The following is a 72,089-nucleotide window of genomic DNA, read 5'->3' as shown; positions in this document are numbered from 1 at the left end:
GAGGACTCGAAGTTGGTGATAACCAGAACGAAGATCGATTTTGGAGAAACAGGTAGCGCCTTGAAGTTGATCAAAGAGGTCGTCGATACGCGGGAGAGGATAGCGATTCTTAACGATGAGTTTGTTGAGCTCACGATAGTCGATACACATGCGGAAAGAACCATCTTTCTTTTTAACGAAGAGTACAGGAGCACCCCAAGGAGAGGTACTTGGACGAATGAAACCCTTATCGAGGAGTTCTTGAAGCTGAGAAGACAATTCTTGCATCTCGGAAGGTGCAAGACGATAAGGAGCCTTGGCAACAGGAGTCGCACCAGGTACAAGGTCAATACGAAAATCAACAGATCGAGGAGGAGGAGGACCGGGTAGATCTTCAGGAAAGACGTCAGGGAAATCGCGCACCACTGAAACATCACTTAGGCTCTTTCCCTTGCCTTTTTCTTCCACAACGTGGGCTAAAAAGGCAAAGTACTGTTTGCGTAAGTACTTGTTTGCTTGTGTGCAGGACATCAACTTCAGTCCCCTTGAAGGTCGGTCTCCATAAACGTGTAAAACATCACCAGAGAGAAGAGGTAAGCGAACGAATTTCTCGTGACAAGCGATTTCGGCATGATTCTTTTGAAGCCAATCCATGCCTATGATGACGTCGAAACTACCCAGTTGCATGGGTATGAGATCGATAGAGAAAACGTGCTCGTTAAGAATAAGACGACAATCGAGGAGAATGGAATCGACTAGGATAGACTTGCCATTGGCGACTTCAACGGAAAACGACTTAGGTAGCTTAGAGCGTGTGCAATTTAACAATGATTCGAATTCTAGGGACACAAAGCTTTTGTCCGCACCAGTATCAAATAGTATCGAAGCATAAAGATGGTTAACAAGAAACGTACCATTAACGACATCATTGTCGTTGCGTGCTTGATTCGCGTTTAGGTTGAAGGCGCGTCCACGAGGAGGTTGCTGCTGCTCTTGGATCCATTGAGGGCATTGGGGACGAAGATGATTAACATCCCCACATTTGAAACATGCCCTAGGTGGTCTTGCGTTCTGAGGAGCAGGTGGGGCTTGTGGCGCTTGCTGGGCTTGTGGTGCTTGCTGAGCTTGTGGTGCTTGTTGTTGTTGGTATCGACAAAAGGCGGTGTCGTGTCCATAACGGTTACAATTGCCACAACGGCGGCACCTAGCATTGACGGGATGATGGTAGTTACAAGTGGCACACTTGGGGTGAATCCCAGTGTACGACCTTTGGGCGTTATCAGGAGCAACAGGGTTTGGGTTAACAGGTGGCACAATTGCGTTACAAATGGGGTTGGATTGCTTTCGCTTCTTTCCCCTATTGTTATTCGATTGTTGGGTGATTTGATTGGCTGGCTTCGAAGGAACGGGGTTTGCGGCTTGCTTATCGCGAATACGGTTGTTGTTCAAAGACGCGGCCAAACGGTAAATGTCTTCGATGCTATCGAGTTTGGCTGCCTCGATTGTGTCACGCATACTAGGGGGTAAACCATGGATATATTTGCTTTTCTTGCGATCAGGGGTCGAAACAAGGTGAGGGACAATGAAACAGAGTTGTTTGAAACGGGTGGTGTAGGCTAGGTTATCATCACCAACTTGCTTTAAAACCCAAAATTCTTCTTCCAACTTTCTTTGCTCATGCGGAGGACAAAACTCATCCATCATTAGGGCCTTAGTCTCCTCCCAGGTCAACGCATAAGCCAACTCGTTCGAACGGATGTTTCTTTCATTCGACCACCACTCAAGAGCGCAGGCTTGGAATACCCCGGTTGCGCTACGTGTCTTGAGTTCGTCAGGGCAATCGCTATTGATGAATGTGACCTCTATGCTATCAAACCACTCGAGCATAGCGGTCACCCCATCATTGCCGGTGAATGGCTTGGGATTACACGACGAGAAGTGCTTAAAGTTGAACGAGGCGGGTTTGCGTATTTCGACCTTAGAGTCGACGGATGAGTGAGGAGTTTCAGAGGCACGAATCTCAGAAATGACCTTTGGAACGACACGCGCAAATTGATCGGCCATGAAAGCCATCATCTTCTTGGTAGAGCGAGACTTTGACTTCCTAGACGCATTGGAGTGACGAGAAGACATCTAAGGTTCAAAAGAACGAAAAGAGTGAGACTTGGTCATAATGCTTGTTTTAGAAAAAATGAAATTGATCACATAGCATAAAGGGTCACATAGTATAAAGTTTCAAGTTGATTATCATAGCATAAAAGTTTAAATGTCTCATATAGCATAATCATGAATTCCACATAGCATAACATGAATAAACGAAAGCATCGTAAATTTAGTTTGTTCACGAGGGATTATTATTGTTTGTGATTGCGATAACGTGCGAAATGATTAAAACGACATTTTGAAATGAACGAACGTTTCAAGTATAAAAATCACATATAAATTGAGATACATAAAAGAGAGGCTCAATAAAACATTGGATTGTTTCGGGTAGAGAAACGTCGACTATTCCAAAGTGGGTCGAAAGTTCTTTCGATTTAGAGATATTGTGCTTTGGCCTATAAGTAAGATACTCTCGTCGAGAAGCGATTAACGGTATCTTACCCTTCCGGTTACTACACATCTCTAAATGATTGAAACATTCGGGACTTTGGCGAGAATAAAAATCGAGGAATGGGACTTAATCGACGAGATGCGGGTTTCACCCCTAACTTGACGATTTCGTACCCTAAATGTGGTTGGTACTCGTCGATCAAAATAAAATTTTGACACTTTGACGAGGGTCCACTAGAGTTGAAATGGAAATTACCATTAAGTTGTGGATGTCACTCCTAGCTTAATGGTGAAATTTCGTGCAAAATAGATTAAAGGTAGAATGAGAGTCGTTTACCAAATTGTGGGTTTCACCCCTATTTTGGTAAATTCTTCTCGTTGGTGTTACAAGAGTATAAAAATAGCATAAGTGTATTAGTGTTTGCCTTAGGAAAGGCACATAATTTAGTAGAAAGTATAGCTAGGAAGCATGCATGGTAGAGCACAAAAGTTTTAAACAACAAATAAGAGGCAAAATTCCTAGAACTATAGATTAGGGCAAAAGCATGGCAATTTTTCCTAATTCCCTATAGTTATGGCTCTGATACCAATCTGTCACACCCCAACCGATGGCGGAAACATCGGGATGAGACGAAGTGTGTATAGATTGCTAGAGACGTCATAACACTATGTGACAATATTTAATTAAATTCAAATTTCATTGCAATACTAAATTGTCATACAAGGTTCAAAAGAAATAACAACAATGTTTCATAGCATAACATAACAAACAAAAGATAGATTTATCTAGGTGTGTATCTAGTCCACCCTAAATCTTGTTTCGTCTTGCATATCATCTCAATAATTAACCTGCAACATGTATTAAAATAGAGTTCAATGCAAAAGCAAAGGCGGGTATACAAGTTTGACTACATAGCATAATAGAATAAAAACTCATATCCAACATGTAACATAGTGAATAAATTTACTAGCAATGCAATTTTTGGCGTACTATATGATCAAACCCAAGAATACAACGCACAAAGAGCCTAATCCCAATCGTTCAGCGGGATAGAAATGTTTAACTCAACAATACCCAATTAGAATAGCGGGCGGGGCGTTAATCCTATAGCGCTATAATTGTTAAGGTGGGCTAGCAAAGTTAATGAGCATATAACGTTCCAAATCGTTCATAGAGCATACAAGCATAGCAAATATTCAAAATAGTTTCATGTCACGTTCATAGATAGAGTATGTTTTGTTTAAGCATAAAAGTTGTTTTGAATAGGCATACATGTTGCATCCCAAAGTGTAAAGGGGAAAAAGGGATCGAGTATACTCACGGTTTACAAGTCTTGACTTGGAAGTTCCGAGAGTAAGTTTGGTGGATGATTTAGCTTGGAGCACCTAGTCCTTCTACACGAGGAAACGTAGGTGTGTGAGTTTGGCGTTTACGGAAGATTAAGAATATGGAAATGAATTAATATAACGAAAGTATATGTGTATGTGAAAATAATCATCTTTTAGACTTTATAACCATCATATGACACTAGGTAACCAATATGGTTATTTAATGTTTTTCATGGGTAGTGAACCCATTAGAATCATATTAAGGCTTAGGTCTTGGATGATATTCTACTTCTTTAACATGTAAACACAAGTTTAACGTCAAAGGTTCGAATGAGTATATGCTTATACTTAGGCTAAATATTACATATTATTTAGGTCCAATATGTCAAGTAGGAGGTAGAAGATTAAATCTCCATTTAGGCACCTCTTAGTTACAAGGATGTCATGCATGGGGTAGAAAGTCTAAGCTTCCATTTAGGCATCCCTTTGAAGTTCACCACTTCTCTTGATGTAAAGACAACCAAGGAGGGTCACGAACTAAGGTTTATATGAGTATGTAAGATAAGCTAACTAATAGAAATCATCAAATCATGTGAGGATTGTATGTTTGGACAACCCAAGTCGTTCCATAATCACTCATATATCAAAGTCTAAGTTTGACATGACTTGTGGGTTAAAACCCTAATCAAAACACCAAGTTTATGAGGTTTAATCCTCTGATTTTAAGTGTCTCAACCATGTTTTTAAGCTTACCCAACCATAGAAGAGGTTGTAAGCATCAGGACATTGGTGTGAGATGTGTTAGACACAAGTTGGATAAGAAATAACAAGTGGTTGAATAATAATAAACAAAACAGAAAGTTTTAGTCCATTTTAGGGCAAATCCAAGCATGATTCTTCCAAGGAAAAACCAAGGATTCAAACCCAAGGACATAACAAAGCAATAGGAAGAAGAACCAAGTGATTTGGTTGAGAAATGAGCAAGTTACACTCACTTTTGTAAGTCTTCACGAATTTGTCCAAAACTCAGATTCTCAGCTGATTAGAGAGTAGTTTAGTGAAGATTTAGGAGTTGTGAAAGTGTCAAATGGGTTGGAGAAGGTGGGTATTTATAATGGAGGATTTAGAAGGTGATTGGAGGTGATTAGAGGTGGATTAAAGGTGATTGGGTGGTTTAGGTTAATGGGATTTCGTGCACAATCAGCTCAAGAAAACACATTCTGCCGAAACAAGGGCGTCGCGTGACGCCTAGCACCCTCGCGTCGCGCGGCGGGTGTGGTTGTCCGACTTTTGTTTTTGTTACACTTAGGCCCCTGAAGTTTATATTTGGTTCCTTTAGGTGCAAACTTGAGAGTTTAGGGACTTGTTTTGATATAAAAGCATAGTATAAGGTGAAATCAAGCAAGACGATCAAAATCAAAGTATAATTAGGTGTATAATTGTCATAACCAAGTATCGTTCTCGTTCAAAACACGTTCAATGCATGAGTTTAGTTTAATTACAAGTTTAGCACAGAGTTTCCAAGAATAACGTTCAAGCACAAATTGATTCACTAATCGAGCATACGAGCATAATTAGAGTGCGTACAACAATAATGTAACACGATACAAGTTTCATTAATGATCCAAGTCTTGGTTTGATAATGATTACAAAGAAAGGAACGATTACAAGAATACAAAGTTTCCAAAAATAGAAATACGAACAAAACTTTCTATAAATGGAAAGTACAAAAGAGCCGGGCGTTACAGTCTCCCCTCCTTTAGGAAATTTCGTCCCGAAATTTAGGAAGACGTAGGGAAAAGATGAGGATACTTTGACTTCATATCCTTTTTGAGTTCCCATGTAAATTCGGCGCCACGTTTTCCTTCCCATCTAACCTTGACGATAGGAATCTTACTGCGCCTTAGTAACTTGACTTGCTGGTCCACGATTTCTACCGGTTTTTCCACGAAATGCATAGTATCGTTGATTTGAAGATCTTCGAGAGGAACTTGAAGTCCTTCATCAGCGAGACATTTCTTTAGGTTCGAGACGTGGAACGTTGGATGAACATTGCTGAGCTCTTGAGGTAAATCGAGTCGATAAGCCACCTTACCAATCCTTTCGAGTATTTTGAAAGGACCAACATAGCGAGGGGCAAGTTTTCCCTTTATACCAAAACGAACCACTCCTTTCCAAGGAGACACCTTGAGTAGGACATGGTCCCCAACGTTGAATTCCATAGGTTTGCGTCCCTTGTCTGCGTAGCTCTTTTGACGACTTCGAGCCTTGATTAGATTGTCACGGATTTGGAGAATCTTATCCGTTGCTTCTTGTATGATCTCAGGGCCAGTAAAATGTTTGTCACCAATCTCGTGCCAGCTTAAAGGAGATCGGCATTTGCGACCATACAATGCCTCGAAAGGAGCCATTTGAATACTGGAGTGGTAGCTATTGTTATACGAGAACTCGATCAAAGGTAAATGCACATCCCAACTACCACCAAAGTCGATGACACAAGAATGGAGCATGTCCTCTAGGGTTTGGATAGTACGTTCAGTCTGTCCATCCGTTTGAGGATGAAAAGCCGTACTAAGATTCAAATGTGTACCCATAGCGGACTGAAAAGTTTGCCAGAGACGCGAAGTGAATCGACCATCACGATCAGAAATGATGTCGAGAGGAACACCATGATGGCGTATGACTTCATTGGTATAGACATGAGCAAGTCGTTCAACCTTGAAATCCTCGCGAATGGGAATGAATTGTGCGGACTTAGTCAAACGGTCAATGACTACCCAAATGCTATCGTAACCAGAAGGCGTACGTGGGAGTTTAGTTATGAAGTCCATCGCAATGCTATCCCATTTCCAAACGGGAATTTCGGGTTGTTCGAGTAGGCCAGAAGGTCGTTGATGCTCGGCTTTGACTTTCGAACAGGTAAGACACTTGGAAACATACACAGCAATGTCTCTCTTCATACCAGGCCACCAATAGGATGTACGTAGATTATGGTACATCTTGTCAGCGCCAGGGTGAATTGAGTACCTAGATTTGTGTGCTTCGTTCATGATAAGGTCACGAAGATTGTCACGATCTGGTATCCAAACGCGATCGCAACAATAGAGGAGACCATCAGGTTTTGAAACGAGCTGACTTTCAGATGCTCCACGTATTTCTACAGCCATGGAACCTTCATTGATAGAGGAGTACTGTGCTTCACGAATGCGATTGTGAAGATCGCTCGAGATATGAAAACAACGAATGACATCTACATGAGCCTTACGACTAAGTGCATCGGCCACGACATTCGCCTTACCAGGGTGGTAGCGGATCTCGCAGTCGTAGTCGTTGAGTAATTCCACCCAACGTCGCTGTCGCATGTTGAGTTCTTTTTGGTCAAAGATGTGTTGTAGGCTCTTATGGTCAGTGAAAACCACACACTTAGTACCATATAGGTAGTGTCACCAAATCTTTAACGCAAAAACAACTGCGCCAAGCTCGAGGTCGTGGGTAGTGTAATTCTTCTCATGTATTTTGAGTTGACGAGAGGCGTAAGCGATGACTTTGTCTCGTTGCATGAGCACACAACCAAGACCACGATTTGAGGCATCGCAATACACCACGAAATCATCATTCCCATCAGGAAGAGCGAGAATAGAAGCGTTGCAAATAAACTTCATGAGCAACCGTGGGCAACTCTTGCTCTTGAAAGTCTCAAGAATGGCATTTAAACATTTATTAAAGGGGATGGGATTGAGAAGAATCTAGGTGGGTGTGTCCTCTTTTTACAGTTATATTGTATGAATAAGAGAATGGAATCGCTAAACATTTCAGAGATCAATGACGATGTGACTAAAGAGTTCTGCAATGGTTGGATGGTTAGTGAAAATATGTATAGTATTTTATTATGTTTATTAGTATTATGACTTTTGTGATCTTTTTAACTGATTTCCCCCTACTTACAGATTGACCATGCTCCCGAGAGGAAGAGAAAGAAAAACATGGCAGAAAAGATTTGCAAAGACCTAAACATATATCTCATCTTATCAAGGTTGAACCAGAAAATGTAGAGCTGGGGTTACTTTTGGAGCTTGATAAATTGAACGAGAAATTTAAGAGTTTGGTTTCTTCTAAGAGTTCAATATCTTCTCATGCTTGGAATATTGGGGAAGCTTCTACAAGTGCTACTGGGGAAGCTTTTACAAGTGGTGGATGGGGTGATGTAGTCATTTCAGATACTGATATTCAAATGCCTGTGCCTGGACAGTGGTTGAATGATACTCATATGGACTTTTACCTTCAGTATGTGTTTAGCTGTTTTTTCTTTTACCTTTGCTATTTGTTTAATTGATTTTGATTAACTTTTACCTTCGGTATGTGTTTTGGCCAGATATTTATGGCGGAATGCATCTCCAAAAATTGGAGCAATAAGTGATTATCACTTAGCCGGCACGTTTTTTTACTTGAAGCTGAAAGATGTTCTATCACCGAAGGTTAATATCATTTCTCCCACTCTATGCAGTTATAGCGGTCCAAAATCATATGGCAGTCAAGGTCCACTATTTGATATATAGGTTATAGCGGTGATATAGCGGTAATTTTTATATCATGCATGAGTGGGAGAAATAAATACATTTTTATATCATGATATACGTTGATTATGAAGACTCGCTAAGTAAAGTACAAGGAATACAAATAAATACATAATCATGCATGATATAAAAATTACCGCTATATCACCGCTATAACCTATATATCACATAGCGGACCTTGACCGCCATATGATTTTGGACCGCTATAACTGCATAGAGTGGGAGAAATGATATTAACCTTCGGTGATAGAACATCTTTCAGCTTCAAGTAAAAAAACGTGCCGGCTAAGTGATAATCACTTATTGCTCCAATTTTGGGAGATGCATTCCGCCCTAAATATCTGACCAAAACACATACCGAAGGTAAAAGTTAATCAAAATCAATTAAACAAATAGCAAAGGTAAAACAAAAAACAGTTAAACACATACTGAAGGTAAAAGTCCATATTGGTATCATTCAACCACTGTCCAGTCTCAAGCATCTGAATATCAGTATCTCTGAAATGACTACATCACCCTATCCACCACTTGTAAAAGCTTCCCCAGTAGCACTTGTAGAAGCTTCCCCAATATTCCAAGCATGAGAAGAAATTGAACTCTTAGAAGAAACCGAACTCTTAAATTTCTCGTTCAATTTATCAAGCTCCAAAAGTAACCCCAGCTCTACATTTTCTGGTTCAGCCTTGATAAGATGAGATATATGTTTCAGATCTTTGCAAATCTTTTCTGCCAAGTTTTTCTTTCTCTTCCTCTCGGGAGCATGGTCAATCTGTAAGTAGGGGGAAATCAGTTAAAAAGATCACAAAAGTCATAATATTAATAAACATAATAAAATACTATACATATTTTCACTAACCATCCAACCATTACAGAACTCTTTAGTCACATCGTCATTGATCTCTGAAATGTTCAGCGCTTCCATTCTCTTATTCATACAGTATAACTGTAAAAAGAGGACACACCCACCTAGATTCTTCTCAATCCCATCCCCTTTAATAAATGTTTGAATGTCATTCTTGAGACTTTCAAGAGCAAGAGTTGCCCACGGTTGCTCATGAAGTTTATTTGCATTCTCCACATACGACAAATACTTTTTACCCAATATACCCCCCGAAGCAGGACAAACAATATAGTGCAATGCTATTAAGACAAAAGTTTGCCTAATAACATCGTCATCATCAGTTTTCTCGAGTTCCTCCTGAACCGTCTTAATATTGATATTCTTGTATTTGTCATTTTTTTCCAAGTTGCAATATTTCTTGAGAAGATCGGCATCCACTTCTTTAGTTGATGATGAGACACTCTCTTTAGTTGATGATGATGAGACATTTCCATCTCGTATACCCATTATCTCATAAAAATCGTTAATTGTAATAGGGAAGAGTTGGGTATTACCCTCTTTATGTATAGTTAGGATCATTTCTTCCCAATTGAAATTCCTAACTATTGACTTGACAATATCTCTTTCTAAGCTTATAGACTTGGGTAATTCTATAAGCTTTGCAAAAGGATTTTTAAAAATTACATCTTTTTTATGCTGATCTTCTAGTGTTTTCTTCAAAACTTCACGAAACAAATCTAGCCTACACCTTATACGGGTCTTATTACCCGTTTTCTTCTTTGGCTCTTTTCCGGTATTTTTTTCAATTTCCTTTTTTTCTTTGTATTTTTCAACTAAATTTTTTTTAAACCTTTGTGCTCCTCCCTAAACAACATCACAGGAATTTAAGGGCTGATTGAGAAAACAGTTCTTTTCTATAATTAAGCGAAACAAATTAAGCAATGTAAAAAAATTGCGATTGAAGTAGAGAAACATACTGAAATTGGTTCCATTGATTCTTTTCCATTTGATGATGTTATACTGAAATTGCTCGATAGTGATTGAGATTGGTGGAGGCGACGGTGTTGTAATCGGTCGTAATTAGCGAGTTCTGTCGGTGTTAACGGACGGACTCTAACAGTCACCAGAATCTTCTCCTTCTCGACGCGAGTGGTTCGTGGAGTTGAAGGCAGTTGAAAAAGTTGCTCTGATCTTTACGATGATGTTAGAAAAGGGCCGATGATGTTGGAGGCGGTTTTTTAAATTTCAATTGTTTGATAAATATATGATAATATTATAATAATAAAAACATATCTTGAAAATATTATTTTTAGTTTTATAAATATATTTATATATATATATATATATATGTAGTTTACTTTCTAAGTTATTATATACATATATATAATTATATATATATATATACTTACATATACTTATATACACGAACGAAAACGTGAGATAGCTATTGACTTCGTGTCGGGTAGTGTTGACCCATTTAAATTCGTGTGTTGTTCGGGTTGTGTTTCGGATCAACCCATTTTACGTTCATATACGAATATGAGTAATATCTATTGACTTAGTAATAAATTAAATAAAATTTTTAACGGGTTGGGTTTGGGTTGACCTGTTTAAGAAAACGGGTCGTGTCATGCGAGGACGTTGTACGGATACGCTAAGTAAAGTACAAGGTTGATTATGAAGACTCGATAACCATTATTAAGTTAATATTATAATAATAAATACATATCTTGAAAATGTTATTTTTAGTTTTATAAATATATTTATATATAATAGTTTACTTGATTTTTGTATATCAATATATTAGTTTCTAAGTTATTATATATATATATATATATATATATATGTGTGTGTGTATATACACATATGCTTAACCCAACCCATATTTTTATTCGTTTCGGGTCGTGTCGACCCATTTAAATTCGTGTCGTGTTCGGGTTGTGTTTCGGGTCAACCCAGTTTACGTTCATATACGAATATGAGTAATATCTATTGACTTCGTGTCGGGTAGGCAAGGTCTCCATGTACGTGTGTGGCGTTACATCCCTACGACTTCAGTCACATCGGACACGCTCGTGCCTAGCTGGTTCATGAGCCTATTATAAGTATTATTAATATTCTATTATAAGAAATTTTGTTATTTACCATAGCTCGGGTGAACTTGTGAAAGTAATTCACCCTAGCACGATGCGGCACGTCAACACTCGAAATAAGAAATTTTGTTATTTACCATACAATCACAAGACATTAAGTGCATCATTAGCTCGGGTGAAATTGTGAAAGTAATTCACCCGAGCATGATGCGGCACGTCAACACTAATGCACTGCTCACATCAGCTCCAAATGTCCAAATATCACCATCATCTGTCAAACTTGTTTAGGATACCGGTGCAAGACGATCTCGTTTATATATGTTTGTAGCATGGCACAGTCGCCCTACATTTAAATAAAAACTATAATCACAAAGAGTATATAAAAAATATAATTATAGCTACTAAATTGCATTATAGTCTTACACCTTGTAAAAGTTTGTCAAGTTTGTTATTTGAGGATGATGCTTGGGGAGGACCCGTTTGCTATTTGAGGATGATGCTTGAGTTCGAGTTGTATATACGCGAATTCACAACCCATCCCCACTTAAAAAAAAAGTATATTTTTAACGAAGTCTGTTTTTAATAAAATTTATGTCGGAATGTTCATGATTTTTTTAAGAAATATCGTGTATCTAATTATTATTTTTAGTTAGAATATTAAAAGTTAATTGAATAATTAATTTATTGGGAGTTAGTATGGATTTTAATCTTGGTTTGCTCCACCAACCTAGATTACCAATCTAGATTGTTTTATTTTATTTTTTCAATTTCTTTTTTAACTTTGTGCCCACCAATCTCATTATGAGATTGCCAATGGGAGTAGTCTAACCATTCTCATCGCCAAACTAAAAGTTTGTTTGGTTTGCTACTTGGATAAAAAGACAAATGAAATTTGGATGGCAGGTCGCGAACCACGTCAATCCGGTCGGTCAATCAACCCATTTTAGTCTTAGCAACCCAACCTTCACTACTTTTTATTAAATAAATAAAAATTATAATTATTATTTTTAATGGGAATTAAAATTTACTACAGTTTTAAAATTGGTATACGTTATGAGATTGCCAATGAGAATTAAATTAACAATAATACGTTTTAACAATAATTAATGATATTAAAAATCTTTAGTTTCGCATTAATGGTATACGTTAATTTCATTTGTACGTTTTAAAATATCAATGGTATACTAAAACTATGCCGATTTTGGCTTGGAACACCGCCCCCGACGATTTTTAGGGCGATTGGGGGGGGGGAGTAATGCAAGTTGCCTGGCTGTGTGTGTGCATATTATTATTATATATGTGTATGTGATATATATATATATATGGAGTTACAACACTATTACAACACTATTTGAGGATGATACTTGAGTTCGAGTTGCACATATACAACTCCATGACCAAACAGAAGGATGATGCTTGGGGAGGACTTGTTTGCTATTTGAAAGGTCGAGATCGAGCCAACTAGGCAGCGTCTCTTACGATCCCTCTCGACGTTCCGCTCTTTCGCGGATATGGAGCAACAAGTAAAAGACGCCCTGAACGACTTGGTAAAATCAAAGTGCCGAAAAATATTATGGCTTATATATAGTTTACTTGATTTTTATATATCAAAATATTAGTTTCTAAGTTATTATATATATATATATATATATTTGCATACATATTAACTTTTAAAAGTTAATTGATATATGAAAAATTAACAAACTAAGTATTTAACTTTAAATTTCAAAACAACTTCTCTTTAAAATAAAAATATTAACTTCTCTAAAATTATTAAACAGGTTAACAGGTCGTCTGGTTAGGGTTGACCTGCTTAAGAAAATTAGTTTGATTATTAAGTTAATATTATAATTCTTTTTTAACAGATACGTTGGGTCTGCGAAGTCCACATTCATAGTGCCCAAGTATTTGAGAGGTCAAAGTTTTTTTTTTGTATATATAAAAGAATTTGTATATATTATTGTGTTTATGACCCGTTTTGTTAAAAGAAAATATTAAAAAAATGTTTGGATTCTTTATTCATCCTTATATTAATAAAAATCATCTTCGCCAACAAGTTTTATTAGAGCCAACTAAAACTAGCCATAAGTTTAAATCCATCGGTTTCAATGATTTTGAACAAAACCCGTCTGCTCCAACAACTTTTGAAAAAAAAACGCCATCCTGCCAAAACAAAGGTTGATCGCCCCCGCCAAATTTAGAACCAATTATGTCGGTTCCGATTACTTTTCAGCCAAATCTTTCGACTCAGACAACTTTTGAATCAAACATATTATATAAGTTTAAAATTTTGATTTTTATATAATTATATTTATTTTTTCTTATAATTTGTTTTAACATTAATAACGTAAGCCAAATCTGTCGACTCAGACAACTTTTGAATCAAACATATTATATAAGTTTAAAATTTTGATTTTTATATAATTATATTTATTTTTTCTTATAATTTGTTTTTACATTAATAACTTTTAATGTATCAAGTTTTATAAAATTTTAAATATACCATTGAGACATCCTTATTTTTATATATCAAAATATTAGTTTCTAAGTTATTATATATGATCTCAAACACAACAACTAAAACAATGATAGAGTTAAATGCTTGGTTGGTCCTTGTGGTTTTCAAAAATTGAAGACTTGGTCCTAGTGGTTTACTAATTACACGCTTGGTCCTAGTGGTTTACTAATTACATGCTTGGTCCCAAAACTTGTCAAAAATGCACTCGGTTGGTCCCTAGCCCTAACATCAGTTAAATTTTCAGTTAAGTCCATGTTAAATGACCAAAATACCCTTGCTTATTAACTCTCTTTATAATCCTTCATTACTAATTACAAGTTGCCATCCCTCATCATCACCAACTCCATTGTTATTCCTCCACGATCTCTCTCACATCATTCACATCGATTTCTTTATTATTGACACTTGTTTTAGCTTCACATACCTGATTTCTGATTGACGAGATCTTGTTTAAGCTTTTTCTCACTAAAAATCCTCAAAACACTTACGGAATCTTCAACGCTGCTGAATTGTTGGATAATGATGACAGTTTTGGGGGATGTATAACCACTGAAGAATGGATTGTTGAACATGATGCAGGGTTTGATTGTAGCGGTGAGATTGTGGTGGTCTGTTGGACCGAACCAGGATCAGATCTTGAGCGACTTTTTACTACTCCCCTTAGCTTGTGTTGCCACTTCATCCATGGCCGAATCAAATGTTTTATAAGAGACGTCGTGATTGAGGGATGTCGTGGTTCCATTTTGAACCAGCTGAGCTGACTACTCAAGCCCAAAATCGATGTTGGATGTAGTGACCGAAGGTGCAGCGGTGTTTCGAGGGCTGAGATTGTGAGCCGCCACATCCAATTTTGGGTTACGTTTGAAGTCAAACTCCCCTAAATCAAGTTGAAGTCTGGAGCATCGGATTTCGATTCCGTACAAATGATAATTGAGGTGGGTTTTAATTAGGATTGAAATTAGGGGTTTTTGATATGGGTTTTGAAACTGGGGAGAGGTTGTGGGCTGTGTTGTGCTAGTCGGCTGATGGTGGTGAACCAGTGGTGGTGGTGGTTAGGTGGTGGTGGTGTCACTAGATGGTGGCAGGTGGAGTGGTGGTTGATAGGGAAAGGAAGAGATGAGAAAGAGGTTGAAGAAGATGAGTTCTTTATATATTTTTTTATTTGTTTTAATTATTCAGGGGTAATATAGTCATTTCACACATAGTTAACCGAGAAATTTAACTGATGTTAGGACTAGGGACCAACAGAGTGCATTTTTGATAAGTTTTGAGACCAAAACGTGTAATTAGTAAACCACTAGGACAAAGTCTGCAATTTTTGAAAATCACATGAACCAACCAAGCATTTAACTCACAATGCTAATATAAACCACCATGGCCACCACTGGTTCCATCGGAGAAGGTTTGGGGGTTGTGTACAACTGAGTGAGTTTGATATGGGTAATTGTGATATGTGTATATATTAATAATATTTTAAACATATTAATAATACAATAATAAAATATGTTAAATTTCAAAAAATAAAACTCATACAATCATATAACTCAATTGAACGTATATAAGCCATTTATAATGCAAAAGGAACAAACTAAACAAATAAGGAAAAACACTTCTGTTAAGGAACAATAGAAAATAATCCCCAGTTTTACACTTGTAGTTGTATGAACTACAAAATTTCAATTCTCTTAATTGTATCAACCACAATACATTCACAACTGAGTTCCCATTTTTTCAAGTTTGCTAAACGGAGTTTGGGACTTGAGAATCGTTCTCCAGATACTTGCGAACCACGGACGCCCTATACTCCTGAGATCCCCCTATAAAAACGTGCAGACTGGTTTTGCATTTGGTTACATATTGTTCGACTCTTTCAATGTCATCCAAGTCCAAAAGACCAGAATGTGCCAATTCAGCAAGAGCATCGCGTAGTTTCAACTTATTTAGATGACCTGAAACATATGATAAGTATAGTCAAAAAATTTACCAGCATCCTTGACCTGCTATTAAGTCACCTGATATTATAAATTGACCCACAGCTTTTTTTACTTGCTTATACACACCTGAGCTTATAGAGGAAGTGCTCCTTGACTGCGAACTCCTCCCTGTTGAAGTGGATGGAGTACAACCACCAAAAATACGATTCATTTGACCCCAATTTTCACATTCAATAGGATAAGGGCCGCGGGTCTTCTGCATGCATAACCAATGTGGCAATGTTGAATAAAGAGAGAGAGAGAGAGAGAGAGATATATTGGATTATCAAAATTGGCAAAAAAATATATATTGAAATCTATGAACTTACATCGAATGTAAAAAAACTCCTCTCTTTGCTCTTTTTTTGTCGCTTACCCTGTAAAAGAAAAAAGATCCTTTGGCAGTCATTAAAGCAAAACGATCCTTCCTACTCAGGTATTTATTTATTTATTTCTCGCAGTCTTTAAGTTTTATTGTTCAATCAAGAAGTCTACTATGTCCCTGATCTTAAGAATAACCTATTGAGTGTTGGTCAATTACAAGAAATGGTTTCTACTTTCTCTTCATAAAGGACAAGGTATGTAAGGTGTTTCATCCAGATAAAGGGTTGGTCATGCAAAGTTTTATGAGTCCTAACAGAATGTGTATTGTAATGGAAGATGTGAAAGGAAAAAAGATAGAAACCACTGTTGAATGTTCTTACTCAGACTCAAATGAGCTGTCAAAAAAACATTTAAACAAAACTAAAAACAACAGAAAGATTCATTCCTTCAAAATATTTGTGCTCCTTATTATTGAAAATAGCAGTCCTTTATGATCTCAAATTTGGAATTATCGAAATATTTGTACTCCTATGGTAAATAATGGTCCTATTGTATATTGAAATCTATGGACTTACATCAGATATATGAAAACTTGTGTCTTTTTGTAGTCTTCTTCTTTTCATGTGCTGACTCTGTAAAAGGGGAAACAAAATAAAAATTACCAGGTACTTAAAAGAGTGTAACCCAACGTTACAAAAGTAGCATTATAGCACAAGCATAGATAGGGGGCATTAAGGTATAAGTTTTAATACATAGACTGCGGCATTTAAACCGTTTTCAACAGAAATTGACCCATTGACAGTTTCAACATGTAACTTTTAACTCATTCAACGCCCTATGAAATCAGTTGATACCAAAAGCTTGACTACATTCATCTTCTACTCTTTTAAACCTCACTCCTACCAAAAAACAGAAGCCGGTTGTATATAGTGGCGGCTTAGTGTGGCTATACCACAGTGTAGAAAGAAAGAAAAGTCAAATAAAATCAAAGAAAAGTCGAATAAAATCAAGTAATCAACAACAATTACTATTTGAAAGAAATGTAGATTAACCGAACAACAACAGATATTTACATTTGATGAAGATTATCAGTGCAAGACTTACATTTGATGAAGATTGTGAGACTTCTTCACCATAAAATCTTTTTCTTGTTCTCACCATAATGAATTCGGATTAAAAGGAATTGGTGTTAAAGATTATAAGGCTTAGGGTTAGGGTTCAGGTGATATGATGATGACTCCTTGAGGGGAACAGAGGTGGCGTTGGAAGGTGAGGGAATCCAGTGGATGGTGAGTAAACTAAATATTGTGGGCATGTCTGCTTTCCTTTTGAAAACTAACTTCTTTGAGAAGCTTGGGCGTGTTTCGTTAAGCTTATTTAACTCAAAAATCATTTTTTGTGAAAAAATACTTATTTACTTATGATTTTTTGAGAACAACTTTAAAAAAAATGTTTGGATAAGCTTATTTGATGGGAAAAGTAAATAAGCCAATAAGTTGTTTTGTTAAAATTGTTTGGCTTACCTTATTCATGTAAAATTATCAAAAAGGACATTCTTTTAATAAGTCAATAAGTTATTTTTTAAAAAGTGTTTGGCTTAGGCCGTGGGGTATGGGGCTTGGGTTGGGGCGTGGGTTGGGGTAAAACGCCCAAGCCTCCACCCCGGGTGGGCTTAGGTTAGGGCGTGGCCCCTTGGGGCTTGGCTTTCAAGCCGGGCGTGGGCGGTATGGCCAAGCGAGCTGGCGGATTTTCATTTGCTCACCCCGCCACGTCAGGCGGCTATTTCAAATTTTGAAATTAAAAATTCAAACGGTCCCCCCATACCACCAAACCGCCACCCCGGTCTCCCAACAACCTCTATATATTTGTAACCCCTAACCCACTGGTCCCCCCATCCCACGAACCGAAACCCCACCGGCTACCCAGTCTTGAACCCGCTACCCCACTGGTCCCCCCATCCCACGAACCCAACACCGCTATGGCATCCTGGACCCGTGAAGAAGAAATGGCACTCGTCACTAGCGTCGTCGACGCTATGAAGGGGCGGCCACCGGGCCAAACAAAATATTGGACGGAAGCATTCGCGGCCTACCGACATAACGTCGGTAACGACCGCCACAACCTCAACGTGTGCCAACATAAATGGCGCGAGCTACGGCCCAAGCTCGAGCGTTTCAAGGCTTACTACGAAGCCGTTCCCGGTGGCGAGTTAAGCCACGAGGACCGGGTGGCGGTGGCGAACATAGAGTTTCGAGGCAAGGAAAACAAGGCGTTCGACAAGATCGACCTTTTTGAAATTTTTTTAACACTCTAGGTTTGTTTATTTTTAAATTTTTAGAAATTATGTAATTTTTAGGATTATGTAATTTTTAAAATTTTAATGAAGTTATAGGTTTTTTTTTAAATGTTGTGTGATTTTTTATAAATTTTTTGTATATTTTTTTTAAAAACTATTCTACCACGCGGTGCACACAACCCAAGCCCAACCCACGCCCTGCCATACCCCGCGGACACGTAATCAGGCAGTGGGGGGCTCACTTTACACGTGTCAGCAAATGTCCCAACCCAAGCCCAACCCCCCGCCCCACCATACCCCACGGTCTTAGCTTTTTTGTTTCTCTCCCCTTCCTAATAAAATGGTCATTAACATAAAACCTTACAAAATAAAAATTGTCTTTTACAAAAAAAAAAATTAATAATAATAAATAAACAAAGAAACCCAAAAGCACAATAATACCACCATAGTTCCCTACAATAGAAACGATAAATTATATGTCTTTCACAAAAAAAAAAAAAAAAAAAAAAAAAACCCGACAAACAAACAAACAAACCCAAAAGCACAATAATACCACCATAGTTCTTATAGTACATTCATCCCTACAATAGAAACGACTGCATGTTTATCCCCGCAATGTCATTATATCTTGCGCAATGATATCTCGGATCGCTGCCATATGCAGGTCATCACCATGTGTACGACTTGTAGCCTGAACTTCTGCGTGAACTTTGTCACTAGTACCACCTCCTCTGGGATTGTAAGATTCTTGTTGTGCCATATCAAATAAGTCATCAAACCCACCGGCCCTCCTAATAAAATTATGGAGCGCCATCGATGTTATCACAATACTCACTTGGTGGTTGTACGTGAAACCAACATGCATATCTCTCAATAACGCCCACCTAGCTTTCCACACTCCAAAAGTCCGTTCAATGATATTTCGCAACGATGAGTGGTAATAATTAAATGTCTCTTTTGGTCCTTGAGGAGCACGCATAGCGCTAGTTTGTGGACGTCGAAAATCCGCTATATGATAATGAATGTTCGTGCCTTTGTATGGTGCAAGATACCCTCTAGTAGTTGGGTATCCGGCATCAACAACATAATATTTATCTGGAATTAAAAGAAAAAGTTAATATTCGTTTTAAACGCATAAAATTGACATTACTAAAAGTATACTAACCACCCGTGGGATGTGGAAATTGAAGTCCCACATTATCTAACGCTTGATTAAAAATTCTCGTGTCATGTGCAGTTCCCTCCCATCCGGCCCATACAAATGTAAAACACATGTTAAAATCACAAACAGCCATTACATTTTGTGTAGCGTATCCCTTTCGACCAATGTACTTCGGTTGCTCTTTCAATGGAACCGATGCCATCACGTGTGTCCCGTCTATAGCGCCAATGCAGTTCTATAAATACAAAACGATAACATAATTAAAACATTTGTTAAAATACCTGTAGCATTATATACATCAAACATTAGATAATACCTCGAACATTGGATAATACCGAGGATTGTTTAATATATATGCAGGTACATCATCATTATAGTTTGCGGCTGGCTTGATGATATCAGCACTCATCTTAATCACGGCTGCCAAAACTTTATAAAAATGTCTGTGAATTGTTTCACCAAAATGGTTAAAAGATTCTTGCACAAGCCTATTTGTACATCCATGACCCAAAGTCATCAATAACATTCCGACCGACTCCTCAATAGACACATGACGTGTTTGTTTCAATCCGTATTTAGTAACAAGATCAACACATAACTGTCTAAAAACCGGTATGTCCATCCGAAGCATATCATAACACCGTCTCGGATGGCCATTAAGAATTTCATTAATATACTTGTGCCCAGTGCGAGCCGAAGTGTGACATGGTGTACGCGCGTTACGCAAGTTATGAGCTATTATTATCCCTTTCACAACCACTCCACATAACCTTTTAAATTCTATAACCTCATAGTCCCTTTGTTCTTCCTCACTATCATCTGAACCAGAGTAATCACTATCCATCCTCTACAACACATAAATTAAAACGTCAAACAACACATAATGTCATACGATAACATAAATTAAAATGTCAAACAACACTTCAATTAAAACGTCAAACAACACATAATGTCAAACTAAAACATAAAATAAAACGTCAAACAACACATAATGTCAAACAACTTATTCTTCCATAAGTAACTTAAGGAACTCCATCTTTGCTTCATAAGTCTTGGGATACATAAAAGCTTCACGGTTTTGATTTTTGATGAAGAAACGCAAGGCTTGTGAATACTTTTTTGAACCTTCTTCAAAGTCGGGAAAAGTGATGACAATGTTCATGCAATCCGCTATTGTAGCCGAGGGATCATTTAGTGGAAAAGTTTGCGTGCTTTTTGTTGATAAGGCATCTAGTACAACATCTAGCTTTTCCTCAAACGATGAAGCTTTACTCTTGGTTGAACGTTTGTTGGCAACATCCTTCTTCCTTTTACTTGAACTACTTTCAACGAAACTGGTAAACAAAGACTCATCATCACCTAAATTCATTTCATCGCTGTCTCCTTTGCCCTCCATGTTTTCCTCAATTCGAACATCGCTCAGATTGTTGTCGTTTAAAAACTGTAATGGAGTCTGTGTCTATCCCCAACGGCAACAGAATCCCAAAATAAATCAGCATAAACCGACTCGAATATTTCCAAATTTGCTCCCCTAAATCTGGCAAATTTTTTATTTTCCTACAAGTTGAAAAGGTTAATTAATGGGTTTTCAAGTTGCAATCATAAGTTCATAACCACAAATGATTAAAAAAAAGTATAACTTACCTTTATTTTCTCATCCCACCACTCAGGCGATGCCTCGATTAAGCTCCTCGTCCCACCGATCCCAGTTTCAAGCCTTATTAAGCGGTCGTAAAGCTTCCATTCTTTTTTCATGAAGTCCCATTTGTTTCTAAGTTGTTTTTTTTTCAAAGACTTTGCCGGTTTTTTCCTTCATGGTTTTTTTCTATATTCCCCCACCCAAGCTTACTAAAGGTAGTACCCGGTCTATTTCCTTTTCTACGTTCAAGCAAGCAAACTTCGACAAACTCCTTGAATGAAGCATTATCCCACACGGTTCTTGGTTTATTCTTTTTAGTTGACGTTTCACATTCAACAACATTTGTGCAGTTTTCTTCCATTACCTATAATATACATATACAAGTTCAACATTCCTAATCTAAAAGATACCAAATCAACATTCTAATCTAAACACATTCGTTAGTCACAAAAGCAATGAAGATTAAACATATGTATAAACTACCCAAATCAAAGAATCCTGCATAAATTGAACAACTAGCATTTATAAATAAACAATTTCTGACCAACAATTTCTAACCAACAATCAAACAATCATGATATTGAACAAATCAAACAAACAAACAATCAAGAAATTGAAAAAATAGAACAACTTTCTGACAAACAATCAAACAATCATGATACATTTCTTACCTGGTGACGGGGGCGACGGCGTAAGGGGGAACCGGCGACCGAACGGTGTGTGAGGGAGGTGTGTGGTTTGCGGCTGTGGTTGTGGAGAAGAAAGGCCTGATGTTTTTGTGGAGAAGAAACAAGCGTGTATTAGGATAGAGGGTATTTGGGTAATTTGTGGATGAAAAGTTATAAGCAAATTTTGAAAAGTCCCAATCTCGTGACTTTTCAAAACTAACTTATTTGCTGCTTATAAAAGTCATTTTAAAAACACTTATTACTTTACCCAAACAGATTTTTTGCTTATTTGCTTTTCAAATAAGCAAATAAGTTATAATTCGCCCAAAATAAGCTTACCCAAACAGGCACTTAATAAGTCAGAATTTCTAACTTATTGACTTCTTACCTCATATCACATACAATCCCAAACACTCTAAAAGTCCTTTTTTATCTTTTGAAGAAGTAAATAAGTTAATAAGTTGGTAAAATAAGGAATCCCAAGCACCACCTGTGTATCGGAAAAAGAAGTAAGTAGTTGGGGGACACTTTAAAATCATGGTAGTTTATCACTTTGTTTTCCCGGTCAAAGTCGTTGGGTTTTTTTTAACGGCATATTTGGATCACTGACAGACCACTGGAGTATCATCGTGCCACCAGCGGAACCACCCGATCATATCCATCTCCACTAGGCATAATGCCTATACACCAATTCAGCAGGAAACCCAACAAATATGGAAAAACCCCCTTTGTGGGAATCGAACTCGGGACCTATTAGTCACAAAGTTTTATCCCTCCCCCAAGATGCCACTAGGGATGAAAATCAAGTAATCAACAACAATTACTGAACCGGTACTGAAAAAACCGGTACCGAAAATCCATGACTAATAGGGATGAGCTCGGTACCGTTGGGTTTGTTTTAATATGTAAACTTAAGGTTAAAAACCGGTACCGAACCGGTACCGAATTATTTTCATTACCGATTCGGTACCTAGGTTTTAGATTTTTCGGTACCGGTTCGGTACCAGTTTGTCACACCCCCAAAATCCACCTGCGGATAGCACCCGCTTCGAGGGCGTGACTGACCAGGATCCAGCCACCAATTATACTGAATAATTAAAATTGATAACGAAAGTAATACTTGCTAACCATAAGTTTAGCAAATATCAAGTTCAGAGTTTAAGGTTTTAAGTTCAAATAGTTAATAAGTAGCGGAAGCATAAGTAAAGCAGTTTAAACAAAGTTCATAGTTCAAAATAAGGTAGCACCCAACACAAGGGTGGACAGACACTACACGTTCCCAAGCAGCAAGCTCCCTCGTCACTGGTCACCTGCAAAGCATGCAGTAAGGGGTCAACAATAATGCTGAGTGAGTTCACTAGTTGTCCAGTTTTAATTGCCAAAAACTTGTTTCACCAGTTAATTTATCCGTTTATACATGCCATGGGGAGCTACCCCAAAAGTTAGCGACTAAACTGTTTTTCCAATACCGAACACTAGGTAACCGTTGCGTTTCCGCAGGATGCCCCGATGTCAATGTTCTATCATCATTGACGGATGCCTGAGTACATTAGTTCACGACCGATCCCAAACCAGGGCACGGTGTGAGGCTGGTAAACACCTAAATAGCGCTATCAACTAATAACCCGTTCGCCTGGCCCCGGCGACTAATCGGTATTTGTAGTAGGGACTTGAGTGATAGAGTTTCGCTTAGTGCCGTTAGTTGCAATCCGTATAAACAGTAATTAACCAAAAGGTTTCCCAATACCAGGGAAGGAAAAGTAAGTTTTGTTCCCAATAACTAGGGAAGGTATGTAAATGGTATCCCCTTTACAAGGGGATAGGGTTGTTTTAGTCTCGTGTCCCAAACCACCGGGACGCATGCCTTTAAGTTGTGAACTCACCTTGGGTTGCTCGGTAGGTTTAGGTTACTTGGTCAAACACGCTGGTCACCACGTCCTAACATGGTTACCGGTATAGGTCAGATTCGGTGTACAAGCATTCACGTAAAACACATACAGGCACGTAACATGCATACAAGTAAACAGTCATGGGGTTATTGGGCCGGCCTAAACATTTAAGCAGTCAACAGTAACACATAACCCAGTCAACAGATAGCCCATAACACATAATGGCCCAATAACCAAAGTGGACAGCCCAGTCGCAACCAGCTGGTCTCGAGTCGCAACCAGGTGGTCTCGGCTTGTCACGTTATGGTTGCGAGTCGCAACCGTGGTCTCGAGTTGTCACGCTTTGATTGCGAGTCGCAACCGTCGTAGTCTCGAGTCGCAATCGTGTGGTTTCGAGTTGTCACGCTTTGGTTGCGAGTCGCAACGGCGTGGTCTCGAGTCGTAATGCCGTGGTTGCGAGTCGGAAGCTGTCACTTTCATGCACACGTGATGATGCAGAACCATCAGTCCAATTTGTACCAAGAATTCAGACCCAGATTAGGAAACAACCAATAAGGTTTCTACTAACACTTTGCCTAATCTGAATATTAGTAACTTAGATCAAACTTTGCCATTTTTACATCTTCAAGTCATATTCAACTAGTTCATCACAAGTTCATCATTCTAGGGTTTTCATATTCAAACATACCATACATTTATGAACCAAAATCACACATATTTTAACAAGATCAATATGCAAGAACAAGGAAACACACACCAACTAGTTCATGAACTATACACCATCCTAGGTTCATCCTCTTTAAATAACATTTTCCATACAAGAACATGTTTGGTCATAAGAATCCATATTCATCTCCAAATTATCTACCATTTAGTTTGAACATACAACTAGTCATTTTGAACATGTTACAAGTATTTTACACATAAAAGTTTACACATAGTCAAACTTCACAATCATCCTAAAATCATGCATAATGCTACTAATCAAGCATTTCTAGTTTCATAAACATACATAAATCTCATGCACATAATAACAACACTAACCGGTTGTGAGGAAGAAGAATGAGCCGAAAACAAAGAGAAAGGAATCGAGAAGATGGAGTGTCCGAGTGATGATCTTGACCGAGTTCTTGTCCGAGATCCTTGCTTGAACCGAGATTTGGAAGAGATGGAATGTTGTTGGTTTGGGGTTTCTAGTTGAGAGAGAATAGGAGAAGTGTGGTAACTAAAGAATGAAGAATGAGGGGGAGGTTGGGTTTATATACAAGGTTCCAACATAAGCTTAGGGGATTTCGGCCCAAGCCGGTTACGGCCCAAGGGCCCACTCGAGACCGAGTGACCCACTCGCAACCGGGTGGTTGCGAGTCATGGTCTCGGGTCGTGGTCTCGGCTCTCATACATATATGTATATATATATACACATATCACACATATCATGTAAAAGTCACGTTTCCATTTAATAACAAATATATATACGCAAAAATTACAACGTGTTCGTTCGGAAAAACCTAGAGTGTCACATTATCCCCAAGTTTTAAGAACTTTCGTCCCGAAAGTTAAGGCAGCCACTGTCAAGCTAGCGTGTTTCAACGGGGTGTCACATCATCCCCCCGTTAGTTTGGAATTTCGTCCCGAAATTCAGTTGTAGCTTCAGTGCTGGAGGTTTCGTTTGGGAACAACTGGGGATACTTAGACTTCATCTGGTCCTCCCGCTCCCAGGTAAACTCTGGGCCGCGTCGTGAGTTCCAACGAACTCGCACAAGGGGTATCTGGCTACGTTTGAGGTTTTTGATCTCTCGATCCGTGATCTCAATCGGTTCCTCAGTAAAGTGTAGCTGTTCATCAATAGTGAGTTCCTTGAAAGGAATTATGAGTGTTTCATCTGACAGACACTTCTTCAGATTAGACACGTGAAAAACATTGTGCACTGCACTCAGCTCTGCAGGCAGGTTCAATCTATAAGCAACCTTACCGATTTTCTCGGTAATTTCGAATGGTCCAACATATCGTGGATTCAGCTTGCCTCGTTTACCGAAACGGACCACACCCTTCCAGGGTGAGACTTTAAGTAGAACCCGGTCCCCGACCTGGAATTCTAGCGGTTTCCTACGCTTGTCAGCGTAGCTCTTCTGACGGTCACGAGCTGCCGCCATGCGTTGCCTGATCTGTGAAATCTTTTCTGTTGTATCTACCACTAGTTCTGGGCCTGTGTGTTGACTGTCACCTACTTCCGCCCAGCAAAGAGGTGATCGGCATTTACGACCGTACAGTGCCTCAAAAGGTGCCGCCTGAATGCTAGTGTGGTAGCTGTTGTTGTAGGAGAATTCCACCAGCGGTAGATGCTTCTCCCAGTTCTTGCCAAAATCGATCACACATGCTCTAAGCATGTCTTCCAGGGTTTGGATGGTGCGTTCAGACTACCCATCCGTTTGTGGGTGGTAAGCGGTGCTCATGTCCAAACGTGAGCCAAAGGATTTGTGCATAGCTTGCCACAACTCGGAAGTAAAACGAGCGTCTCGGTCGGAAATAATAGAAGTTGGCACCCCGTGCCTGGAGACTACTTCCTTTAAATAGATTTCTGCTAAGGTAGAAAACTTGTCTGTTTCCTTAATGGCCAGAAAGTGTGCAGACTTAGTCAATCGATCTACTATTACCCAAATAGTGTCATTCCCACGTTGGGATATAGGTAGCCCCGTAACAAAATCCATGGAAATTTGCTCCCATTTCCATTTCGGGATTTCGGGTTGCTGGAGTAGGCCTGATGGTTTCTGATACTCGATCTTGACTCTTGCGCAGGTCAAACATTTGCCAACGTAAGCGGCTATGTGGGATTTCATGCCAGGCCACCAGTAAGTAGTCCTTAAGTCTTGGTACATCTTATCTGAACCAGGATGTACTGAATAACGGGACTTATGGGCTTCGTCCATCACAAGCTCTCGTAGATCTCCGTAAAGTGGGACCCAAATGCGCCCTGCCACATAGTAGGCGCCGTCTTCTTTTTGTTCTAGTTGCTGCCTCGATCCTCGCAGGGACTCAGCCCTGATGTTTTCCGGTTTCAATGCTTCAGCTTGAGCATGTCGAATCTGGGTAGGGAGGTTAGACTGGATAGTAAGTTGCAATGCTCGCACGCGCTTTGGTATAGTGTCCTTTCGGCTGAGGGCGTCTGCCACGACATTGGCCTTGCCCGGATGGTACTTGATGGCGCATTCATAATCATTCAGAAGTTCGACCCATCGGCGTTGTCGCATGTTTAACTCCTTTTGCTTGAAAATATGTTCGAGACTCCTGTGATCGGTGTAAATGGTGCACTTGGTACCGTACAGGTAATGTCTCCATATCTTAAGCGCAAAGATCACCGCTCCTAGTTCCAAGTCATGCGTAGTGTAGTTCCTTTCGTGCGTCTTAAGTTGTCGAGAGGCGTAAGCAATAACTTTCTCGCGTTGCATCAACACGCAACCGAGCCCATGAATGGACGCATCGCAGTAAACTACGAAGTCGTCAGTTCCTTCAGGTAACGAGAGAATAGGAGCACTGCAGAGGTTATCCTTAAGCCTCTGAAAAGCAGATTCCTGTGCTTCATTCCACTTGTAGGTGACGCCTTTCTGAGTGAGCGTAGTGAGGGGTTGTGCAATCTTTGAGAATCCCTGAATGAATCTGCGGTAGTAACCTGCCAATCCCAAGAATTGGCGAACTTCAGTCGGAGTCTTAGGCGTAGGCCAGTTCTTTATAGAGTCGATCTTTGCAGGGTCGACGTGAATCCCATCCTTGTTAACCACGTGCCCAAGGAAATGGACTTCTCGAAGCCAGAAGTCGCATTTCGAGAACTTGGCATACAGTTGCTCGTTGCGAAGGAGTTCGAGGATAAGGCGCAGGTGCTGTTCATGCTCTTCCTGACTTTTCGAGTAGATCAAGATGTCGTCTATAAACACGATCACAAACTTGTCGAGATAAGGCTTGCACACTCGGTTCATAAGATCCATGAATACCGCAGGGGCGTTGGTCATTCCAAAGGGCATAACGAGGAATTCATAATGACCGTAACGAGTTCTGAATGCAGTTTTGGAGATGTCTTCATTACGGACCCTTAACTGATGGTAGCCTGATCGCAAGTCAATCTTAGAATAGTAACTTGATCCTTGCAGTTGATCGAATAGGTCATCGATTCGCGGGAGAGGGTAACGATTCTTGATGGTAACCTTGTTCAACTCACGATAGTCAATGCACATTCGGAACGTGCCATCCTTCTTCTTAACAAAGAGTACCGGTGCTCCCCAGGGTGACGAACTAGGGCGAATAAACCCTTTATCCAAGAGTTCCTGTAGTTGAGTAGAGAGTTCCTTCAATTCTGCGGGGGCTAGTCGATAAGGCGCACGAGCTATAGGCGCTGCTCCTGGAACTAGCTCGATTTGGAATTCGACCTGACGGTGGGGAGGGAGTCCAGGTAATTCCTCAGGAAATACCTCAGGGTAGTCGCGTACTACCGGAAAGTCTTCAATCCTCTTTTCCTTTTCCTGCGTGTTGGTGACAAGTGCTAAGATAGCGGTGTGTCCTTTTCGTAAACACTTCTGGGCCTTCAAGAACGATATAACGCCGGAGATTTCTCCACCTTTGCCACCTTGTACAATGAGGGGTTTGCCAGAACGGCTAGAAATACGAACTGCTTTCTCTTGACAGAGGATCTCAGCGCGATGCTTGGATAACCAATCCATACCAATAACGACGTCGAAGCTTCCAAGAGTAACAGGGAAAAGGTCGATACTGAATGTCTGACCAGACAACTCTAGTTTGCAGCCTTTGACAACATGTGAGGCCTCGATGTTTCTACCATTAGCTAACTCGACGATATGAGGAGAACTTAGTAACGAAAGCGGACGCTTAAGCTTCTTACTAATACGTAGGGACACATAACTAGCATCGGCACCGGAATCAAATAACACAGAAACATAACGATCATCGAGTAGGAACTTACCCGCCACGACATTGGGGTCGTTCCTTGCTTCTCCAGCTCCAATCACGAAAGCCCTTCCTCTAGCACCATTCCCAGCATTGTTGTTCTGATTGTTGTTCCCAGCTCCCTGATTATTGTTGCGGTTCTGATTCAGTTCAGGGCAATCCTTCTTAAAGTGCCCTGTTGCCCCACATTTAAAACATGCTCGGTCGTTTCCCTGCTGCTGTTGCTGTTGAGGTTGTTGCTGATTCTGTCTTGCTGGGAACTGGCTTCTACAATCCTTGGCTTCATGCCCCATCTTGTGGCATCGCTGACACTGGCCCTTGTTACATGCCCCATTATGGTGTCTGTTACACTTGTTGCACTTAGGGTAGCTTCCCCGGTAGCCACCCTGTTGCTGAGTGCTTTTGTTGTTTTCAGTTTTCCTGTGCTGTGCTGGGGCCTGAGTGGGGTTAGCATCCTTGCTTTGACTTCCTTCCCACTTACGCTTGCTGTCACTAGAAGTTCCGACAGTAGCACTGATCCTTTTGGGCAACCTGCCCTCTTCTACGGCCTGATCAGTGAGTTTGTGAGCAAGTCGAACAATCGGCTGAATGGTAGTGTGGTTGGCTGAAGTTACATGGCTTCGAATTTCTGGAGCCAAACCCTTGATGTACAGTTCGATTCTTCGATACATAGGTCGAGACATGTTTGGGCAAAGAGCAGCATAGTCATTGGACAACTTGGTGTAAGTTTCAATTTCCGACCCAACCATCTTGAGCTCATAGTACTCGTTCTCAAGCTTGTGGATGTCATCCCGGTGACAGTATTCATCCTTAATCATATCCTTGAAATCCTCCCATGCAGTAGCATTTGCAGTTTCCAATCCAAACATCTGAATCTGCGCCTTCCACCAAGAAAGCGCGCTTCCTTCAAGCGTAGCAGTAGCAAATTTCACCCAATTTGCAGGGGGACACTCGCAAACAGCAAAAACAGCTTCAATTTTCTCAATCCAATGCAGAAGACCTATGGCACCCTCAGTGCCGTTGAAAGGGAGAGGCTTGCAATCCATGAAAGTTTTGAAAGTACACACGGGTGGTTGCGCAGGTGCATGCTGACCTATAGGGTGAGCTGCGAAAGCTGCAGCCACTGTGTTGAGTAGGTTAGTGAACTGAGCCTGAGTCATGTTGATGTTTCCCCTTTCACGTCCACTCATTGTCTTCATAACCAGAAAACACAGTATGAGTGTGATGCCGTAATGTAGCGAGAATGAGATAGAAGAGAGAGGTGTATCTATCTAATTTAGGCATACTAGTACGTATAGCATAACAGAAAACATAAGGTAAGCAAACAAGTAAACACTGGTCCGAGCTATGAGGTCAAATGTGTCGAGCCTTGCACTTGGAGTGTAGTGTCGTCGCGAGTCACGGGTTATAGTCTGGTTTTCTCCAAAAAGATTTTTCCCCTTTTTAAAACCAAGTTCACTATAACCAATGGCTCTGATACCAATCTGTCACACCCCCAAAATCCACCTGCGGATAGCACCCGCTTCGAGGGCGTGACTGACCAGGATCCAGCCACCAATTATACTGAATAATTAAAATTGATAACGAAAGTAATACTTGCTAACCATAAGTTTAGCAAATATCAAGTTCAGAGTTTAAGGTTTTAAGTTCAAATAGTTAATAAGTAGCGGAAGCATAAGTAAAGCAGTTTAAACAAAGTTCATAGTTCAAAATAAGGTAGCACCCAACACAAGGGTGGACAGACACTACACGTTCCCAAGCAGCAAGCTCCCTCGTCACTGGTCACCTGCAAAGCATGCAGTAAGGGGTCAACAATAATGCTGAGTGAGTTCACTAGTTGTCCAGTTTTAATTGCCAAAAACTTGTTTCACCAGTTAATTTATCCGTTTATACATGCCATGGGGAGCTACCCCAAAAGTTAGCGACTAAACTGTTTTTCCAATACCGAACACTAGGTAACCGTTGCGTTTCCGCAGGATGCCCCGATGTCAATGTTCTATCATCATTGACGGATGCCTGAGTACATTAGTTCACGACCGATCCCAAACCAGGGCACGGTGTGAGGCTGGTAAACACCTAAATAGCGCTATCAACTAATAACCCGTTCGCCTGGCCCCGACGACTAATCGGTATTTGTAGTAGGGACTTGAGTGATAGAGTTTCGCTTAGTGCCGTTAGTTGCAATCCGTATAAACAGTAATTAACCAAAAGGTTTCCCAATACCAGGGAAGGAAAAGTAAGTTTTGTTCCCAATAACTAGGGAAGGTATGTAAATGGTATCCCCTTTACAAGGGGATAGGGTTGTTTTAGTCTCGTGTCCCAAACCACCGGGACGCATGCCTTTAAGTTGTGAACTCACCTTGGGTTGCTCGGTAGGTTTAGGTTACTTGGTCAAACACGCTGGTCACCACGTCCTAACATGGTTACCGGTATAGGTCAGATTCGGTGTACAAGCATTCACGTAAAACACATACAGGCACGTAACATGCATACAAGTAAACAGTCATGGGGTTATTGGGCCGGCCTAAACATTTAAGCAGTCAACAGCAACACATAACCCAGTCAACAGATAGCCCATAACACATAATGGCCCAATAACCAAAGTGGACAGCCCAGTCGCAACCAGCTGGTCTCGAGTCGCAACCAGGTGGTCTCGGCTTGTCACGTTATGGTTGCGAGTCGCAACCGTGGTCTCGAGTTGTCACGCTTTGATTGCGAGTCGCAACCGTCGTAGTCTCGAGTCGCAATCGTGTGGTTTCGAGTTGTCACGCTTTGGTTGCGAGTCGCAACGGCGTGGTCTCGAGTCGTAATGCCGTGGTTGCGAGTCGGAAGCTGTCACTTTCATGCACACGTGATGATGCAGAACCATCAGTCCAATTTGTACCAAGAATTCAGACCCAGATTAGGAAACAACCAATAAGGTTTCTACTAACACTTTGCCTAATCTGAATATTAGTAACTTAGATCAAACTTTGCCATTTTTACATCTTCAAGTCATATTCAACTAGTTCATCACAAGTTCATCATTCTAGGGTTTTCATATTCAAACATACCATACATTTATGAACCAAAATCACACATATTTTAACAAGATCAATATGCAAGAACAAGGAAACACACACCAACTAGTTCATGAACTATACACCATCCTAGCTTCATCCTCTTTAAATAACATTTTCCATACAAGAACATGTTTGGTCATAAGAATCCATATTCATCTCCAAATTATCTACCATTTAGTTTGAACATACAACTAGTCATTTTGAACATGTTACAAGTATTTTACACATAAAAGTTTACACATAGTCAAACTTCACAATCATCCTAAAATCATGCATAATGCTACTAATCAAGCATTTCTAGTTTCATAAACATACATAAATCTCATGCACATAATAACAACACTAACCGGTTGTGAGGAAGAAGAATGAGCCGAAAACAAAGAGAAAGGAATCGAGAAGATGGAGTGTCCGAGTGATGATCTTGACCGAGTTCTTGTCCGAGATCCTTGCTTGAACCGAGATTTGGAAGAGATGGAATGTTGTTGGTTTGGGGTTTCTAGTTGAGAGAGAATAGGAGAAGTGTGGTAACTAAAGAATGAAGAATGAGGGGGAGGTTGGGTTTATATACAAGGTTCCAACATAAGCTTAGGGGATTTCGGCCCAAGCCGGTTACGGCCCAAGGGCCCACTCGAGACCGAGTGACCCACTCGCAACCGGGTGGTTGCGAGTCATGGTCTCGGGTCGTGGTCTCGGCTCTCATACATATATGTATATATATACACATATCACACATATCATGTAAAAGTCACGTTTCCATTTAATAACAAATATATATACGCAAAAATTACAACGTGTTCGTTCGGAAAAACCTAGAGTGTCACACAGTTCGGACCGGTATTTACCATTCATTACCGGTCCGAACCGGTACCGAACAGTACTATACCGGGTATATTCGGTACCGATACCCATTTTCATGGATTTTCGGTACCGGTTTTTTCGGTACCGGTTCAGTACCGAGCTCATCCCTAATACATACATACATACATTTTAGTTATTTGAGCCTTCAAAACTAGCTCCAGCTGAGTAACAGGAAAAAACATAACCCAAAAATACTTCTGCTGACTCGGTGAAACCCATCTAGGGTTTTAGGCAACTGATGAGGTACATCCCTTTATACGTTGATAACCCTTTTAGTTATTTGAGCCTTCAAAACTAGCTCCAGCTGAGTAAACGCACCCCAAACAAAAATACTTCTGCTGACTCGGTACCTACCCTAGCCACCTAGAATGCCACCGTAACATCACCACCACCACCACTACTACCGTCGTGAACCACCACACCCCAAACACTACTATCCCCCAAACCTTGTACTACCGTCGTTACCAGACCCCAGGAAACCCCTGCAGCCATCAACAACCGGCGAGACCACCAACAAACTCAACCGACGAAGAAAAAAAGTCAATCACGATCAACCAATTTCAGTATAACATCATCAAATGGAAAAGAATCAATGGAACCAATTTCAGTATATTTCTCTACTTCAATCGCATTTTTTTACATTGCTTAATTTGTTTCGCTTAATTATAGAAAAGAACGGTTTTCTCAATCGGCCCTTAACTTCCTGTGATGTTGTTTAGGGAGGAGCACAAAGATTTAAAAAAGAGGATTTAGTTGAAGAATACAAAGAAAAAAAGGAAATTGAAAAAAATACCGGAAAAGAGCCAAAAAAGAAAACCGGTAATAAGACCCGTATCAGGTGTGGGCTAGATTTGTTTCGTGAAGTTTTGAAGAAAACACTAGAAGATCACCATAAAAAAAGATGTAATTTTAAAAACCCCTTTTGCAAAGCTTATAGAATTACCCAAGTCTATAAGCTTAGAAAGAGATATTGTCAAGTCAATAGTTAGGAATTTCAATTGGCAAGAAATGACCCTAACTATACATAAAGAGGGTAATACCCAAGTCTTCCCTATTACAATTAACAATTTCTATGAGATAATGGGTATACGAGATGGAAATGTCTCATCATCATCAACTAAAGAGAATGTTTCATCATATCAACTAAAGAAGTGGATGCCGATATTCTCAAGAAATATTTCAACTTGGAAAAAAATGACAAATACAAGAATATCAATATTAAGACGGTTCAGGAGAACTCGAGAAAACTGATGATGACGATGTTATTAGGCAAACTTTTGTCTTAATAGCATTGCACTATATTGTTTGTCCTGCTTTGGGGGGTATATTGGGTAAAAAGTATTTGTCGTATGTGGAGAATGCAAATAAACTTCATGAGCAACCGTGGGCAACTCTTGCTCTTGAAAGTCTCAAGAATGGCATTCAAACATTTATTAAAGGGGATGGGATTGGGAAGAATCTAGGTGGGTGTGTCCTCTTTTTACAGTTATATCGTATGAATAAGAGAATGGAATCGCTGAACATTTCAGAGATCAATGACGATGTGACTAAAGAGTTCTGCAATGGTTGGATGGTTAGTGAAAATATGTATAGTATTTTATTATGTTTATTAGTATTATGACTTTTGTGATCTTTTTAACTGATTTCCCCCTACTTACAGATTGACCATGCTCCCGAGAGGAAGAGAAAGAAAAACATGGCAGAAAAGATTTGCAAAGACCTGAAACATATATCTCATCATATCAAGGTTGAACCAGAAAATGTAGAGCTGGGGTTACTTTTGGAGCTTGATAAATTGAACGAGAAATTTAAGAGTTTGGTTTCTTCTAAGAGTTCAATATCTTCTCATGCTTGGAATATTGGGGAAGCTTCTACAAGTGCTACTGTGGAAGCTTTTACAAGTGGTGGATGGGGTGATGTAGTCATTTCAGATACTGATATTCAAATGCTTGTGTCTGGACAGTGGTTGAATGATACGCATATGGACTTTTACCTTTAGTATGTGTTTAGCTGTTTTTTCTTTTACCTTTGCTATTTGTTTAATTGATTTTGATTAACTTTTACCTTCGGTATGTGTTTTGGCCAGATATTTATGGCGGAATGCATCTCCAAAAATTGGAGCAATAAGTGATTATCACTTAGCCGGCACGTTTTTTTACTTGAAGCTGAAAGATGTTCTATCACCGAAGGTTAATATCATTTCTCCCACTCTATGCAGTTATAGCTGTCCAAAATCATATGGCAGTCAAGGTCCACTATTTGATATATAGGTTATAGCGATGATATAGCGGTAATTTTTATATCATGCATGATTATGTATTTATTTGTATTCCTTGAATAGGCAATTGCTGAAAACTCGTTTGACAAGTTAAAAAGGTAGTGGCGTGGAGACAATATATTTCAGAAAGAATATATTGTTATCCCAATTAATGAAAGGTATGTTTTTCTAAGATATTTACATTCAACGACAATTTGTTTTAAATCAGATATTTACATATTGTTAAATCAGATATATTGATTCAGTTTATTTTATTTTATCTAGTTCCCATTGGAGTGTGGTTATTATGTGTTTGTTTAACAAAACCGTCAAATCAAATATACTTATACTTCATTTGGATTAATTACCTGGTATCCAAGATATAGCTCAAATTTTTCAAAATGTTCGAAGGTGAGACAAAAATAAGCCAAATGATTATTATATGGTGTTGAAAAAAGTAAAGTGTAACCAAGTTAAATCTTTTACCTGCCACGTTCATGGAGAAAGAAGTGAATCATGGAGTCGCTAAAGTTGAAGAAGTCAGTATCAAGGTAATTCAAATCTTTGTTTTAGTTTTTGAAACGGAAAAATTAAGTTTTATGTGATTAATTTTTCCTGCCAGGTTCCAAAACAAGCAAATTCTTCTGATTGTGGTTTAGATGCTCTTCTGTTTATTGAGCACTTCATTAACCACGCCCCGAAGAGAAGAACGAAAAACGAATTTGAAAAAATGGTACGTGTTAATTGTTGTCTTCCTCTGATATTTTCTTGAAAATATTATTTTTAGTTTTATAAATATATTTATATATATATATATATGTATATAGTTTACTTGATTTTTATATATCAAAATATTAGTTTCTAAGTTATTATATATATATATGTATATATACATATATGCTTACATATACGTATATACACGAACGAAAACGTGAGATAAACAAGTATTATAGAGACGGTTTTCACTGAAATAATTTTAATTAGTTATTATTATTAATAATATAATTATTTAAAACCCGACCCAACCCATATTTTTATTCGTGTCAACCCATATTTTCGGGTCAACCCGACCAAACCCAACCCATATTTTTATTCGTGCCGGGTCGTGTCGACCCATTTAAATTCGTGTCGTGTCCGGGTTGTGTTTCGGGTCAACCCAGTTTACGTTCATAGCAAAAGAAAAGTCATGTAAATCAATGTGCTAGCATGCTAAGTAAACATACATAGCAAAAGAAGAAGTAATGTAAATCAATGTGCTAGCTTGCTAAGTAAACATACATAGCAAAACAAATATGAAATCATATACTATATACGTACTAGTGAACATAGCAAGTATATGCTATGAAAACATGGAAAGCACGAAAGTAACAAGTAGGCACATGTGTTTCACCCCAAAACGTTTGAAAAACAGTAAAAGAGGGGACTATGTACTCACTTGATGTGACACTCTAGGTTTTCCGGAGCAACCTTCTTATAATAGCATTATGTGTACGTACGTTCAAATGAAAGTTTGTGAATTATCTTGGAGTGCTATGTGACTCTTGTATTAAGTTATGTGTATGTAGTATACATATATGTGTGAATATTGGTGAGCCGAGACCACTAGGACCCGACTCGAGACCACTCGGTCTCGAGTGAACAGTTGGGCCGTGGGCCGCACCCCTCCTTGAGCCCACTCGGAATCCCTTTAGGGTGCACCACTCGAAATGGGTATAAAACCTCCATAAGGATAGCCGACTTTCCCCTTTGGTGCACTAGAAATCATCATTTCAAATCCCAAACACTCCATTCTCTCCCTCTCTCACCTCATCCACTTTCTCTCACTAGAAAAACCCTAAAGTTCCACCATCACCCTCCTCCCTTCTACTCGGAACCAACCGGCAACAAAAGGGTCTTCGGATCAGCTTGTCACTCAAAGACTCCACCTTATCACCTTCTTGCACACCTTTGTGTCACACAACAATCGGTTAGTTGTTTCTTTTGAACAAGATAATATTCTATGCATAAAGTGCTCATTTGTGTGAGTAGTTTGATGTATGATGATGATAATATATGACAAAGGTGTGTGCTTGATGAATAATGTACATGTTTGGTCCCAAATGTCTAAGATGAACAATGTTCCTTTTTGTGAAATAGTGTATGATAATGTCTTGATAAGATATTTTGATGGGTAAAAGAATGATAGTTATGATGCTTATGACCATCCGATTCATGATTAGATAAAATAGGACAAATATTGTGTTTAATGATGGTTTACAAGATTGTCTTGATATTTAGGATATATGTCACATGATTCTTGTTCACAAATCTCGTGTTATATGTTGAAGTATTGAGGATCTATGCACATGCTTTGAATACAAAGATGAACGATAAAACCCTAGTAATGAACTATATGAATATGATATGAATACGTGTTGAATGAGTTTTAATGTGTGAAATTGTGTGTTTTGATATGTTTAATTTGGATTTAGACAAGAAAACATGTTTATGGAATCCTATTGGTTAGTACATGTTGGGATTGAACCCTAACAGAGGAACAGATAATGTAAAGCCAAAATCGGATCACATCAGTGGACTATCAATAAGCAGCCGTTTACACTTTGCTTTCCCCTTGACAGTGGTATTCTAACAGCTGATGAATCTTAAGTGCTGCCCACTACAACAACTGATGAAACTAAACACTGATGATACCCTTAAAGACTGCTGAAGACAAACACTGAGCTCTATCTACTGCTGTCTCATAAGTACTGCTGAAGATCCAAGCACTGCTCATTCAAAGACTGATCACCTTTTGAAGAAAGCACTGATGTTCAAGTAATCAGTGCTTAGGCTACAACAGTGGAACGTGAACAGTGATTAAACTTGTTTTGTATAGTATTATCAATCAGTTGTTAGACATCAGTAGTTTTGTATAGATCAGTGTTTATAGTTTGTTAGGTCGTTAGATGTCACTATCATGGTGACGTCAGCTGAGGTACATCAGTAGTTTGGTTTGCCTATAAATATGACAGTACTCTGTACTGTTATATTTGATTGTCTTGAGTGAGTCCTTCTCCTCAATTCATCCTTTCTCCTTTTGATTGTGTTTACAAAGTTTGTATCCAATTCCGCTGCACTTACTTCATTACATATGTTCTGAATGTTCATTATATACAAACAAGCACAGTCATGTCAGCCTCGGATCCTAACAGTACATAATTTCATGAAATTGCAATTCTATTGGATAGTACAAGTTTGACAGGTTCTAGAAGGATTCGGTCACCAGGCGTGCAAGTCGAGACCCCTGGTCTCGAATCGAGACCATCTAGATGACAACTCAAGACCGTAGTGATTGCGACTCGAGACCGCGAATGAACAACTCGAGACAATCTTCAAGGACTCGAAACCAGCAAGGTCTCGACTCGAGACCTCATGATCTCGACTCGAGACCTCTGAGGTTGCGAATCATGCCTGCACCACTCGAGACCAGACATTCATGACTCGAGATCTCTTGGTTGCGACTCGAGACCACATGTTCTCGATTTGAGACCACCTGGTCACGACTGGGCTGTCCGACTCAGTTATTGGGCCACCAAATGTGACAACATGTTTGGGCTTGTATCTGTGTTACTGTGTTGTGAGCGGATTAACTGTTAAAGGATTAGAACAGGCCCAACAACTTAAAGGATAAATTGTATGTTATGCATGCTGTGTGTTAAGTTATGTGTAGAATATACGTGACCTGCCTGTACCCAAACCTGACCCGTACTGGTAACCATGTTAGGACGTGGTGACCAGCGAGCTTGACCAAGTAAACTAATCTGCCGAGCAACCCAAGGTGAGTTCACAACTTTTAAAAGCATGCGTTCCCGGTGGTTTGGGAAACGGAACTTATAACAACGCTATCCCCTTGTGAGGGATACAAACTTACTTTTCTCCCCTTATATGGTACCTTTAGTTAATTACTATTTATATTGGATGCAACAAGCAATACTAAAAGAAACTCTATCACTCAAGTCCCTACTACTTAATACCAATTAGTCGTCGGGGCCAAGCGAACGGATTATTAGTTGATAGCGCTATTTAGGTCTTACCAGCCTCACACCGTGCCCGTGTATGGGATCGGGAGTGAAGCAATTGTTTATCATTTTATTCTCTCCTTTTGATTGTGTTTACAAAGTTTGTATCCAATTCCGCTGTACTTACTTCATTACATATGTTCTGAATGTTCATTATATGCAAACAAGCACAGTCATGTCAGCATCGGATCCTAACAATTGGTATCAGAGCTTGGACAGAAAAATTCGATCTAACAATCAATTTGACATAACAGTTCAGCTCACAATTCATTGATACTGTGGTTGGTTGTATTCAGTTGAAAAACAGAGTAACAAGTGAATCATGATCAAAATCGTTATTCAAAACTCTGTAAATCAACCAAGATGTCATATGACACACAAACTTCACATAACAAGTGATATCATGCATAAAACACCTATAGTGCTCAGATCTGAACATATGTCTGATAACTATGGTATAATCTCTTTATTTTACAAAATTGATTTCAGTTGTTGTTATGAAGATTGTGATGTTTTATCATGACTACTGCTAAGGTGTTTACCTCATGTCAACGAAAATCTATGTTCAGATGATAACATTAGTGTTTTTGTTAGCATAAAAAGAGGAAAATTAAAACTTTAGCTATTTAGATCTTATGTATTGAAAAACAGGTTGAAAATCCTCTAAAAGGACCAAAAATCAACCTTGTTAAAAATATATTAAGAAAATCGGTAGTCAAAATATCCAGATCATGAGTAATGTGGAATTTGGCATAAGCAAGTGCAAAAATGTCCAAATCCCTCAAAACATTGCTGAAAATGATTTTGGATTGAGTATTCTTTCCTTGAAAACCTTCCAGTAAAAGTTTCAATACTCTTCTATGGAAAGGGTAAAAAGGGAAAGAAGAAAAATTACAAAAACTCAAAAGTGTGTTTATCTCAAAACTTTTGAATCCAAAAGAAAAGAGTATAAACCCAAAACACTTAAGAGTCCACAGGTTAATCCTACAAAAGGAAAACCAAAAGTAGATCTGCATTTTTGGTCAAACATAATGTCATTAATCAACCATGCTCAATCACTGTATCAGGGAAGTTCAGAGCAGCAGATGTACAAAACAGCTGTTAAAGCTCATCCACTGATGTGTTCAAAAAGTCTGTGCTTCTACAAAAAGTCTGTCCACTACTGAAAGGCATTTCCTCCTCTCATTTTCCTTGGTTAACCACTGATGGTCAAAATCAGTGGTGTATCCACTGCTGAGCTATCTACTGATGGTAAAAAGCATCCACTATCCTCCATTGTCATTACAACTGCTGTCTTCACCAGCTGTTTTCACAACCTGTACTGTTTAAAAGTACTGTCCTTCACTTCACCAGGGGATGGTATGCGGGCAGTACTTAGGGGTCAGACCTTTTTGTAACTGCTGCCACATCAGCATTCACTCTTCCTCTATAAAACCCCCTTTCAACACCCAAACAGGGTTTCACTGTCGAATTGAATTCTCAAAAAATTCTCTTCTCAAAGCAGTTTCCATCACATTACTTCAAATCTCTCCACAATCTCATTTTCGATCCTCATCTTCAAAATGACTAAATCGAAATCATCCACTTCAAAAGGGGCCTCTCAAAAGGTTACCTCCATCGACATCCCACACAAACCATCTCACAATCTACTGGGTCTTCTCACAAAACCCGGCAACATCGATACATTTGATTCCATCCTCCACATTATCAACGCTTCAAAGTACAAAACTTTGTTGACCGCTGATGCACCAATTTACCTGCAAACTCAGAGAGAGTTTTGGAAAAACTGCATCCTTGAAAAACAAGGAAAGGATATCATAGCCATTAACTCCACTCTGCAGAAGAAAGCAGTCCGAATAACACCGCAATCCATATCTGAAGTCTTTCAACTCGATGATCTTCAAGGTAAAGATTCTTTTCCTAAAAACGAGTTAAAAATTGACTTCATTGAGAGAGGGTATGCAGACACAATGATGAAGAAGGATACCTTAGAAAAAGGGTTTTTCCCTTCTGCAACCAGATTTTTATTCCATACCCTTCTCATGTGTGTTTCAAACAAAACCACCTCCTTTAATGAAATACCATTGAAAATTCAAAACTTGGGGTATGCTATTTTACAAGGAGAAAACTTTAACTACTCCAAGGTAATTTTCAATGATTTGGTAAAAAATGTTGAAACAAAATCATTCTTACTGTTCCCAAGATTTTTAAGTTATTATTTTGAGAAAAAGTTCAGTAAGGATGATATTGCGGTAATAAACCAAGGTGACTCTTTTCAAATGAACAACTTAACTGCTGAAACATTTTCAAGAATGTCAACACCTTGTAAAACACGAGCAGAGGTGCCTGAGCAGACTTTAGCAGCAAACACTGCTCCTCAGGTATCTGCTGCTGAGCCCACTGCTCAAGGTGATCAAGGCAGCCAAACAACTGTCTTGAAACCCACACCTAAAATCACCAAAAAGCCACAGAAAAAGCAAAAACAAAAACCCCCCAAACCCAAAACAAAGGCAACTCTGGAGGATGAGATACCAGAGCAACAGCCTGTGATTGCACAAAAATCACAACAAACCACTGCTGCTACTTCCTCACAGCAGTTGGTAGAAATATCTCAACCCATACCTAAAACTCCTCATGTCTCTTCACAAAAAGAACAGGTTGTACAAACAGGGTCACCATATCATGAGGCTCTGGAAGCACTCGTTTCCATCCTCCACAGCCCAATACCCGGGGAAATTCCGCTTTCTAAACCTACCTTCACATCCCCAATTCCACCAAACACCAAACTACTGTTGGATGCAATTGATTTGAACCTAGCACAAACCAGTCATTCTCAATCACCTGTTCATGAGAAAATACCTCAACACGAGACTGGGCTTGATGTATCAATCTTTGCTAACCCACCAACACAACCTAAGGAGGTTACACCCCTTGAGTTACAAGTAACTCTTGGTGGTATTCCAAGTGAAGCAGCCACTACAAGTGTTGAACCTACAGGTTTACACTTGGACAGTGGTTACATCAATAAGACTTCCTTGGAGGCAATTCTTTCTATAACACCTCTGTTATCTGCCAGTGAGTTTGTACTAACCACTAGTAACATCAAAAGATTATCAAGTATTGAAGGAAGAAGACCCCAGTACCAAGAAAAAGGGGCATCAGTTGTTGATATTTGGAGTACACTCCCTACCTCAACTTCTGATAAAACCACTGCTAGTGGGAAATCAGATGATCCCATTAAATTGGGTGATGGTTTAAGGACCAAGAATTGACGGCACGTGTTGAAAAATTGGACACATCTGTTGCAGAAATTAAAGAAATGCTGCAACAGTTGTTAACAATTCAAAAGGTACCATCCACTGCTGTTCCATCTCAAACACCTGCTCCACCACCAGCAGATGTTACAAATGAGCTCTGGAATCTCTTTCAACCTTTTCTCCATCAACAATTTCAATTGGCCGAGCAACAACATGAAAAACATGTTCAAGAGCTCAAAAAGGCAATGGAGTCTAGGTTCCGGGATACAAATGATGACATCAAGGCTCTTAAGGCCCAATTGCTAACAACCACTGGCACTGCTCCTCCGACTGTACTTTATATTGATGACCTCCCTGCAGATAATGCCAAAAAGGGGGAGAAAATTAAGGAGTGGGTAAAGAAGGGGATTGATAATGGGCTGTATCTTGATACAACAACAGGTGCAATGCTCAGAGATATTCCTTTGCCAGATGGTAGTAAAAAGGTTGATGTTACCCAGAATGCACTTGATGATGCTATCATAAGTGTAAAAAGGGATAGAATGGAAAAGGCCTTGTCAAGGTGGAATGAGGAGAAGAAAGCTTTCATGAAGCTGAATGCGCAGGGTTATTCTGGTGAAAAAGATGATCAAAATCTGATTCCAAAAGGAAAGCTTACTAGAAAAGTAAGGAAACCCAAATCCACACCATCCAGCCTTTCAAAGCACTCTCCTAAAACACTGTCCAAAAGCCACCTAAATCAAACCTCCACCTAAACAGTTGTTACAACAACTGCTCCCATTCAAACACACACCACTTCAACACACACCACCACGACTGCCTTACCATCACCATCTGTTCCTGCCCTAAAGCAGAAGACAACAGATGACAAAACATCTGCTGTAATGACAACAGTGGTTGAAACACCAGTTGTTTCAACAGCTGTTAGTCAAACACAAACCACTGATCCACCTAAAACATCATCTGCCTTTCCTAAAATAAAAAGGAAAAGGGTTGTCATATCAGATGATGATTCTCCATCTCCACCACCAAAAGCTTCAAAATCCCAAGCACTTGTCACAGTTTCAAAACCCATTCCTCTCTCCTCAGCTCAACTATACAAACCCTTACCTCCTACAGGTGTTCAATTTCCTCTTGAACTTGTAAGAGTCAGAGAAGAGATTAAGTCCTTCTACTATGAGGATGACCCTGCCAAAAGGAGTTTGCCATCGATTGAAGGATATCCCAGGCCAACCAATATTGAAGAATACTTGAAAATCAAGGCCAAGCAAGCAGAGGATATGTCAATCAAAAACAAACAAGGGAAATCTGATAGAGAGTATCAACAAAACTATCAGTTTCTACTTACACAGGTCAAAGCTTTGGAACAGTTTGCAAAGAATGTATGTCAGCAAATCTCAGAAAAGGCAGATGAGTCCTTGAGAAAAGACTACATTGAAAACATCATGACCTACAAGACATACAAGGGGGAGAAGCACATGTTCAGAAACTGGACTATTCCTGAGATTGAAAAGGAAGTGTTTTGGTCAAAAATTACCGAAGCAATTAAGTGATCAAATTAGTTAAGTGAGGTAGTGTGCTAAAAAGTGTGTTGAAAATATGCTGGTTATGTTCTTTGGAAAAACAGTGTTCAGGATACGGCTCAGGATATTGAGCTGTATCTACGATCAAACAATGAGCAAAAAGGTAAAGTAAATGACACGAGATGTACGAGGAAAGCCCTTGATCAATCTAGATCGCCGGCATAAAACCTCGGGAGCTGACAATCGGAGCTGCCTAGTTCTTCTTATTGCTTTAAACTTCAGGATACAGTGCAGGATATAGATCAGATCGCTAAGTGTTACAATGAACTTGTGAAAGTTGCGAGAGAGCAAGTGTTGAGAGTGTAGAGAGTGTGATTGTGATGTCCTAGTTGATCTGATATACCCACTATTTATAGTAACGAATTACAAACTAAAATTCCTATAAACATGGGATGCTCCGAATATTCCTATGTGAACGTTGTAGACCGAGTAATGCGGCTTCAACGGCTTCTTGTGAACGACTTGGACCGAGTCTTCAGTAGAAAAGGTCTTCATGAACGTTGCTAGCTTCTAACCCACGTACCTGCATTCAATCCGTTAGTGATCCTGAGGATACCATTCAGGATGTTACCAATATCCTGAGTCAGCATCCCGGATGTAAACAGATACAATATAAACAAGATATATATCAAGATATTTTCCAGGACATGGGCTCAGAATTTCACCCATAACAATTGTCCCCAAAAATGTTACCGTTTGACATCCTGCACTAACGGTTACATTTTTCACGGTGGCCGAGGTAATTAAAAGATAAGACCATTGATGTGACAGCTTTCAACCACCCGGCCTATATTTACTCATCATGCCCTATATCTTCTCGTCCTTATCACTCTTTTAACCACAATCGACAAGGAAAAAGGTAATATTCTCTCCCTCATCTTCGTATTCATCTTTTATCTTACTCCGGCAAGAATTCAGGCGACCAAATGCCTAGGCAAACGAGGTCCAGTTCAGGTGACTCGGCTCCCACATTCATCCAACAGAACCTTCTCCAAGAGCCGGAGAAAGAAGCATGTACATTCGATAGTGCCCATCTGTCAGCCTTGAAATCCTCTGGCATCTTCCCGGAAGGGACCGTATTTAGACCGTTTGACCGGGAAATCCGGTCGGACATGGTCTCCAACGAGTGGATATGCTTTAGTGCTTTCCCTTTTACCCTAGGGCTACAATTCCCCTTTCCAGATTTCATCACCGAGTTCTTCAATACCACCAAAATCTCTTTCAGCCAAACCATGCCAATGCTCTGGCGTGTTTTATCCGTTCTTGACCAAATCAAGAGAAACCACATTCCTGATCTTTCTGTCCATGACCTCCCCCTAGCATACCGACTTAGATGCCACGGCTCTTGTCGATTCTTGTTTTACTCTACTTCTGGTGACCCACTGATACTCCGTGCCACCAGGAACGAGGATGGTTGGCAATCCAAATATTTCTTTGTAAAAAGGGATTCAATCCCTGGGGGAACGGATTATCCGATGAGATGGTTGAAGAAGGGTAGGATTTAGGGTTTATAGATAATCCTGCCTCTTATCCTGCTTTATATCCTGAACTGACCAACTTTCTCTGTTGTGTATGTAGCTGATTTCAGGAAAGTTGCACCTCCCCTCGCTGATTCTCAAAAAAGAATAGACGCCATTAGACTCCTTCTAGAGGCAGAGAGAAGTTTCAACCCATCTCCACCAACTCCAAGCCCTCTTTCAAGCGCAAACATGTCTGGTAAGGATCCTGCAAAATATCCTGTACATACATGTTTTTATTTGATATTATTAGGAGAGGTTTAGAATTTTACTCCCTGTGTGCAGATTCCAGCAAAGTTCCAGTCTATCTAGACCTCGACGAACTCGACAGCTATCCAACTCCAACCATAGTCAAGAAGGAGGCTCCTGCTGCCACCAGCTCCAAGCCACTCCCAGCTCCCAAGGCCAACCCAAGGACTCGTGCTTCCGCAGCGAAAAAGAGGAAGGGCCTTGAGGTCAGTGCTCCAAGCTCAAGAGGGTTCTCCTATGACGATCTCAGCTTTACCGATTCCTTAGAGCCAATGACATCCTTCCTTAACAAGGTAATACCCTGACGCATACTCTGCATATATATATCCTGCACATATATCCTGCCTGGATATCCTAACAGGATATCCTGATAGGATATCTTGGTCATTATATATATATATATATATATATATATATATTCTAACTCGTACCTGTTATTGGTGCACAGGGCCTCCAGCATTTGCTCCACTTGTACAATGATGCATGTGGTACCGTCGCACTTCATGAAGCCAGGATCAAGCAGCTTGAAACTACTATTGCCGACCAAGGTGCCATTGCTGAAGCGAAGAGTCGGCACTATGAGGATAAGCTGAAAAAGGTCACTCAGGATGCCGAGCTCAAATTGGCCACCATGCAAATGGATCATGATTAGGCCATGATCAATTTCCGGGAAGGAATCAAGACTTCTGCTATTGTCTCCCTGTTACAAGCACGCATCAAGATGGCCTATGAGGCCAAGGAGACAGGTCTTGTTTGTCCATCCTGGCCAATTGAATCCTGGGTGGCCAAGTTGAAGGAGCTTGGAGGCAAAGCTGTGCCACTCCCATCTGAAGCCGGTGAATCTTCCAAGTCAGCGGAGGTGGCAGATCAGGCTGGAGACAAGAAGGATGCCGGAGCGGATGCTGGTGAGGATGCTGGACAGGATGCTGCTGAGGATGCTGGTGCTGAGAAGCCGGGGAAAGCAGGAGAGGATGCCGCTGTGTGAGGGCAGCTGAGTGGGCGATGATGGATATTGATGCCTAGGCCGGAGCCCACTTTTTTAGGTTTAATGGTTGATGACTTGAACAATTTACTTTTCTTGTTTGTTGAACAATTTCAATTTCCTGCACGTAGACAATATGATGGCCAAAGGTGGAGGGATCCTGAGTTTCAGGACGAGCCCTTGGTCATCAGTTAGTATGGTTTGTTTTGAACGCTTTTAACAAGTGAAGGTGGAGGTATCTTGGGTTTCAAGACGAAGCCTTCATTTGTTAAGTAAATATGTTAGGAAACTAACTATGCTTTTGGTGGATGGGTCTCGGTTTGAGACGAAGCCAAGAGCATAATCTTTTGCTATGTTAATAATATAACCCTTTTTTGGTTTTACCATTGTTGTTGTTGATATATAAATTTCACTTGTGAAAATTGTTTTGTTTGAACATTTTTGAGAACACGTTATAAATGTATCCCGGTGAATATCCTGAAAGATATTCTAATTAAAATACATCCTATTAGTTGTCTAAAAAGGAAAGATCATACCAGAGATTCTCAGTGAATCAATTTCAATTCTTCATTACAAGCTTGTCCCCAGTGCATACTTATAAACTCGAATCCATCCTCAGAATAGTATAACGTATGTCCCCTGTACTCAATATAGAAACACAAATGTATTCATATTTTTGACTCGAATGAATTCCAAATACCCCAGGGCAAAACCCTTGATATCTTGAAATGAACCCTTAGTATACTGGGGATAAACCCTGAGTTTCATGCGCTACAGGCGGGAGTGTATAAACTCCAAGACTTAGAAAGGTGAAAACCTTTAAACCTTAGAGAGTATGAAAATACCCTTTCGTGAGAGAGGGTGATCAATCCTCATATACCTTTAGAATTCAGGATATAGCCAACAGTAACGAAATTGTCAGCCACTTTTACATGGACTGGTCCCGCCACCTTGAACTATCCCTGAATAACTTGCGCTCCAGGCGGGGTGTTTAAACCCAATTCGGGAGAAAGGTGAATACCTTTAAACCTGTGAAGGGATTAGTATCCCTTAACCGTGAGAGAGGGGGCCAATCCTCTAATCTTCTGAGTTATCCTGAGTACACATCCTGGAGCCATATCCTGGAGCATATGCTGGAAAACAATCGTAAACTAAGGTGGGTGTTAGCTTGGCTAACACCCCTCCGATGCCTAAGTCAGTATTGGGTTCAAGATAATAAACATATATATTTAAAAGAGATAGGATACGTACCATTCTGAGATAGAAATTAAATTCTACTCTTACTTGAAATAGAGATTTAAGTGTACAGCATTCCAAGACCTTGGTAGCATATCCCCTTCCATATTCTTGAGTCTGTATGCTCCTTTCCCTGCTTCTGATTCAACTTCGTATGGTCCTTCCCATTTTGGAGCTAACTTGCCATCGGCAGGATTAGTAGTATTCTGAAAAGCCTTCCTTAGCACCCAATCACCCACTTGAAATCTCCTAGTCCTTATGTTCTTGTTATATGCTCTGGATATTCTTTGTTGATATGCTGCCATCCTTAGCCTTGCTGCGTCTCTTCTTTCGTCTATGGTATCCAAATCTTGAAATAAGGCTTCAGGATTCTGTTCAGGATTCTGTAGGATAGACCTTGCAGTAGGTATCACCATTTCCGTTGGAATTACTGCTTCTGCTCCGAATACTAAGGAGAATGGGGTTTGGCCGGTTGCATTTTTTACCGTTGTCTTGTCAGCCCATAACACAAAGGGTAATTCCTCTGCCCATCTTCCTTTTTTGGCTCCAAGTCTCTTCTTTAAGTTATTCACTATTATCTTGTTTGAAGACTCAGCTTGCCCATTCGCTTGAGGATGCACCGGAGTAGACGTTATCATCTTGATTCCCCAACTTTTGCAAAAGTCAGTAGTCCTTTTGCTTATAAACTGGGACCCATTATCATAAATAATTTCAGCTGGTACTCCAAACCTGGTCAGGATATTCCTCTTTATGAAGGATACTACTTCTTGGTCTCTAACTTGCACAAATGCTTCAGCTTCAACCCACTTAGAGAAATAATCCGTCATTGCCAGCATAAAGACTTTTCCTCCCGGAGCTTTTGGTAACTTCCCTACTATATCCATCCCCCATTTCATGAACGGCCAAGGGGATGCTACAGGATATAGTGGTTCAGCTGGTTGATGCAATATGTTACTATGCCTTTGACACGTATCACATCTTCGAGCATATTCTGCAGCATCTTTTCTCATTGTTGGCCAATAATAACCTGTCCTTAGCACTTTCGAAAATAATGACCTGCCCCCGGTATGGTTACCACAATCCCCTTCATGTATATCCTGAAGTACTTCTTTGGCTTCAGGATCCTCCAAGCATCTCAAGTATGGCCCTGCAAGAGATTTTTTGTATAGAATATTATTTATGATAGTGAATCGTGATACCTTCATCCTAAATGCCTTAGGATTTTCGTCTTCGGGGATATGTCCTTCCTTGAGATATCTCATAATTGGAGTTGTCCAGGATTTAGGATCCTCTCCAGGATACACCACTTCAGGATCTTGAATACTTGCTACTTCCTTATGCTGAGGATCCGTTGCAGGATACAGGATATGTGATATCGATATTGGGATTCCTTCTGGTATCCTGATTGATGATCCCAAGTTTGCCAATGCGTCTGCTTCGGCGTTATCCTCTCTTGGTACCTGTTCAAGTGTAAAAACATCGAAATATCCTGCTAATTTTTTAAGAATACCGAGGTATTCCATTAGTTTCTCACCCTTGACTGCATAGGATCCATTAAAATGATTAGTAATTAACAAGGAATCAACATATACTTGCAAATTCTTAATATTCATATTCTTAGCCAATTCTAATCCTGCGATTAAGGCTTCGTATTCTGCCTCATTATTAGTAGCAGGGAATTCACATCTAACAGCCTAGGGTATTATGTCCCCCTGTGGCGATTTTAGTAGTATTCCTAATCCTACTCCTCTTACATTAGATGCACCATCGGTATATAATGTCCAGGATCCTGAGGATTCTCCTAACTGTTGAACTTCTAGGTCTACCTCATCCTGAATGTCACTACTAAAATCAGCCACAAAGTCAGCTAAAGCCTGAGACTTTATGGCATTTCTAGGTTCATATACTAAATCATAAGCACTCAACTTTACTGACCACTTAGCCATTCTGCCTGACATTTCTGGTTTCCTAAGCACATTCTTAACAGGATAATTAGTCTTAACATGAATCCTATGTGTTTCAAAATAATGTCTAAGCTTTGTTGATGACATTACTAGGGCTAGTATTAGTTTTTCTAAGTGAGAGTACCTAGTTTCAGCATTTAACAAACTTTTGCTAACATAATAAACAAGATACTGCTGCCTTCGTGATCCTTTACGAGTACTGCACTTACTGCATTCCCTGATACTGCCAGATACAAGGATAATGGTTCACCATCCTCAGGCTTCATCAATAGAGGTGCGGTTGAGAGATACTGCTTCAAATCCTGCAGGGTTGCTTCATGCTTCTCACCCCACTCAAACTTTTTATTCTTTTTCAGGATATCATAGAATTCTTTACACTTTTCCGAGGATCTTGATATGAATCTATTTAAGGCTGCCACTCGTCCTGTTAACCGTTGGACATCCTTCATATTTGAGGGAGACTTTATATTCAAGATAGCTTTGATCTGCTCCGGGCTTGCCTCTATCCCTCTTTTCGTCACCATGTATCCTAAAAACTTTCCTGCCCCCACTCCAAAATGACACTTTGCAGGATTAAGTTTCATATTATACTGGTCCAGGATATCGAATGCTCCTTTAATATCCTGAAGATGATCCTCAGCTTTCTTGGATTTGACCACCATATCATCAATGTACACTTCCATGGTGTCCCCCAGTTTGTCTTTAAACATCATATTCACCAATCTCTGGTACGTTGCACCTGCATTTTTTAAACCGAAAGGCATAGCAGTATAACAATAAATACCTGTTGGTGTCATGAAAGCAGTATCCTCCTGGTCCGAAGGTTCCATCTGAATCTGCTGGAATCCTGAGGATGCATCCATGAAGGTCAACATTTCATGACCAGCAGTGGCATCCACCATCGAGTCTATATGAGGCAGAGGGAATGGGTCTTTTGGACAAGCTTTGTTCAGGTCTGTGTAGTCTACACAGACTCTCCACTTCCCATTCTTCTTTTGAACCACCACCACATTTGCTAGCCATCTAGGGAATTTGACTTCTCTAATCATCCTGGACTTCAGTAATCTTTCAACTTCCTCTTGGATAATTGCATTCCGTTCAGGGGCGAATTTCCTTCTCTTTTGTTGTATAGGCTTGAATGACCTGTCAATTCCAAGCTTGTGAGTAATAATGTCTTTAGATATACCTGTCATATCCTCATGCTTCCATGCAAACGTTGACATCCTGCATTCAAAAAGTTAATTAATTGTTCTTCAATATCCTGAGGGATATTGGTTCCCACGAGCACCGAAATATCGGGATTATCCTGGTCTAGGATAATTTTCTTCACATCCTGCTTCGGATCCTCCATGATATCCTGGGCCCGCGTCTTTAATTGCTATGCTACACTAGGTTTGGTCGAGGATTTCATCGAGGATGAGTAGCATTCTTTCGCCTCCTGCTGATCACTGTCGATCTTGACAACCCCCCAAGGGGTAGGGATTTTGATGCATTGGTGATATGTTGATGGAACGGCCTTCATATCGTGGATCCATGGTCTTCCTAGGATGATGTTATAGCAGGATAGAGAATCCATCACACAGAAACGTTGCATCTTGTTGACTCCTTCGACATATACGGACATCTTTATCTCTCCCACTGTGTTCCTAGCTTCTCCGCTGAAACCGACGAGCACAGTAGACTTCGAAGTGATATCCATTGGAGACACATTCATTCTCTTCAGAGTCTCCAGTTGTATTATGTTAACGGAGCTGCCATTATCAACCAGTATCCTGCATACAAAATGGTTAGCCACATATAAGGTTATTACCAGAGCGTCATGGTGAGGATCCTGGACAGTATCCCTATCATCTGCATCAAAAGTGATCACTTTGTCAGTTGTGAGGGTAGTCATCCTGACAGGTTTGTCTCCCCTTTCGGCCTTAGCTTCCTTTGCATGTCTCTTCGCTGCTGAATACGAAGTTCCACAGATGTCAGATCCTCCTGAAATGAAGTTGATTATCTTTCCATCGGCGGGGGGTGATGCCGCTCGCTCAGGATCCTTCTCAGTATCCTGATCCTTATTCTTCTTTCTACCTAAGAGATCTTTCAAATATCCCTTGCTTAGAAGGTAGCTGATTTCTTTCCTCAGAGCGATGCAATCCTCAGTCATATGTCCAAAATCTTCGTGGAAAGCACACCATTTCGTCTTGTCTTTCCAATCTGCTTTTTGTTGATTCTTTCGAGGCCACCTGGCTTTATCTCCCAAACCCTGCATAGCATACATTAGTTCAGGTATATTAACAGAAAAACAATATTCAGATAATTCAGGATATTCTTCAGGATCCTCGTCTTCAACAGCATTCACTCTCTTGTTATCATTTCTGCCATATGGCTTAGAGCGATATGGTCTATATGAGGATTCCGATTTCCTGTTAGTCGATTCATATGTTGAGGATGCATTCATCTTTTCTTGCATTTTTCTGTCATCCTCCAACCGAATATATCTTAGAGCCCTGTTCCGGGCTTCATCCAGGTTCCTGCATGGGTTCATTACAAGGTCTTGATAGAATTGAGAATCCTTTTGCAGCCCCATCTTGAAAGCTTGCACAGCTGTTGCAACATCAAGATGAGGAATGTCTAGTGATTCCCGGCTGAACTTGTTCACATAATCCCTAAGGGATTCCTGAGGCCCTTGTGTTATCCTGTAGAGATCACTTGTTAATTTTTCAAAGCTTCTACTACAAGAAAATTGACTATTAAATAAATTTACTAAGTGAGCAAAAGATGTAATCGAATGTGGAGGAACATTCAGGAGCCATTTCAAAGCCGATCCTGTCAAGGTTGAACTAAAACCCTTGCACAAGCAGGCTTCCTTGAGATCTGGAGGGATAGGGTTGATCTCCATCCTTTCCCTATACTGGGCAATATGCTCTTCAGGATCCGTGGTTCCGTCGTAAAGTTTCATGTTCGGAGTCTGAAATCTTTTTGGGATTTCAGCATCACATATAGGATGCACGAACCGAGATACCCTGTGGCTATCCTGGGACACTTCAGGAATTGGCTGCACCACCCCAGGTACACTGGATATCATATCCTTTAATTTCTGAAGTTCCCTGGATAATTCTGACGCTACAGTTGTATCCTGCAAAGATCCAACACTGTTAGTGGTAATAGCATTATTATTATTTGATATGTTACCCGTTAGAGGATTTTGCCCATATCCTGAAGCATATCTTGAGCTCCTCACAGTTGATATCCTGACCGAGGAGGGTATTTCAAGAGTATGATTCTGAGGAAGGCTGGGCACGATATTCCCCCTGTTATCCTCAGCATACACAGCTGAACTAAAGTTCAACACTCTGGGATGTAATGGAGTGACATTATCCTCAGCAGATTTGCTCGAGCCAGACTTCAGGAGTTGTATTTCCCTTAAAAGCATTTGGTTTGTTTCCTGTTGCTGCCTCATTTGTTCCTGCACACTTCCAAACAAGGTTAGAATTTCATCGTTAGAAGCTAAAACAGGAGCAGATCCCTGGACACTCCGAGTAGGGATAACATCTTGAGATTGTGTAGAGGCTGGCATCCTTGGAGGAGGCGGTGGAAGCACCGAACCAACTGTTGCAGAAGTTGTAGCAGACACAGTAGAAGAGCTCATGTTTGATCTTGAGGCCATTGTAAACAATGTGGCAAAAAGTTTTGAAAACAGAAAACCAATTAACGATTTCACCGAGATTTTTAGTAAAGAGAGCACCACTTGCCCCATGGTGGGCGCCAAATTGTTTTGGTCACCGAAGCAATTAAGTGATGAAATTAGTTAAGTGAGGTAGTGTGCTAAAAAGTGTGTTGAAAATATGCTGGTTATGTTCTTTGGAAAAACAGTGTTCAGGATACGGCTCAGGATATTGAGCTGTATCTACGATCAAACAATGAGCAAAAAGGTAAAGTAAATGACACGAGATGTACGAGGAAAGCCCTTGATCAATCTAGATCGCCGGCATAAAACCTCGGGAGCTGACAATCGCAGCTGCCTAGTTCTTCTTATTGCTTTAAACTTCAGGATACAGTGCAGGATATAGATCAGATCGCTAAGTGTTACAATGAACTTGTGAAAGTTGCGAGAGAGCAAGTGTTGAGAGTGTAGAGAGTGTGATTGTGATGTCCTAGTTGATCTGATATACCCACTATTTATAGTAACGAATTACAAACTAAAATTCCTATAAACATGGGATGCTCCGAATATTCCTATGTGAACGTTGTAGACCGAGTAATGCGGCTTCAACGGCTTCTTGTGAACGACTTGGACCGAGTCTTCAGTAGAAAAGGTCTTCATGAACGTTGCTAGCTTCTAACCCACGTACCTGCATTCAATCCGTTAGTGATCCTGAGGATACCATTCAGGATGTTACCAATATCCTGAGTCAGCATCCCGGATGTAAACAGATACAATATAAACAAGATATATATCAAGATATTTTCCAGGATATGGGCTCAGAATTTCACCCATAACAGGAAGTAGCCAGGATTCATGAAATGATCAAAAATAAAGTCAAGCAGACTCCCCCAGAAAAATTCAAAAGGGTTGAAGTTGATAAAGCTTTAGAGCTGAAGAGAATGAAAGAGGAGCTGATAATTGCTGAATATGGGTCAAAGAACTCTATGTCTAAGTGAGGAGAAGCGAGGGTCAGGGCCACCTACAAGAGTTTGGAAGAGCTAAGGAAGAAAGATCCAAAAGCTCCACAAAAGCCTGACTACTCCAAAGCAGAGGTTTCGAAAGGATCATCAAAGCCACATCTCAAAAGAACCACTGCTCCTGCTGGTACTGCCATCTACAAAAGAAGGAGACAAAGCCAGTTAGGTTCTGAAACAGTTCAAGAGATTCTTACTGGAAATGCCATTGTGAAAGAAGGCTTGTTGATAAAGTTAAAAGAAGAATCTGAACTGGAGAACTCTGCTAAAGCTGCTCAGCCAGTGATGAATAGGCCAGCCTCACCAAATACTTCTGCAAATAAGCATCTCCCAAGAAACCCACCAGGCTCAAAAATACAAAAGTGGGAAACTGACAAACAAACCTGCGTATTGACTTTGCTCAGGTCTGGTGGAGAAGTGGAGAAAATATCAAGGGAACAAGCTCTTGGCCTGAGACTTGAAGATTTGCATGATCTCCTTGATCTTCCACTTAGCAGGGATGAAGATGATACAGATGCCTTAACCTTTGAACTACAATTCAAAGGGCAAATAAGGGAACTGTTGTTGAGGCAATAAAGGTCCTGAATAATGAAGGGTTTTGGCATTATCTGTTCCAGGGGGAGATTGTTGGGATTGAACCCTAACAGAGGAACAGATAATGTAAAGCCAAAACCGGATCACATCAGTGGACTATCAATAAGCAGCAGTTTACACTTTGCTTTCCCCTTGACAGTGGTATTCTAACAGCTGATGAATCTTAAGTGCTGCCCACTACAACAACTGATGAAACTAAACACTGATGATACCCTTAAAGACTGCTGAAGACAAACACTGAGCTCTATCTACTACTGTCTCATAAGTACTGCTGAAGATCCAAGCACTGCTCATTCAAAGACTGATCACCTTTTGAAGAAAGCACTGATGTTCAAGTAATCAGTGCTTAGGCTACAACAGTGGAACGTGAACAGTGATTAAACTTGTTTTGTATAGTATTATCAATCAGTTGATAGACATCAGTAGTTTTGTATAGATCAGTGTTTATAGTTTGTTAGGTCGTTAGATGTCACTATCATGGTGACGTCAGCTGAGGTACATCAGTAGTTTGGTTTGCCTATAAATATGACAGTACTCTGTACTGTTATATATGATCGTCTTGAGTGAGTCCTTCTCCTCAATTCATCCTTTCTCCTTTTGATTGTGTTTACAAAGTTTGTATCCAATTCCGCTGCACTTACTTCATTACATATGTTCTGAATGTTCATTATATACAAACAAGCACAGTCATGTCAGCCTCGGATCCTAACAGTACATAATTTCATGAAATTGCAATTCTATTGGATAGTACAAGTTGGACAGGTTCTAGAAGGATTCGGTCACCAGGCGTGCAAGTCGAGACCCCCGGTCTCGACTCGAGACCATCTAGATGACAACTCAAGACCGCAGTGATTGCGACTCGAGACCGCGAATGAACAACTCGAGACAATCTTCAAGGACTCGAAACCAGCAAGGTCTCGACTCGAGACCTCATGATCTCGACTCGAGACCTTTGAGGTTGCGAATCATGCCTGCACCACTCGAGACCAGACATTCATGACTCGAGATCTCTTGGTTGCGACTCGAGACCACATGTTCTCGATTCGAGACCACCTGGTCACGACTGGGCTGTCTGACTCAGTTATTGGGCCACCAAATGTGAACACGTGTTTGGGCTTGTATCTGTGTTACTGTGTTGTGAGCGGATTAACTGTTTAAGGATTAGAACAGGCCCAACAACTTAAAGGATAGATTGTATGTTATGCATGCTGTGTGTTAAGTTATGTGTAGAATATACGTGACCTGCCTGTACCCAAACTTGACCCGTACTGGTAACCATGTTAGGACGTGGTGACCGGCGAGCTTGACCAAGTAAACTAATCTGCCGAGCAACCCAAGGTGAGTTCACAACTTTTAAAAGCATGCGTTCCCGGTGGTTTGGGAAACGGAACTTATAACAACGCTATCCCCTTGTGAGGGATACAAACTTACTTTTCTCCCCTTATATGGGACCTTTAGTTAATTACTATTTATATTGGATGCAACAAGCAATACTAAACGAAACTCTATCACTCAAGTCCCTACTACTTAATACCGATTAGTCGTCGGGGCCAAGCGAACGGATTATTAGTTGATAGCGCTATTTAGGTCTTACCAGCCTCACACCGTGCCCGTGTATGGGATCGGGAGTGAACTAATATACTCTGGCAAATCGTCAATGATGATAGAACATTGACAAACGGGGCACTCTACGGAAACGAACGGTCGCATAGTATTCGGTATTGTAAAACCAGTTAAGTAGCTTACTTAAGGGGTAGCTCCCCTTGGCATGGTATAAATGAGTAAATTAACTGTTGAAACAAATTTTTGCGGATTAAAAACTGAACAAACTCGTGAACTCACCAACATTATGTTGATACCCTACTGCATGCTTTGCAGGTACCCAGTGACTCAGGAGCTTGCAGCTTGGAGATGTGTAGTGGTCGTCTTAACCCGTGTGTTGGGTTCTATAATAAACTTAAACTATGAACCTTGTTTGCATTGTTTTGTCTATGCTTCCGCTACTTACCTAAACTACTATTTGAACCTAAAACTTTTGAACTTTGATTATGATATTTGCTAACCCCATGGTTGGTGAATATTACTTATGTTATTAATTAAATTGCTCAGCATAATTGGTGGCTGGATCCTGGTCAGTCACACGCCTCGCGGTAGTACTCCGCATGTGGATTTGAGGGTGTGACACTTGATATTGCTCAATAGTCGTAGGATAACCACCAAGCAAAGCTAGAAGATCGCCGAATCAAACGACACGTAATATACGTAACTACGTAAATAAACGAACCTATTCGTAGGATCGGGTAGTATGAGGGTTCGTAAACCAAATGAGTGTAAGAACTCATGTAATATGGTTTAACAAAGCCTACATACTAAAACGAAACTTATCCTAAGTGCTTTTGACCTGTTACGACCCGTTTAGGTAGCTTATGCTACTTTGACGCGTCGTTCTTGTAAAACGTGTTCGGATTGCCTAACTAGTCCTATGATAAGTAAAATATGCCTTAACATGTCTAATATTGTTACTAAATCAGTTTAGATGTCAAAAAATTAAGTTACATAGGCTTAAAATGAATTTTGGCGCAAAAAGGGCATTTTGGTAATTTTCCTAAGGCATATACATTACCTATCATACAACTACTTAAATGAAGTGACCATAAGGTATAACCTCGGAAGGTTATTCCCTATACAACTATGGTCACCTAAAGTGTTTGGTAGGATCCTAATGATCGACCAAATGGGTCGGGTTCGAAAGTATAAGCGATTGTTTAGATCGCTTACCTTACGACCCTATATAAGCACAAATCTAAAAGTGACGACTTAAACATGTTAAAACATGTTTAACGAGGTTTGAAAATAGGTTTGGTATCAAAACAAAGGGTTTTGATACCTAAAGTAGTTTGGTTACAAAATACGCGAGAATACGCATTTTGGCCGAAACTACGACTCGCCACTATGCCTAGATAACGTGGTAATCAGTAGGTATAGTCATAAGAGACTAAAACCATTGTGATTACGCTCACGTTATGAAGTTCAAACGAACTTCGTGTTGACCATAAACTGGTCAATGCAGAAAGTCAAACAAAGTTTGACTTTTAAGCTAAAAACGTAAAAGAACGAAAGAATACTTACAAAGGGTCTACGCAAGTTTTCAATGGCGCTGAGAGTGCCATAGGCCTTCTGCACTGGAACGAGAAGGCCGAAGCTGTCTTTGCTGTCTGCGAGTGTCCCCCTGCTAATTGGGTGAAGTTTGCTACTGGTACGCTTGAAGGAAACGCGCTTTCGTGGTGGAAAGCGCAGATTCAGATGCTAGGTTTGGAAACTGCTAATGCTACTACGTGGGAAGATTTCAAGAACATGATCAAAGAAGAGTACTGTCACAGGGATGACATCCACAAACTTGAAAATGAGTACTTTGAGCTTAAGATGGTTGGATCAGAGATTGAGACCTACACCAAGCTGTCCAATGACTACGCTGCTCTCTGCCCAAACATGTCTCGACCTGCTTACCGAAGAATTGAACTCTACCTCAAGGGTCTAGTTCCGTAAATCCAGAGCCATGTAACCTCAGCCCACCTCACTACGATTCAGCAGGTCGTCCGTCTTGCTCACAAACTCACTGATCAGGCCGTGGAGCAGGGCAAGCTGCCCAAAAGGATTAGTGCTACTGCTGGAACTTCTAGTGACAACAAGCGTAAGTGGGAAGAAAATCAAAGCAAGGATGCTAACCCCACTCAGGCCCCAACTCAGCAAAGGAAAACTGAAAACAACAAGGGCCCTCGGCAACAGGGTGGCTATCGAGGGAACCACCCCAAGTGTAACCGACACCACAGTGGGCCATGTGGCAAAAGTCAGTGTCAGTGATGCAACAAGATGGGGCATGAAGCCAAAGACTGCAGGAGCCAGCTTCCAGCTAGGCAGAATCAGCAACAACCACAACAGCAGCAAGGAAACAACCGTGGATGCTACAAATGTGGAGCAACGGGGCACATGCGAAGGGATTGCCCTGAACTGAACCAGAACCGCAACAACAAACAACAACCAAGGAGCTGGAAACAATGATCAAAACAACAAAAACGCTGGGAATGGTGCAAGAGGAAGGGCTTTTGTGATTGGAGCTGGAGAAGCTAGGAATTATCCCAACGTCGTGGCAGGTAAGTTCCTACTCGATGATCGTTATGTTTCTGTATTATTTGATTCTGGAGCCGATGCTAGCTATGTATCCCTACGTATTAGTAAGAAGCTTAAGCATACGCCTACGATATTAAGTTCTAAGCATACAGTCGAGTTAGCAAATGGTAGAAACATCGAGGCCTCACACGTCATCAGTAATTGCAAACTAGTATTGTCTGGACAGACCTTTAGCATCGATCTTTTCCCTATCGTTCTTGGAAGCTTCGACGTCGTCATTGGTATGGATTGGTTATCCAAACATCGCGCTGAAATCCTCTGTCAAGAGAAAATGGTTCGCATTCCCCGCCGTTCTGGCAAACCCCTCATCGTTCAAGGTGACAAAGGCGGAGAAGTCACAGGCATCATCTCGTTCTTAGAGGCCCAAAAGTGTTTACGAAAGGGGCACACCGCTATCTGTAGGATCGTGTATTGACCCGAACGAGTCGTTCAGAGGAGTTTTACTTTGTTTCAGGTGCGGAAAACAAGAAACAAAGGTAAATACATCTTGTTCTTCACTTTAAACACTAAATTGATTGATATTACAGCTTGTACAATCAAATTTCACACCGGCAGCACCTCGGTATGGAATTCAAGAACTGATCCAACTGATTTCGCTTCACAGATATTTATAGGAGTGAGATTCCGCTTGAACTGATTCAAGCGAAATAACAAAGTTGCTGATTCCGCTTGAAATGACCATTGGTCAGTTTCAAGCGAAATCATTCCCTTTGAAGCGAAATCACATTTAAGCAATCTTAAACCTATATTTCTCGTACAACATGCCCTTGATCTAGCCTATCTAGACTAAGACTCGATACAAGACGAAGTCGACAGATGTATGCACCAACAGACTCCCCCTCAGATGTTGACGAGTCTTACGGTGTCGAGTCTTTGCAACTTCAGTCTTTATCAGTCTCTGGGCTTCACTCTTTCAATCAGCATCAACAGACTCCCCTAACAATGTGCTGGCATTCCTTAAGTTCATCATCATCATCTGCTTCAGGATCGTAATCTGGCTCACACTTTATCCACATAGTCATCAGGCATCAGAACCTGGCTCAAACTGCTCAGGATCGATCAACCTGGCTCTTATCCAGCTCAGCATCAGGAACCAGTCAATCCTGCACATCCTCTACCCAACAATAAATTTTACAATTTTAAACACCAACATGTATGCACCAACTCAAAACCTCCCTCAAATCAAACAGAAAATTTATCAATGAAAATTCTGATGAACCACTTGAAGATTTGATTAAATCACATTTGTTTAAGAACATACTCCTCCTCACAAAATGGTCATCATGTTTAGCACTTAGAATTTTGAAAATCAGCTCTCCAACACCAGTTGTCAAAAATCTTTTTGAATTTTTCAAAATTTATGCTAAAACATACATAAAATCTTTTTGGATTTTTTAATTTAAAGAAATGCAGTAAAGAAATATTTACATACAATATTTTTGTGAGTTTGTGTAAGAGGATCATATCAGATTTGAAACAAGTCACCAACACCGTTAAGCTTCATTTCATTTTAAGTTCTAAACAATTCACTTAGATTGTCAGTACTGGTCCACTTAAATTTTCACACAAAGTTCAAATGATCCGAGATACGAGATTAATGTCTTAAGCACTTAAACTTATTCGCGTGTCCCACTACTTGAATATACTCCTGTATCCAGATCCCAATATCCAGTCTTACAGGTGAGTATACCACAGATGATATCTGTAAAGGGGTTAAATTGCGAGGGTCGTGAGAGCTCAGGTCGATACTTCCGTATACGCAGAGAGATGACAGCTTCGACTTTTGGTGTGTCCCCTTTAGTGGATCTTTTCTTCAACAGCAATGATTATCAATTTTATTGTTTCATCATTTTGCTGAGGGCGAGCTTATATTTCAAAGCATTTGCAGAAAGTATTATACGGGGACTAGGTCAGAATTTCCATTCAGCAGAAGTCCCGGGATAATACCCCAGATATCACTGAGTATAAAGACCTAGTATCTCAGAAAGAGGGACTTTTCAAACAAGATTTTGGGGGTTACCCATATATCCAAGAAGTTGTTACCCACAAAATTATCAAGTTTGAAATTTAGGTTTATATCTCGTCACATTCTACTAAAAGTATAAAAACCTACTGACATATCCGCAGTGAAATTGTTTATCACATTTTTACTTTCCATTTCTTTAGCATGTTGTGACAGTCCACTGATGTACTATCATTTCCTCTTTTCACAACAAAACTCATTTTTGATTTTATCATGTTTTTTGGCTTTTTCAAATTTTCTAATGTTTTTGGATTTTCTGAAATTTCTACTGCCCCTAAAATGCAAATACATTTAAAGAAAATTTGAAAACAAAGTATACAGAAACTTGACAACTGTTATCGAATCGTCTCAAATTCGCCATCCTTTTGGCATAAACAATCAGAACTCCCCCTATAAACAAACCATTTTCTCATTATGATTTCAAAACACTTAAGTTTGTTTTAATCAAAATGATTTTTCCGGAAAATTAGTTTGTTTGATTTTATCACTTGTAGGGATTGGTTCATCATCTTGTTCAATTATAACCACTTGTAGGAAATCAAGTACAACTTAATGTCCCTGATTTACCACTTGCAAATATGCATCATCAAACCTCTGTATCACTTGTAAAACTTATCCTCTCAGCCATATGTAGGAATAAACATCTACACAAACCATTTTACCAATCAGAATGCCGATTCCTGCTTCACACTTACCAACCTGGGAAGCTCCGGCAAGTTCACAACCTGTAAAAGTTTCAAAATTTTAAGATTCATTTCACAAAAACAATTTAAGAAAGATGCTGATTCATGATCCGCGATTACAAACTTGGGATCTCCGGCAAGTCAGGTTTTTCAGTGAAAGAAAATGTCCACCCAAGCCTGACCAGCCTTGGGTGTTTTCAACTCTTCTGCAGTCGGGATGTAAGTTGCTTTCTTTGTAGCATAAAAATCTTTTACCCCTTTGACCTTCCCATCGATCATCTTACCAAAAATCTTCTTAACATTTCCATTAAATGCTTTCTCAACATCAAATTCATTCTTCTCAGAATAAAATTGATTCGAGATCTCAACTTTCCCAATCTTTTGTTTAAAATTCTCATTCCTCAATGGTGGAAAATTTTCATCATCCATTGAGAGAGCTGAGTTTTCACTCTTTTTAACAACATGTGGCTCCTCTGATTTTGTGGAATCAGATTCATCACCAGATTTTGCATCAGAATTCTTAACAACCCATTTTTGGTTGTCAAGCTTCACACTTCTTCTGTAAAACCTTTTTGAACATTCACCAACTTCATATGTAGAATTTTTAAAAACTTTAAATTTCTCAGTTGGTGGTTCAGTTTTGTCAACAACTACTTCTTTCAGTTTTTCTGAGACTCCCTGTTTTGTCTTAGTTGCTCTGGAACAGTTCCATGCAATGTGACCAACTTCATTGCATCTAAAACAAGTTCTAGTTTATCTCCTCTGATGAGCTTCAATCTTCTTTTCAGCAAGAAAATCTTGATTTATTTGTCCCCAAAATGAGCTCTTCTTCTCTTCTTCAGCAGATGGTCCTGAAACAAATTTTGTATTTTTAGAAATTTTCTCATTTTTGTAATTTTCTGGTGGAATAAAACCAAGACCTTTCTTTTTGTAGTTACCATTTTGGTTTGGTTTCTTTTGAAAACCAGAACTAGAATTGTAACTTTTTTTCTTGTTTAGACGTTGTTGAACTCTTGAAGTGTATTTTTTAGGTTTTCCAGTAAGATTTAAATCTTTTATTTTAGAAATATTAATTTCTGTTATCTTGAAAACCTTTTTGATCATGTCAAAACGAACACTTCTTATTGGAAACTCTTTATCAAAATATAATTTGTCAGAATCATTCAAAGTATATGCAACTTCAAATGTTTCATCATTCAAATTAGATTTTGACAACTAAAATTCTTTACTATAAACCCGTTTTCCCGACGATTTTGAACTCTTTTCAGACGAACTCGAACTCCCAACCGACAAACACGAACTTTCGGGCTCGGACTTTGACTCTGACTCCTCATCCTTATCCAACACCTGATCGACCATTCTTTTTATTAATTCGGACTCATGATCTGTGTCGGACGCTGTGAATGTGATGTCGATGTTGTCTGGTAATACATCGGTTAACTCGGACTCTAACTGTATATTGACTGCCTTTTTTACTTGTTCCTCATTCGGTTTTCTAGGCGCATACCCTTCCCAAATCGGAGGCGGACACTTATTATAAGAGACGCTCTGTTTCTTACCAGCATCCTTTTTCTTCTTTAACTCCTTTTCTTCATCTTTAAACGCCTCAAAACCTGCAACAGTAGGATAAATTCTGTCAATTAAGTAATTAGAACTTGTATAACTTCTCAGTAAATGTCCGATTCTTTCGTTTTCAACTTTTTCACCATCCAACTCTTGCTTCCATTTCGCACATTCTTCAATGTAAAAGTTTATCTCTTTTTGCTTAGACATCATTGTTGAATTCATCATCTTCAAAGCAGCTTCTCTTTCTGAATTAGTTTTCTGCAAACTATTCACGGTTCTATTCAATACATCATATGATTCTTTCAAATTCTTAACATCAAACAACAATTTTTCTTTCAACTTTTCAGATTCACTAAACCTATTGTCTTTTTCTTCACATTGTTTGCAGGATTCTGAACATGTAAGACATGGTTTTGTGACTTCAACTAATTTTTCAACCTCCACAATCTTCTCAATCACCTTTTCTACTTCAACTACCTTCTCAACAATCTTGATTTCTTTCCTGTCTTTTGCAGCTTTTCTCTCTTTGAGTTTCTTCAGTTTATCTGCAAAATAAAATTCAAAACTGTCAGAAGATAAATGAGTTTTTTCCAACATTTATCTGTTCAATCTCTTCTTCCTCATCACTTGTCTCTGATGAACTGTTTTCTGAAGAAACAGATCTTTCATCCTCACTTTTCTCTTCATATGATAGCACGACTATCCATTCCTTCATCAACTCTGGCTTTGAATAATCTGAGCAATGAAAGCTTTAACATTGGGATCAGCTGGAATATACTTGTCCCAGCTAAAACCTTCAGCCACTTTTTCATCATCTTGATCAACAATGCCATAGTAAGCTTTCTTGTTCGCATCTTCGATCATTTTTCCATGTGCAGTTTGAGAATCCTTCTGTTGATGTGGTTGATGAGTGATTTGCTGATATATTGCCTTCCGATAGTAATCATCTTTTCCAAAAGGACTCTTTGCTCCACTAGGCTCCTGATTTTTGCACTCTCTCTTGAAATGGCCTCTTTCCCTTCATTTAAAATAAGTAACTTTAGATTTATCAAAACCTAAAGATGAAAGGTGAGCATCCAAAAAGTTATTTCGTCCTGTAATCATTTTGAACTTTTCAGCTCTTCTCAGAACACTCGCTAAAGCCCATTTTATATCCATAAGCTCTAATTCTTCTGCCCTTTGTTAGCATTGGATTGCCAATTTTTCCAGCAATCAACCCTTCATAGGATTCTAACGCAGTAACCAGCAATGCCATATGGCTTTTCACAACTTCGTCCGAAAAATTCTGTCCATTTTGAAGATGCAATGCCACATTGCACTGAATCATATGCCCATTACCAACATTCGCACTTTGAACACTTGGAGGATTCACATTTGAAAATCCACTAGTGTTGACTGAACTTTGACTGCCTATTCCGGATGAGTTTCCTGCACTAAACGTTGTTTGGATCTTTGGACTAGCTTCAACCGTTTGAACATTTCCTTTGTAGTACAATTTGATATCCTGTTGATGACTTGAACTATTCATTCTTGCAATTTTCTGTTGTTCAAGATCCTGTGCCTCCAGCTTTTCAATAAACTGTCTGATCGACAACCTACTAAACTGTCCAGAGTTCTTCAGAATCATGAGGTATGTACACCATTCCTTTTGTGGTAACGCGTCAGCAAGCTTTTCAACCCATTCTGCTGAAGCTTTAGTAATCTTCAACTGGGACATGGTGCGCACAAGATGGCAGTATCTCTCAATGAGAGTCTTTGTAGTTTCACCAGGCATGCTCGTAAACAACTCAAACTCCTTTTTCAGCAACGCTGCTTTACTCTGAAGCATCTCTGTACTTCCTTCAAATTTCTTCTCAAGTGCTTTCCAAATCGAAAATGCATTTCCATCATGCTGAAGCAAAACAAATATATCCTCTTTGATAGCTTGCTGCAACAGACTTATCATCATTTTCTCTCCTTTATAACTCTCTCTCTCTCAGTATCAGAAAACTCTGAGATAATTTTATCAACATTCATAGCAGTCTGTGGTCTGATATATCCTGTTTCAATGCTTTCCCAAGCTTTAAGATGGTTTGCTTGAACCCAATTCTCAAAACGATTCTTCCATACATGGTACTCTTCCATTCCCATAAGTTTCGGGGGTTTTTTGCATTGTTCCAGTTTCATTTTCCATGTTCATATTCTTAGCAATGTCAGCCGGAGTAGTCGGGGTTGTAGCAAATGCATTGTAGAATTCAGAATCCATGTTTCGGCAACTCGTTTTTCAAAATCAATCAATTTCAAGCGAAATACTAAGTTCAGGTTCAAGCGGAATATCTAAGTTCAGATTCAAGCGGAATAAGCAGATGTAGCTTCAAGCCAAATCTCCAAACAAACTATTTCAAGCGGAATATCAACCAAATTCAAGCGGAATACCCAATTGTTACTTTTGAAGCGGAATCACCAACAATCTGGAGCGGAATCACAGGTTTAGTTCAAACTTTCAAGCGGAATAGCAATATTGGAGCGGAAATAGACAAACTCAAGCGGAATCAGTGGTTTCGCTTGAAAATCTCAAGCGGAATATGCAACCTCGAGCGGAATCACAATGTATTCGATTCAAGCGGAATCAATTAGAATGTCCATTTCACTCAATTTTATGCCGTATTTTACTGTGAAACTTTCAAGGGTTTGTTAATATGCACTTTTACACTATCTGTGAAAAATTGAACTGATTTTGACTGTGAAATCTTTTAAATTCTGAAAAGAAGGGGTAGAAACCAGAAATTTTGAGCTGAATCAGAAAGAACTCCTCCTCCTGAGCTCTGATACCACTTGTAGGATCGTGTATTGACCCGAACGAGTGGTTCAGAGGAGTTTTACTTTGTTTCAGGTGCGGAAAACAAGAAACAAAGGTAGATACAGCTTGTTCTTCACTTTAAACACTAAATTGATTGATATTACAGCTTGTACAATCAAATCTCACACCGCAGCACCTCGGTATAGAATTCAAGAACTGATCCAACTAATTTCGCTTCACAGGTATTTATAGGAGTGAGATTCCGCTTGAACTGATTCGAGCGAAATAACAAAGTTGCTGATTCCGCTTGAAATGACCATTGGTCAGTTTCAAGCGAAATCACTCCCTTTGAAGCGAAATCACATTTAAGCAATCTTAAACCTGTATTTCTCGTACAACGTGCCCTTGATCTAGCCTATCTAGACTAAGACTCGATACAAGACGAAGTCGGCAGATGTATGCACCAACACTATCTTAGCACTTGTCACCGACACACAGAAAAAGGAAAAGAGGATTGAAGATTTTCCAATGGTACGCGACTACCCCGAGGTATTTCCTGGAGAACTACCTGGACTCCCTCCTCATCGTCAGGTCGAATTCCAAATCGAGCTAACTCCCAGAGCGGCACCTATAGCTCGTACGCCTTATCGATTAGCTCCCGCAGAGCTGAAGGAACTTTCTACACAACTACAAGAGCTGTTGGACAAAGGATTTATCCGTCCTAGTTCGTCACCCTGGGGAGCACCAGTGCTCTTTGTCAAGAAGAAGGATGGCACATTCCGAATGTGCATCGACTATCGTGAGCTGAACAAGGTTACCATCAAGAATCGTCACCCACTCCCACGCATCGACGACCTATTCGTTCAGTTGCAAGGATCGAGCTACTACTCTAAGATTAACCTGCGATCAGGATATCATCAGCTGAGAGTTCGTGATGAAGATATTTCCAAAACTGCGTTCAGAACTCGTTATGGTCATTATGAGTTCCTCGTCATGCCTTTCGGAATGACTAACGCGCCTGCGGTCTTTATGGATCTCATGAACCGGGTGTGCAAACCCTACCTCGACAAGTTCGTGATTGTGTTTATCGACGACATCCTGATCTACTCGAAAAGTCAAGAGAAGCATGAACAGCACCTGCGTCTTATTCTCGAACTCCTTCGCAATGAACAACTGTACGCCAAGTTCTCGAAATGCGACTTCTGGCTTCGAGAAGTCCACTTCCTTGGACACGTGGTCAATAAGGACGGAATTCACGTCGATCCAGCTAAGATCGACTCTATAAAGAATTGACCTACACCTAAGACTCCGACCGAAGTTCGCCAATTCTTGGGATTGGCAGGATACTATCGTAGATTCATCAAGGGATTTTCGAAGATTGCTCAACCCCTCACGACTCTCACCCAGAAGGGTATTGCTTACAAATGGAATGAAGCTCAGGAGTCTGCTTTTCAGAAGCTAAAGGATAACCTCTGTAGTGCTCCTATTCTCTCGTTACCTGAAGGTACTAACGACTTTGTGGTTTATTGCGATGCGTCTATTCATGGGCTCGGTTGCGTGTTAATGCAACGCGAGAAAGTTATTGCTTACGCTTCTTGACAACTTCAGACTCACGAAAGGAACTATACTACGCACGACTTGGAATTGGGAGCGGTGGTTTTTGCTCTTAAGATATGGAGACATTACCTGTACGGTACCAGGTGCACCATTTACACCGATCACAGGAGTCTCGAGCATATCTTCAAGCAAAAGGAGTTAAACATGCGACAGCATCGATGGGTCAAACTCTTGAATGATTACGAATGTGCAATCAAGTACCATCCGGGCAGAGCCAATGTCGTGGCAGACGCCCTCAGTCGAAAGGACACTACACCTAAGCGCGTGCGAGCGTTACAACTTACCATCCAGTCTAACCTCCCTACTCAGATACGAGGTGCTCAGGTTGAAGCATTGAAACCAGAGGACATCAGGGCTGAGTCCCTGCAGAGATCGAGGAAACTTTTAGAACAAAAGGAAGACGACGCTTACTATGTGACAGGGCGCATTTGGGTTCCACTCTATGGAGATCTACGTAAACTTGTGATGGACGAAGCACATAAGTCTCGTTACTCAGTACATCCTGGTTCGGATAAGATGTACCACGATCTCAAAACTACGTATTGGTGGCCTGGTATGAAAGCTAGCGTAGCCACCTACGTCAGCAAGTGCTTGACCTGTGCTAGAGTCAAGGTCGAATACCAGAAGCCGTCGGGCTTGTTGCAACAACCGGAACTGCCAAAATGGAAATGGGAGCAAATTTCCATGGATTTCGTCACAGGCTTACCAAGATCTCAAAGCGGGGACGATACCATTTGGGTCTTCGTGGACCGCCTAACCAAATCTGCTCACTTCCTCGCGATCAAGGAAACAGATAAGTATTCAAAGCTCGCTGCCATCTACTTGAAGGAAATAGTTGCTAGGCACGGAGTGCCAATCTCTATCATATCCGATCGTGACCCACGCTTTACATCCGAATTATGGCAAGCTACACATAGATCTTTTGGCTCACGATTGGACATGAGCACTGCTTACCACCCACAGACCGATGGTCAAACGGAACGTACCATCCAAACGCTTGAAGACATGCTGAGAGCGTGTGTTATTGATTTTGGAAACGGGTGGGAACGACACTTACCATTGGTAGAGTTTTCCTACAACAACAGCTACCACAGCAGCATTCAGGCAGCACCCTTTGAGGTATTGTACGGTCGTAAATGCCGATCGCCTCTGTGTTGGGCAGAAATTGGCGAAAGTCAAATTACTGGCCCGGAACTTGTAGTCGAGACTACAGAAAGAGTTGCCCAGATCAAGCAACGCATGGCGGCAACCCATGACAGTCAGAAAAGTTACGCTGATAAGCATAGGAAACCGCTAGAATTCCAGCTCGGTGACCGGGTTCTACTTAAAGTCTCACCCTGGAAGGGTGTGGTTCGTTTTGGTAAACGGGGCAAGCTTAATCCGTGATATGTCGGACCATTTGAAGTTACCGAGAAAATCGGTAAGGTTGCTTACAGATCAAATCTACCTGAAGAGCTGAGTGCGGTGCACAACGTCTTTCACGTGTCTGATCTGAAGAAGTGACTATCAGATGAAACGCTCATAATTCCTTTCAAGGAACTAACTTTTGACGAACAGCTACACTTTATTGAGGAACCGATTGAGATCACGGATCGAGAGATCAAAACCCTCAAACGTAGCCAGATACCTATTGTACGAGTTCGTTGGAACTCGCGTCGTGGCCCAGAGTTTACCTGGGAGCGGGAAGACCAGATGAAGCGTAAATATCCCCATTTTGTTCCCAAACGAAACTCCCAGCACTGAAGCTACAATAGAATTTGGGGACGAAATTCCAAACTAACGGGGGGATGATGTGACGCCCCGTTGAAACGTTCTCACTCATACTAGCTTGACAGTGGCTGCCTCAACTTTCAGGACGAAAGTTCTTAAAACTTGGGGATAATGTGACACTCTAGGTTTTCCCGAGCAACCTTCTTCTAATAGCATTATGTGTACGTACGTTCAAATGAAAGTTTGTGAATTATCTTGGAGTGCTATGTGACTCTTGTATTAAGTTATGTGTATGTAGTATACATATATGTGTGAATATTGGTGAGCCGAAACCACTAGGACCCGACTCGAGACCACTCGGTCTCTAGTGAACAGTTGGGCCGTGGGCCGCACCCCTCCTTGAGCCCACTCAGAATCCCTTTAGGGTGCCCCACTCGAAATGGGTATAAAACCTCCATAAGGATAGCCGACTTTCCCCTTTGGTGCACTAGCAATCATCATTTCAAATCCCAAACATTCCATTCTCTCCCTCTCTCACCTCATCCACTTTCTCTCACTAGAAAAACCCTAAAGTTCCACCATCACCCTCCTCCCTTCTACTCGGAACCAACCGACAACAAAAGGGTCTTCGGGTCAGCTTGTAATCATCACTCGAAGACTCCACCTTATCACCTTCTTGCACACCTTTGTGTCACACAACAATCGGTTAGTTGTTTCTTTTGAACAAGATAATATTCTATGCATAAAGTGCTCATTTGTGTGAGTAGTTTGCTGTATGATGATGATAATATATGACAAAGGTGTGTGCTTGATGAATAATGTACATGTTTGGTCCCAAATGTCTAAGATGAACAATGCTCCTTTTTGTGAAATAGTGTATGATAATTTCTTGATAAGATATTTTGATGGGTAAAAGAATGATAGTTATGATGCTTATGACCATCCGATTCATGATTAGATAAAATAGGACAAATATTGTGTTTAATGATGGTTTACAAGATTCTCTTGATATTTAGGATATATGTCACATGATTCTTGTTCACAAATCTCGTGTTATATATTGAAGTATTGAGGATCTATGCACATGCTTTGAATACAAAGATGAACGATAAAACCCTAGTAATGAACTATATGAATATGATATGAATATGTGTTGAATGAGTTTTAATGTGTAAAATTGTGTGTTTTGATCTGTTTAATTTAGATTTAGACAAGAAAACGTGTTTATGGAATCCTATTGGTTAGTACACAATTTCATGAAATTGCAATTCTATTGGATAGTACAAGTTGGACAGGTTCTAGAAGGATTCGGTCACCAGGCGTGCAAGTCGAGACCCCCGGTCTCGACTCGAGACCATCTAGATAACATCTCGAGACCGCAGTGATTGCGACTCGAGACCGTGAATGAACAACTCGAGACAATCTTCAAGGACTCGAAACCAGCAAGGTCTCGACTCGAGACCTCATGATCTCGACTCGAGACTGGACTCGAGACCTCTGAGGTTGCGATTCATGCCTGCACCACTCGAGACCAGGCATTCATGACTCGAGATCTCCTGGTTGCGACTCGAGACCACATGTTCTCAAGTCGAGACCACCTGGTCACGACTGGGCTGTCCGACTCAGTTATTAGGCCACCATATGTGACAACGTGTTTGGGCTTGTATCTGTGTTACTGTGCTGTGAGCGGATTAACTGTTTAAGGATTAGAACAGGCCCAACAACTTAAAGGATAGATTGTATGTTATGCATGCTGTGTGTTAAGTTATGTGTAGAATATACGTGACCTGCCTGTACCCAAACCTGACCCGTACTGGTAACCATGTTAGGACGTGGTGACCAGCGAGCTTGACCAAGTAAACTAATCTGCCGAGCAACCCAAGGTGAGTTCACAACTTTTAAAAGCATGCGTTCTCGGTGGTTTGGGAAACGGAACTTATAACAACGCTATCCCCTTATGAGGGATACAAACTTACTTTTCTCCCCATATATGGGACCTTTAGTTAATTACTATTTATATTGGATGCAACAAGCAATACTAAACGAAACTCTATCACTCAAGTCCCTACTACTTAATACCGATTAGTCGCCGGGGCCAGGCAAACAGGTTATTAGTTGATAGCGCTATTTAGGTCTTACCAGCCTCACACCGTGCCCGTGTATGGGATCGGGAGTGAACTAATATACTCTGGCAAACCGTCAATGATGATAGAACATTGACAAACGGGGCACTCTACGGAAACGAACGGTCGCATAGTATTCGGTATTGTAAAACCAGTTAAGTAGCTTACTTAAGGGGTAGCTCCCCTTGGCATGGTATAAATGAGTAAATTAACTGTTGAAACAAGTTTTTGGGGATTAAAAACTGAACAAACTCGTCAACTCACCAACATTATGTTGATACCCTACTGCATGCTTTGCAGGTACCCAGTGACTCAGGAGCTTGC

General features: G+C 40.2%; 2 protein-coding genes across 2 annotated transcripts; both read right to left on the bottom strand.

Annotated features, from left to right (window-relative positions):
• Positions 1-15,477: 15,477 nt before the first annotated feature.
• Positions 15,478-17,505, bottom strand: LOC110930532. Its single transcript, XM_022173850.2, has 5 exons — positions 17,289-17,505; positions 16,760-16,816; positions 16,190-16,237; positions 15,948-16,077; positions 15,478-15,836 (listed from the first exon to the last, which is right to left on the bottom strand). Exons 1-5 carry the CDS (start codon positions 17,343-17,345, stop codon positions 15,628-15,630), a joined length of 501 nt encoding a protein of 166 aa, XP_022029542.1. The 5' UTR covers positions 17,346-17,505; the 3' UTR covers positions 15,478-15,627.
• A 1,579-nt stretch (positions 17,506-19,084) lies between these two features.
• Positions 19,085-20,486, bottom strand: LOC110932472 (protein ALP1-like). The gene is made up of 3 exons (XM_022175804.1): positions 19,959-20,486; positions 19,646-19,877; positions 19,085-19,575 (listed from the first exon to the last, which is right to left on the bottom strand). Exons 1-3 carry the CDS (start codon positions 20,484-20,486, stop codon positions 19,085-19,087), a joined length of 1,251 nt encoding a protein of 416 aa, XP_022031496.1.
• Positions 20,487-72,089: the final 51,603 nt, after the last annotated feature.

Source organism: Helianthus annuus, chromosome 8, assembly GCF_002127325.2.
Source record: "Helianthus annuus cultivar XRQ/B chromosome 8, HanXRQr2.0-SUNRISE, whole genome shotgun sequence".
Taxonomy (NCBI): Eukaryota; Viridiplantae; Streptophyta; class Magnoliopsida; order Asterales; family Asteraceae; genus Helianthus; species Helianthus annuus.
This window is presented reverse-complemented; position numbering and strand designations above follow the sequence as displayed.

Excerpts from the sequence above, each read along its gene's own strand:
- LOC110932472 (XM_022175804.1), bottom strand. The coding sequence starts at position 20,486 with ATGGATAGTGATTACTCTGGTTCAGATGATAGTGAGGAAGAACAAAGG. Across the intron at positions 19,878-19,958 it reads GGTATTATCCAATGTTCGAG|AACTGCATTGGCGCTATAGA; the intron begins GTATTATCTAAT and ends TTGTATTTATAG. Across the intron at positions 19,576-19,645 it reads ATTTCCACATCCCACGGGTG|ATAAATATTATGTTGTTGAT; the intron begins GTTAGTATACTT and ends TTTTAATTCCAG.
- LOC110930532 (XM_022173850.2), bottom strand. The coding sequence starts at position 17,345 with ATGGTGAGAACAAGAAAAAGATTTTATGGTGAAGAAGTCTCACAATCT. Across the intron at positions 16,238-16,759 it reads CAAGTTTTCATATATCTGAT|GGTAAGCGACAAAAAAAGAG; the intron begins GTAAGTCCATAG and ends TTTCTTTTACAG. Across the intron at positions 16,078-16,189 it reads GGAGTTTTTTTACATTCGAT|AAGACCCGCGGCCCTTATCC; the intron begins GTAAGTTCATAG and ends TTATGCATGCAG.